The sequence below is a fragment of the Streptopelia decaocto genome (genome assembly GCF_964273445.1).
Source record: "Streptopelia decaocto genome assembly, chromosome: 14".
NCBI lineage: Eukaryota > Metazoa > Chordata > Aves > Columbiformes > Columbidae > Streptopelia > Streptopelia decaocto.
In genome coordinates, this window is record NC_138669.1 from 8006410 (window position 1) to 8078498 (window position 72089).

The 72089-nt window shown below is 43.8% G+C and overlaps 1 protein-coding gene across 1 annotated transcript; it reads right to left on the reverse strand.

Annotated features, from left to right (window-relative positions):
- Nucleotides 1-2301: 2301 nt before the first annotated feature.
- On the reverse strand, nucleotides 2302-51600 carry NTSR1 (neurotensin receptor 1; the record flags this gene model as incomplete). The annotated part of the gene is made up of 4 exons (XM_082065496.1): nucleotides 2302-2551; nucleotides 4857-4947; nucleotides 15018-15219; nucleotides 50932-51600. The coding sequence occupies 4 exons, from the start codon at nucleotides 51598-51600 to the stop codon at nucleotides 2302-2304; spliced, it is 1212 nt and encodes a 403-aa protein (XP_081921622.1).
- Nucleotides 51601-72089: the final 20489 nt, after the last annotated feature.

A 72089-nucleotide genomic window follows, 5' to 3' on the forward strand; every position in this document is an offset into this window, starting at 1 on the left:
ACAGCTTCTGTGGGAGGTTTCAGAAACCACCTCCCAGCTCTATTTAGAAGTGAAGTTAAAAAATTTGAGTCCACTCCAGAAACACTGGAATTATCTTGCCTGGAAGGCCAATGTTAAGTGTGTGATATTAATACTCCTCTTCCTCTGCTTATCATACCTGGACTTTCCCACAGGACAGTATGTACAGGTCTTCTAGAGCTTCTTTTTCCAATCTGCCCAAGACACTTCCAACACACACACTCAAGTAACATTTGCTGGTTCCTCACAAATTTCCTTCTAAAGAGACCAGTCTCTCTCTCTCTCTTATTTTTTTTTTCCATTACCTGTTTTTCCTGCCAAAGAGGAGTCAACGGTTCACGAGCAATGAAAGTGCTTTGTTAAATATAATCTCTACCCTCTGTTTGGTACAACCAGGGCAAGAAATTAAAAGAAGGCATGACAGGACAGAGCTTGCAGTTTGGCTGAATCAGAAGAAACTAAAGCCCCGCTGATTTCTATTTTTGAGCCCTTTCTTTTGGAGTGGTTCTGTACTAGGCATTAAAATAATCTCCCATCCTTGGTAGGTGTTGTTGGAGGTAATGGCTGATGGTAACCAGGTCTGTAGCAGAAGTCACTGGTACCCAGTGGATCAGTAACTGGTCTCCATCATTATGTGATGGTTCACCGGGGCCAGATCCACATCTCCAGCATTGAGACTTCTGTCACATACCAAGGGTTCTCTTTAGTTGAAAAGTGACAGGTTATGGGGAAAGCCCAGAAAGCTGAAATGAGCCAAGTGGCTCTTTTAGTTTCTCATCATAAAGAGGCAAGTCTTGCTCTCCTAGTGAAGTGTCGTATGAGAGGGGACATAAGGTCACCACCAGCAAAATCACAGCAGAGGTTGCGCAGGATCATTTGCTGGTTCCAGGTTCGTGCAAGTCACCATCTGGTTATGTGACAGTGGGGACAGCCCTTCAGCTTGTCCCAGAGGCCTGTGATCTCTGGTGCTAAAGGCTCTGGAGCAATTTGCTGCATCACATACCGGGCTGTTAGATGGGAAACCGTATGGGAGAAAAGCTCATGCTACATATCTTGGCTGGCTGAGAAATTTCAAAGAGAATTTTCAGATCTGTTATCTTTTTTTTTTTTTTCTTCTGGCTTGCTAAAAGAAAGTTGTTTTAGAGCTAAGACTCCCAGATCAGAACTTCTTGTGTTCTTCATTTGCACTATCTGAAGATTTGTGTGTGCAGAACAAGGTGCCAACAGGTCCAGTAGCAAAAAGAAACAAAAGGTAGAACAGGAGGCCCTGCTGCCTACAACTGCTATAACATATAAGACATCAGCCTTGTGAAAATGTTGAGGAAACAAGTAAAACCGGAATAAGAATGGGAAAGATTGGGAGGTCTCACAGAATTGGGGCAGGTTGCTCTTATCTCAGCAGCCTGGAACCCTCATAAGCCTGGAGTTTTCTCACTTCTTAATGCAGGTCATCTAACTGTTCTCCCTGCTGAAAAAATAGGATTCGGCTGTATGGCAACAGTAAGATTTTCCATTTCTGCTCATTTTCAGCATTCCAGCTGGGCACAGTTTCTGCATTCTTTGCCAGAGACTTAGTTATTTATTGGTGTTTAAGTACCAATACCAGTGAGAGAGGGAGTTCGCTGTGCCAGGCACTATATATGCCCTAAAGTAAAAGATGACTCCCCATTTCTCCAGGCCATATCCACCCCAATCTAGGTAAGGCATCATCTGTTGGTATTTAATTTCAAGGAGCCAGAGTGGCTCTCTTGAGCACCTAGGTCATATTAATCATAATTTAGCTATATTTCTAAAATAACCACCTGGCTCCCTGAGTTTTCACTCCTTGTTCATTGAACATCCCATAGATGAGTATGTCCATTCTCCAAAAACATCCCTTCTGATAAAACCTGCTTTCTCCTCATCAGACTCTCTGCTCGGTGCCGCCAAGAGACGTGATCACAAACCCTTGGATGTGAACATGGCATCTCTGCACTGAGAAAAGGATGAAATGCAGTATGATTTTGCCTAAGTTTAGCATATTTTGGCTTCCCAGTTAACACTGCACCTGGATTTATGCCAGACTGAAGTTACAAAATGTGTAGACATTACTCACAAGAGGCAAGGCCAATGCTTTAAAATAACCTCAAAGTTACTGGCAGCACAAAGCCTATTTTTCCAACAAAAATGACTTCGCTAAATGCACTCGTGTTATGTGAATTTGGAGACCATGCATGAAAGTCACAGAGGCCTCTCTCAAGTTTTGACTCCACAATTAAATGCATTTCCCTTCCTCCTTTGGCTTCAGTATGTAGTTTCCCTTGTGACTTGGCTGGAAAACGTGTGGTTGCTGGAGATGCTGTTGGATTTCCTGGTGAAGGCCAATCGTTTCTTCTTCTTCCTCCAGGGCAGGCACAGGAGTGTGAGTGTAGAGAGGAAGATCTGTCGGAAGTTTGCAGACACCAGGTTGTAGAGGATGGGGTTGATTGCTGAACTGACGTAGAAAAGGACATTTGTCAGCATGTAGAAGTAGTGGTAGAAGTTGAAAAGGAAGCTGCAAGGACAGATGAAAGATAAAAATCTAAGTAGTGTGTGGAGAACTGAAATAATTTAAAGTCACAAGGGCGAGAAAAATATGAGCTAGCCTTTCTTGGCTGGGGATATGGTCTTAGCAATGGTGCATGAGCCACCAGGAAAACATCTGTGTTTTCAGTGGGAGCTGGACAAATGTCGGTCAAATGCCTTTACAAAGGTTTTACCCCAATCACTAGCAGAAACTTATTTATGACCTTATGCCATCATATTTACCTCATGCTTTCATTTTGTCTTTGAAAATGGCATTCTGAAAACTGAGAAGCCAGATGGAAATTTGTTTCTGTGTCATGCATATACATTAGCTTGACTTTTCTGGCTGCAGTTCTGGTCTACAGAGCCTGCAGAAGAGCCGAGATCCAGTAACAGATGCAGTCGCCCTCCCCTTGGTAGCGAGAGCTGTACCAGCTCATTCAGCGGTCCCTGGGTTGGGATTTGTCTGTAATTTGGGAGAGCAGTCTCTGTTCTGGGGGCAAGTTGATGATAGCACGTGTTCAAAACATAACCTGACCATCAAATATAATGTTTTCAAATAGAATTTATTGAAAATGCTTAGAGTATTTTTTTTTTTAAATTTTCTCTTCTTTTGGAAATCTCTCTCCTTGGGAAAACTGAGATCAACAGCTCTGAGCTGGCAAAGTGTTTATAAACAATGTGGGTCTCATTTTCAGGAAGACGTTCCATAGGATCATTTATCTCCATGGAAAGACCTTTTTGTTAGTCTGAGTACTGTCTAACAAAAGATAAATAGGTGTGTGCTGGAGTACATCATGAACACCTCCACACCCCCTCCGCACTGCCAAGCACTGCGTGGCCCTTCCAGCTCTTACAAGCTGAGTTTCTCTGTGTATTTGTGCAGTATTAATACAGCAAAAATTTCTCTTCTTCGAGGGTAGGCACATGCATTCATAAATGAACACGTCGAGCTGCTGCAAGCTCTTGATAAGCTGCTGTACTGATGCTTTACCATTCATAATATGCCTGTAAATTCGATGTTTGCCTAAAATCACTCATGGCTTTTGAAAGAAGGAAAAAAAAGTTAATGCAAGCACAATGCATAAATTCACACTAACTGCAGAGAGATTTCTCTACCCCTCTTGCTCAAAGCAAATGCAGTTACTACATAATTGATTGCTGCTTTAAGTGCTCTTCGTATAGGAAACCAAACAAGAAACAACAGTTTGTGCCAGTGTGTGTTCTCCTGATTTAAGGGAGGGATTGTTTTTTTACTGTGGATAGATGTACAATTCCATCCAGTAGACTGCTAAATTACTATTTTTTGCTCTTGGAGTTTATGAAATTTTAGTGCCTCATAGTTGTTCTGCTTTTTGGTGTTGTAGATTATTTTTCTTTTCCTGTTCATTGTAGGAAACAGACTTGGTCCCTGAGAGATGAGGGAAATAACACCATGGGATGAAAGACACATTTTTCACTGAGCACATCTCATGGAGTCTCAGGCTACCTGGGTATATACCCCCAGACAGCATTAGCATTTAATTGCATATCTAAAATGAATCATCAGTTCCATGGCTGCTTTGCTGAGAAACAGAGGTGTTCATGTACCCTTGCACATCTGTGAATTGTGCAAGTGTGTTTAATGAAGGTGTGCAATTATCCCTAAATTCTCTCAGAATCTGGACATTTTCTAATCAGTGGCAACTACTAGAATTTAATTTTGATCCAATCCCTGCAAAACCCAGTAAATAAGCTGTCCCAGCCTGGGTAAGCAGCACAGTTATCACCCCACTTGTGTAATCCCTCCTGTCACTAAGGAAATGTGGCACCGTGAAGCTAAATTGTGCGTTGACAGGAGCTGCTCCATCTTAGAGCCAGTGATTGATATCTACATCATGGAGACAGTGATCCACTCCAGATGTATAAAACCCCCCTGTCAAACGTCATTTCATCAAGGATCGTCACAGGTGAATATACATCACAGTTGTTAACAGGGCCAGGTCTGTGGTCGCAGCCACAGAAGAGGGAAGGGGATGCAAATGCATTTTGGTTCAAGCCAACACTTCCTTCACCCACATCTGGGGGATTTAATGATAGAACTGGGACTCATAATTTGGCTGACAATAATGGTAAGGAATGCAAAAAGGAAAAACAAACAATAATTAGGAGGTTGAGGCTTTAGCCCCTCATGTGGAGAACGCCTTTGCTCCCAGATCCCTGTTTCCATCCCCAATTCTGCTCCTGGCAGCCCCAGCCTGACCCAACCACCCCTGCCAGCACAGGGGGAGCTCATCCCCCACATTGTGACTCACTCTGTCCAGTGACTGGAGGGGACATAGCAAAACATGAGACGCCGTATGTGATACGGGAGCCAGCAGACCACGAAGGCAATCACCACAGCACCTGCAACGTATGAAAAAAGCCCATTACTTCTCGTGAGCAATTCTTCACTGGGGGTGAAAAAGGAACGTGTCTGTGTGGTGTTTATCTCTGTAAACTCTTTTCCTAAAGCCCCACTTTGTTCTTCTGTTGCCATTGTGCAAAGGATTAATAACCCTGAGGGACAACTAGCGTGCAGATGTCTGCAAAAACAAGCATAACAGAAATATTAGAAAATAGCTGTAAGTACAGGGGCAGTGACATTATGAACAAAAGAAGGTATGATACAGGTAGAAGACTGCTGATGCCTAGTTCAGACACTGGCGAAAATAAAATTGTATTTGCATCCGTCCTTGTGTTTCATGCCCTTGTGGCATTGGGTATTTTGTCCAAAGTACTTGCAGAGACCATTAGTGTGTGTTTTTCATCCAGGTAGACAAGGAGCCAGGGACACTATAATCCCATTACTTTGTTACAAGGAGCCACTGGCTGCAGTCCCTGCAGCGCTGGGGATCATTAAACAGCCTCGGGAGCTGCTTTCTGGAATCAAGACTCATCCTTTTGTTCTGCGTTTGTGCAATACCTGAGACAGTGATTACAAGACATTTGGGTCTGGATATTACCATAATAAAAATGAATAATACAAGGGTAAGCAGAGAAAGGCAATACATTTTTTTTCCTTTCCAGATTCCTGCCGAGGGATATCAAACAAAGGAAAATAAAATGCAACAACTCTGAAGGATTAAAGTGCTGCTGGTAGAACATGTTTGTCAATTTAGATTAAGGACTAGATATAACAGGCAATCAAGAGAAAGATTTGTTTCCTTTTGTAATATGCATTTCTACCTCTGTATGAAAAGACAGGATTCTGGCAGAATCCTAGCAGGAAATAAAGAAATCTCAGTTAAAACATAACACAATAAAAGACAAGAAGAAAATCAAGGCTAAATAAAATAATTATGTTAATTTTTTATCCCAAATTTGCTCTACAGAGAATAAGGGCCGCATCACTCTTGTCCTTTATGTGACCTGTAAAGGGCTAGGGAGCAGTAAAGCTCTTTTACAGAGCTACGCACCACCAGTGCAATGCGGATTTGGCATGTGGAGGCAAAAGCTGCTTTTCCTTCTGCTTTGGGATTGAAAATATTTATGTGGATATGTCCCAAACCCAGATGCTGTCATCCCGCAGGGACTATGCCATAGCTCATGGAGGAGATCTGCAGAAGATGTGTTTTTCCTTGAAAAACAAAGTCCAGGAGTAGCAAGTCTGGCTGTGGTTGCATCTCCCCATCACCGTTTCTCAGCCAAGAGGCACAGGGGAGGCTTCGGTGACAAAGTGGGGAGGGAAGTGTCTGTGCCCTATTTTTGTGGGTGTCATCACTAGTGGAGTCACTGCCTAATTTGTACAGAAATTAAATAATTCCTGGTGTCCAGCTCTATACTCACAGCTTTACTTCCACTCCATATGCTATCTCCGTTCTTAAACACATAACTAACAATGGAAGTAGTTATATTCTTTTAGCATCAGACTGCATGATGTATGAGAACATCTTCCAGGAATGCTGCAAAAATAATTTATTTGATCAAGTTTTAGGCAGCTGAAGGGACAAGTTTTGGAAAAAAGGCTAGAGAGTCTGTTTTTATTTTCTTGTCCAAGTGAATTAATTATTTCAATCTGAATATCTTTGGCTGCTATATGGTTATTGTGATTGCAGATGTAATTCATCACTAGATGGCCTGTGGCTCTTCAGATGCCATCAAGTGAATGAATTTGACCTGTGTCAGATCCTGCCCTGAGGACCTTTGTTGGGACTTTGATGGGGACAGCTCAGAAATGACATGTGGCACGGGAGAAGTGAGGAGATCCACTGGGGATCTCGGGGGCAGTGCTGGATGCCAGCTTTGCTCTTTCACATTTCTGGGCACCTGTATTTGGCCACCTCTAGAAATTATTTTCTCTGTTGGACGGACATTTGGTTTGCCCTGCATGGAGCACTCCACCCATGATCCCCCAGGAGATGCCTCCAGGGGCTACAGGAGAAGTGATTTTCTCCAGTCTCTTCCTCTCCATCCATCAGCCTTGGGCCAATGGGAAGGAGCCAACGTCACAGCTCCTGTCCATCTGCTTTCCCAGTGCCTGTGCAGGATTAGCTGGATTTTCAGGCTGTGAAAACAGCTTTCCAAATGGTTTCCAACACAAGTTCATTTGTGCACATCATAATTTTTGCAGAAACCTCCAAACACCGGCACTTTCCAGCTGCTTACCCCTGAATGCAGCTTTTTAAGAACAGCAGGATCTGGATTCTTTCTACAGCCAATTTTAAGTGTCTCACACATCTGCCTGTTAAATTTACCAACACGTTAAATGAAAGTGGTTTTCTCCTGGTGGAAGATCTCTACTTCTGTTGCTCAGAAAATGCTGTGCCAAGTAATACAGAGGCAGGGATCTATAGCAGCGAAAACACGTATTGAGAGAAATACCTGTTTAACCTCAGCAAACCAATAGTCAATTAAGTAATCTCTGGTAATTCTATAATATCACATGCAATCACTCTGCAATTAAAACTCTATTAAACACACAGCTAAGTGCATTGGAGACACTTATGGTCTGATTTTGAAATCCCAGCTGGATAACACGCTGAGCGTTTCTGTGCTGCCAGCCCCTGCCACGCAGATTAGGAGACCCTGACCTGTATTTGTCACCCTTAATCCCTATGTTTCAGTTTTATCATACAAGGGATGAAGCAGATTTAGGGTGACAATCCTGCCCTCTTGGGTCCCCTCCCCAGAGATAGATTTGAAATGTGGGGATGTATTAACTTTCATCTAACACAGGGTAAAAATGCCCTTTTCTCCCAGATACCTGGTGGCTTTTGCTGCTGTATTCTGTCTCTCTGAGCTCATGCTTATCAAAACAGGTGAGTTGTAAAACATGTGATGGGCAAAGTGGCTGCCAAAATTATTTTTGTTATTGTTATTGGCTCTTAAGCCTGTTCTCCACCATCTTAAGGCTTAACAGAGGGGTTTCTTTGTTGGTGCAAAATGGAGCAGGTCAGCCTGGTGGAGCTGAGCACAGCAGAGGAAGGATTAGATCCAATGTGTGTTGGGGGTGACCATCCAGGATGGTGTTTGTGAGACTGGAGATTTCCTGCCTCTATTTTTTGAACTAAAAATAAACCAGATACATCCCCCACTTCTAATTAATTCAGTGTGGTCTTAATAGGAGCAGGCCTGCTCCATAAACTTCTGATATTTCCCACATTTGAGAAAATGAGGTGCTAAACCCATGGATCAGCCCAGGGCTGGGGAGCAGAGAAGGGACCTGAGCAAGCCGACTGGAAAATGATCCTTCCGCTGAGCTGCATCTCCCTAAATCAAACTCCCAATGTAAACACACATTAAAACCTGAATTATTGCATCCTATGGCTTTCTATTTTGTCTTATAATGGTGCTATTCTCTGCCCATTTGAACTGCAGCCCAAGGAAAAAAGGGAGAGACGCAGGAGGAAAGGCAGAGAATGAGCCCTTGTTTACTCATCTCAGAAGGAAGTGCTGCAGAAGGAAACATAAATTTTGAGTGACATCTTTTTCATTGTGCAAAAGAAGATTTAAACTGTGCCAATTTTGATTTTCAGGCTAAACTGGATGTGGAAGCAATACTGGAAGTTAAATTATATTAGACTGAACTGAGTATTTGATTTTACCTTTGTGTGTATCCTGTGGCTGAAGATGGGAGACAGTCCCTCTCCAGGGCCAGCATCTCGAAAAGCTCACGTTGGGTTAGCATGAGCATGGAGCAATACATAATGTGCAAAAAGACCACAGTGAGTTCATGGTGGCTGGTTTAACTGAGCATGGGAGACACATTTGATTTTCAGCCCTCCATCCCTCTTCTGGGGCCATTAGAGGCTCCGTGTGACTCAGGGCAGGGGGGGTGATGGGGAATGTGCTGCTGCTGCCAACTCACTTGGGACCCAGGGAGCTGCTGCAGCCCAAAGCACTTGGCTGTTGTCTTCCTCCTGGCTTTGCCTCTCCTGTCCCCTCCAGGATGGCCCCAGGTAAGGGTGTCCCTCTGTCCTCTCCTCCTGTCTCTCCAGGAGAGCAAGAAAAGAGATGCTGCTCCCTCTTCCAGCCACCTCCACTGGTGCCTGCAGAGAAGCTCAGATCCAGCCTCCCTTGATAGCTTCATTTAGATGATTTTGGCCAATTTATTTCTTTTTCACTGTATTTCAAAGGGAGAAGAAATACATACAGCTGGGGAGCATCATGTTGTAATTTCTAAGCAAAGGCAGGAGCTGCTTGGGTCAGTACTGACCCATCTGAATAACATCTCGCAGCTTTTTCTGCATTTCATCTCATTGGTGATGGTGTCTCCAGCTCTGCCCAAGAAATACACACTCCAGCTGGTACTAGTAACGTATACGACAGTGTTATGGGACTCATGTCAGGGATTTGCATTAATGCTGATTTCTGGAGAAAAATTCCTCGTGTATTCAAAGCTCTTGGGTTTTATGTGCTTATTTAGTCAAAGAGAATCTCTCACAAAGGGAAGTGGGTGTCACTGTACCATTTGATATGAGAGATGGTAAAAGCTGGGCCAAGTGTAGATGGAGCTGGCACTGCCTAGTTCAACCCCGGGGAGCTGTTTATTCTAACATGATGCACTACCTGACAGGTTGTGGGCAATATTTATACTATCAGGCCCCCAAACGAGGGATTGTGGCAGCTGCGAGGATGGGGATGAGCCTAGTAAAATTAAAACTGCTTATGCTGGTATTTGGGTCACAAGGCTGCAGAAGAAAAGATTTCCATAAAAGTCGATATCAACCAGCAGAGATGGGGGACCACCAGTATGCACCAGTAGTACTCAGGAGAGCAAAGGAGGAGAAACTAAGAATAGCAATGGTCCTGGGGAGCCCTCAGCTCCTTTAGGCATCACTGAAAATGCTCAGCGTTTGCTGGATACAGTCCCCCTGTGCTCTTGCACATGTTACTGAGCAGTGTAAACATTAGATTTGACTCCTTAATTTCCATTCTCAGCAGCCAGAGCTCCGCGTTCTATTTTTCTGTATCATTTTCCTTCTTTTTTTTCCTACCGCAGAAGGATTGTTTCGTTTTTGGATTAAGGGGTAGAAGATACTATCTTGCATGAAAGGAGCCATGTTCCCCTAAATACTTCTTTGTTAATGGAAGCGAGACAGAAAACCTTTTGGCATGCAAACCCAATGTATTGTACTCTAGACTATATTCTCCAATCCTGATTTTCAGTGGCTTCAGCTGACAGATTTGAAAATGGATATGAATTCTTGCCCCTGCTCATGCTGGTGATTAAATCATACACTGGCACTCATTTCATCCATAGGAGCAAGGCAGAAAATGAAGGTTAAGAGCTGTCCCAAGAACAGGGTCCAAACAGCATGTCCCTGATGACAGTGCAAACCAGGGAGTCTTGCCCAGTTTCCTTCTAAGATAATTTTGGGGAAAAGAAAGAAATTGCTTCATACCATTTAAGCTTCATTTGTGCCATTCCACCCAGGGATGTCTGGGTGTTTGGAGGAGAAGGAGGAAGAAGGAAAATAAAATTCCCATTTGAAGGATGGAAAAGGGTTCCCGTCTTCTCCTCACCAGGTTCAAGGCTCTTTCTATTTGGTAAGATCAGGTCTAATCTGAACTGGCATTCTCTGCAGCCCCTTTCTTCTTTCTTCTCCAGTTTCGAGTTTCATGTGTCCTTTATTCCTCCCTGAACAGTTTCTGCTCACCAGAGGGACCCTGGGGCTGTATTTGCTTCATGCTTCTGCACTGACTAAGGCCCTGGCCAGACTTTGTATTTAAAAACACATCAGTTAACATTTTAAACACTCATATGGACGGGATTTAACACCTGGAAAATCTGCTTGTTGGGCTCTAAAGTTGTCTTCAGAGATGCAGGCAGTAGATCCTGAATCCCAGCAGAAATGTCTTGCCAGCCCAAGCTGCAGTGCCAGCGAAGGGACACGTCTTGGGAGAGGAAAAAAAGAGTTTCTGTGTCCCAAGAGGTACAGCCGTGGTTTATAAAATGGCCCCGTACTGCTCTCTTCATGTTACTTGGCAGGCTGGAGAGTAAAGCTACACATACAAACATCTCTGGGAAATATATACAACCATTACAGAACTAATTTATCCTTCTGAATTTCAGTGTGTCACTTCAGCCGTTAAACTCAGCTTCCAATCACGCTTAATATCACAGGGGTTTTGCTGAACTCCACTTGCAGTTGCTCAGACTTTTTATTAACGATCAGACAAATCTGATTTCCTTAGAATACAGGAATTACAAAATACAACTGCTTAAGGAGCAGATTTTGAGACTGGTGCTCCTCCGTGTATTGTGGCTGCAAAGTATTTGCCATTATTTGTTATTCCTGTTCGTGGGATAGTTACATTAAATCTCATAGCAGTATTTTCCTCCTCAAATGGATAGCTCAGACTTGGAACATCAGTGAAAAGAAATGAATGAACTCTTCAAAACATTTGTTCAGAAAAGAGAATATTCATACACAAGTTGATGAAATGTGGGCTGCATGGATTCTTCATTAATACTTGGCATTTTTTTAGTATTACTTGAAGAAATATAGAGACTCTGAAATAATAATTTTAAAATTCTTAGATGTTCAGTAAAAAAATGTGGTTTGACTTCATCTCCTAAAAATCAACTTACAGAGGCATCACCCAGCCAGCTGTGGGAGACTGAAGGATAGATTTTTAATTGGTTAAACCTCTCTAAGTGCTTTATAATTGTGTTCACTAAGCAGCTTCTGTAAGGGAGCAAATGCTACCTGGAACTGATCACATTTTAATAGGCTTAACCAATGTCCACCCACAGACACTCAAAGCCTCCCCTTCATGCCCATTAATTTGTCTCAACATTGTTATCAGCTGTGCCATTCCAGAAATCTTTCCTTCTCTTGCTCTATATCTGGATATGCAATGGTCTGGGCAGCGTACATGAGGTTTTACCTGCTGAAGGCTCCTTGTTCTCAAGGGTGCATTTGTGCACCCGTGTGTTTAAGATTTATTTGGGATGTTATCAAGTGACTGGCGTATCAGGTTGTACAGTCAGAGAATATTGACCCTTCATGAAGCATCACACAGTGCCCAAAAGACTCAGTTTCCAAGCACTACAATATAGCCAAGGAATAATAACAAAAAAAATGAGGTGGTTTATAACTGGAGAAATTGCAGGAATATTGGGTGGATGAAGGAGCGTATGAAATATCTCAGTGGGAGGTATTTTTAGTGGCAGCACTGGTGCAGACATTGCCCCATTATCCTCACAAAAGAGCTGAGAAGCTGCCAGCACCTCCAACTCTCTGAATTTGGATCCTCTCACCTGATGAATGTTGAGACCAGAGAGGGAATTACAATCAGAAATCAGATGCTTAATGAAATAACGAGCTGGCTCCCAGGCAGCAGGGCTGACACATTCCTTGGTCCTAATCACCTTAATTAATTTGTACATGACCAAAGTCAGGCAGAGCCAAGAAAACACATAAATGCTACCAAAGGGGAGGAAAATGATGTTGTGGTTGTTTTGAATGAAGCTATTAGCCTGACCACTTTTAGCTCCTATTTCAATGTAAATAAATACATAATCTCAATAGATCTGGAGAAAGGAAGAAATGTGTTTGCTGCTCTGATCTCATCCAACAGCTCTGCACACCATAAACTGCACAAATTTCTTTTCTGAGCACTAGTTTTACAAGTTCTGAAACTTTTCACCCTTAAAACAAAATCAAGGCTGAAGTTCACTTTTGGAAATGGAAAATACTTTAACACCCATGAAGCCTTGATTTTTTTTGCCAACAGTTTTATTTGTGGAGAATAAGTGTCATTTTTCTTTTCTCATTCTCTTCCATAAACTAGCCTGGGTTGTGTACATGGTTTTGGCTGCCATGGATCCCAGGATAAACCACGTGCATCATTGTTTATTTTTTGCTACTTTTCAGACATCTCAGAAGCCTGGTTTATTAAAAAAAAAGAAGTTGCAGGGAACACGTGACAAAAGTAAATGTGAATCAAGCAGCTCCAGTAATCAAGTGCATCTGAAAAATGAAGTGAAGCAGGATTTTGCTCACACCTGCCAGATAAAAAAAAGCCTTTCTGCGTGCTGTGGTGAATCACAGGCAAATTGATGGTGGATTTCTTATTTATTTGATCTTCCTCAGCCCAGAAAGGGAGAAAGTGGCTGCTCTCTCACTGTCTTCCCAGCAGGGAAGGAGCTCAGTCCTGCTGCCAGGGTGGCAAAGCAGAGATGAACCTTAATATCTGTGCTGGTTGTGGAGCCACGTTTAACCTGCTTTTACATCATTTCAAGCTTCAGGCTGAAGCCCTCACTTTTGCTAACTTTTTTCAGCTTTTGTAGCACATAACAAAAGCAAAAAAATGCCTGGAGAAGAAGGTTATGCTTATTGTTTGGAGAAAGAAGGGCTGGTTTTCATTATCTCAGAGAAAACATGCACCTGTTGGTCAGAGATGCTTGTCCACCACTGCCAAGCAATGCACAAGGAACAGCAGGAGTAAATTTAGGTCTCCTCTCTTTATGTTGATAGAGTACACAATACTAAAAGGACAGAGAGAGGTGCGAGATGTTGTTGTAAAAGTGAGAAAAGGCATCTTCTCACTTATTGGCAGCAGGGAGAAGCATCCAGAACCAGAAAGAGATAGTGGGGAACTGAGGGACGTGCGTGACCCTGTCCTTGCAGGCTCAACACTGAAGCAAGGCTCTGGATGATGGTTAACCAGGGTGCAGGCAGAGTAAATAACCAAAGCTCAACAAGATATGGGGAATTTAATGTCTTCTGTTTTTTTTTTCCTCCTTTTTCTCAGTAGGCATCTCCCAGCACGGTGTCCGAAGCCGGGATGCGTACAGTGACTTGGCTATGGCATGGGCACAGTGTGCAGTGTGGGTGCATCCCTAGTGAAAAAACACGGGAAAAATCTCATGGGGGTTCTTGGTGCCTTCTCTGGGGATTTCCTCACTTGTTGAAAAAGTGGCCTTGGCCAAAGCACTTCAGCTGCCTGGAGCTTTGCCATGAAATCAGGGGTCAGAAAGCTTTCTGCTAACAAACGCTCACCATCTAATGTGCATGAGGACTCTCATAGTTTGTAACCAGCACTGACACACTTTATTAGATTTTTTGGGGTACTATTTTTGAGGAGTTTTTGCTTTATCGTCTGTCAGTTTAAGCTACCAGATTCTTTGCTCTTCTCCTCAGCTTATTTAATTGAGCCATCTAGAATTTTGCAGCACATCTCAATTCCTGGTTGAAAGATGTTTTATTTAAACTTTTTCTGAACCAAAGCTCTGCAGAAAAGGGAATAAAGCAAGATATGCAAGGCTTAAGTTGGTGGTGACTGGGTCATTAAAATACTGGGCTACTTTGCCTTTTTCAGAGAGTCTGTGTGTGAGCAGGTCTGTTCTCTAGCTCTATATATCAACAAGAAAAGACAAAAATGTTTTTTGCGATTACCCTAAATGTGGTTGTTTGGAAGCTCAGGCTGGAGCCGGCCAGAAATAGAAAAGAAAAACTTGATGATATCATGTTGTTTATATTTCACAGAGCACGAAATATGTTTTTTTTCCTTAAATTTGAAATTTTCATTTATCAGCTTCTCCTCCATTGAGCACAATTAATTAAACAATGCACAAATATCTCTTTAGCTTCCTTTTCCTATGTGTTCTGTTTTGTTTCTATAATCCTTTAAGGGAAGATTAGGACTCAGAAAAGTGACTCTGGGAGAAAAAGAAAATAGTGGAAAATAGATAGTAAAATTCCCTAGAAAACTTTTGGTGACTCAGCAAGAAATAGGTGGAGAAGGAAAGACACCAAGAGAACAAAGAAATTTATTTAATGAAGTCTGGGGCTTTGAGACAAGAATTGGGCAACTTTGGCAAATGTCAAGGCATCTGGGGACACTTCATGTTTCCAAAGAGAGTTAATTTTCATTTAAGATACGTTTTGGGTGAAAGTATTTACCAATTTCAACCTACTACTCTTCAAATCGTATTTATTTGGACATCTCTAGCCCATTCCATGCCAAAAGATGTGAGTACTTACGCAGGACCCTGACGCCGTGCTTCAAGGCTTGCACACGGCTGGGCTCCATGGACATGCTGAGCATCGTCTGCTGCCCACCAATGGTGCAGACCTGGTTCTCCTGGGCTGCTTGCTTGAACATGACCATGAGCTGGTTGGCGATGATGGTGTTGAGCACCGAAATGACGACCATGGGGAACACGAAGGAGATGAAAGTGTTGGCCTGTGGGGAGGAGAGATGTGGCACAGTCAAGGGATGGGAAGGGTCAGCAGAGCAGGAGATTGTGGTTTATTTTCTCAAAGCAGCAGAGAAACAGCCCACAGTGGAAATCTCTTCCCTTCTCTTACTCTACTGGCTTTTGAAGGCTTATTGCACAGAGGGAAAAATCAAAAACCACTGACATATATTCATTCACATGGGTCAACATTCAAAGAGGGCAAATTCATTCGCATCCAATTATGTTGTCTTCCCCTTTTCAGTGCAGTTCATTGCCATAAACGTCTCAACTGAAACAGGCCATTGATCTTTTCATCTTGTGAACAGCAGGATCCTTCTTAGCTTTCATGGTGCATAGCATGACTTCTAAATAACAGTATGTTATTGTATTTTTTCTTTTTCATGAGCCATCCTTAGGATTTTTTTAACTTACTCTTTTTTTGTGTGTGTGTGTGTTCCGTCCTTTCCTTGTAGATTTAATGAGTGTTTTGTTATCTTATAATCAAATTATCCAATAAACCTTGTGCCTGAAAGGATTAAAATTGATCAGAATAAACAAGTGGAAGTTGTAATGTTTTTAGTACAAATTATTTGATTACTACAGTTTTGATAAAATTAAATGGAAGATAAAATTAAGCAGTGATTGAATCAAGTGGAAGTCACTCTTTGTGTCAAATTAATGCAGGAAGGCTTTGTGAGGGCCTTAGGGGCTGTCTAAAAACCCTGCTGGAACTGAGCTCAAGAAACGGCCACCCAGGGAAATCGAGGCACACAGGGTTTGCCTGTGTGTCTGTGGCCAGGCTGCTGTGGTGGGATGGTGATGCTTGGGGCTTGTCCTCTCTGCTGCCCAGCTCAGGACGATGCTCAGAACATCACTGAGATGAGTGTGGGATAAATTAAAAGCCCTTTCAAGTTTTAAAATCTCAAAATATTAACAAGTACTAAACTGTGTGCTACAAATCTCTGTGGAAGCAACTACTAAAACCAAGAGGGACTTTGCCCTGTGGTAGGGCTACAAGGCCATTAACTTCTTCCCCAGACAGCCACATGTCTTACACCTCGGCGCTCTAGAATACAGAACCAACCCTGCACCCCAAGCCAACCCCATGTCTCTCTGCAAACTGTGGAACCAGGGAAGCCTCATCTACAACTGGGTGCTCTGTCTGCTGGGATGGAGACACCCAGTATCTACTAGTGCAGGTGTGTGGTTTCTTTGCTCTGGAGGGATCCAGAAATGCCAGAGATGAATGGAAAGATGGAGAAAAAATCCAACCACACCCTCAGGATGCTACACAGGATCCATTGAAAAAAAACACAAAAAAAACACATAAGCACATGGGGAGCAGGTTCATTGGCAATCAGAAGAACTTAAGTTTCTTTGTTCATAATTTTGAGAAAGTTACAACTTCCCTTTTAGTGAAGATAGGTAGTGTTGCTGTTGTCAAAGTTATCTTTAGATGGATCAAGTCACTATACAGCTTTGTGCTTCTTCAGAGCTCCACACGTTTAGCAAAAGTACCAGCTGGGTTTTGTCTCTCGCAACCCACATGGTGACAACATCATCTCTCATTTATGCTAGTTGATAATAATAGAGCTCCTCTGTGGACTGAGGACGTTCTTAGATACACCCCATCAATGCAAACTGTTAAGGGCCTCCTTTGTTAAATACATAGCAGTTTTCTAAGCTTCTAAAAGATAACACATCTCACAGCCACCTGCATATAAAGAAGAGTTTTATCTTTTGGAGTCGCTTCAAGACACAAAGAAGGATCATTAAGAAGTAGGGACCAAGTTCTCAGCTGGTCCAAAATGATGTAGTTTCATTGACAGAGTCATTTGTGCTTGTAAAGAACATGCTTCTTTTATTTAACCTTCACGATGCAGCTGGGCTGCGTTGGTGCACACAGGGGTGAAATATTTGCTCATATTTACTGGATCAGACTAAGAAATGAGCCCTGTAGTTCCCCACTCAGGTTTCTACGGTTTAGTTGCTGAATTTCCTTCTTTCCTACTGCTGAAAAATGTTTGCACATCAGCAAAAGGAAACATTTTCACTCTGGAAATGCTTTGTCACCTGAGCTTCAGAGTTTATTGGCTTTCATTCAAAACCTTTGCCCTACCTGTAAATTAGTCTTGCCTAATATAATTACGCAGAACTCAAAAAGTCTTTTCTGAGCTTTCTTTAAAGCCTTGATTCATTCCATAACTATATTGGTAGGTCTTCAAAGAGTGTGGGAAATTGTATAGAATAGCATCGACTTTCACTTTTATGAATTGCTGCATTAAAAGTGTGGAAATTGCATGCTTTCTAAGAAAGGCTATATTTAAAGATTTTTTCCATGTCTTGATTTGTATCAAAACTCTCATATAGTTCAAAAAAAATCAATACTTTCCCCAGAGGCAGAAGGTTTTAATTTGTGGAAAGAATTAATTGCAAACACAAACTCTCAAGGACCATAAAGACTAGAAAAGCTAATTCCCCTCCTGCAAACCCTCGTTTTTTTCTGGCGAGCTGCTTGCTGGGTTATGTGAGTCCAGATTCCAGCGCACTGTGCACGTTGGTGCAGTAACACTTCATTTCCAGGTGACTTTACACACTGCTGGAGCTGATGCCTCAAACAGTGGAGATTTTCCCACCTCCTGCAAGAGGAGCTGGTCCAGGGCCCCAAGACTGCACATTCAAAGGCCTTCAGGAGCAGGAAGATTTGTATAAGTGTTTAATGGGATTTTTTACAGCACTGAAACTCCTAATAGCAGTGGGACTAAAGTGGCTGCAGCTGAACACCTGTGGAAGCCTTTGCGTCCTTATATACCTTTAGAGATTGCTCTGGTCATGGGTGAGAGGATTTAGACCATGTCCAGGTTCTTTTTTGACCTGAAAGTCTTGGCCTTTATTTTGACTCATCATGGAAATGACAGCTCACATGATACTGGATCTAAACTAATTCTGTATTCAGGGTTGTTTGGATGCACAAGCAGAGCGGTATGGCCATATCTCTGCCGTCACCAAATGTGGTTCAGTTTGATTCTTCACTCCAGGAAAAGTGATGTGTTTGCATCAGTGTGAACCCACCAGACCCAAGGTTTCTGCTCAGCACCATGACAGGCAGCGATGTGCAACACGAGCATGGTGCAGAAGTACAAAGCTGGGCATGGAAAGGCTTAGCACTGGCTGCTCTCTAGAGTAAAAAAAACTGACACCACAAATCCTGTGGCTGCGCGTTAAATCCTCATTTAAAAAAAAAAAAAAAAAAAAGGAAGAAAATCCAATCCTACAATGTTTGCCACTGGCAGGAGAGCATGAAACACTAACCCACTTCCATGCTGCCGTCACTCCTGTAATCAGTGCAGTTCTAAAAGCCGTTCAAACACCAGCAACTGTGGGATGGGATTAGTCCTCAGGATCAAATTATGTTTTGTCTACTGCAGAACAATGACCTTCCCTTATGGTAATGACATGAATTTCAGCTGCGGGTGAGCCCCCAGCAGAAACCTGTACCTAGACCCTGTCCCCATGAAGACACAGCCGAGCTATCTGATCACTCAATGGATGAAAAGACATGACAGTGACACTCGCTCTGACTCAGCCAGTCCTCAGGGGTACAACACCTGCATGGTCCCCAAGGGGGTGACACCGACCTTCCCAGCCCCGTCTTAGTAGCTGTGGGGCACCTGCCCTGCAAAGGCACCCAACCCCTCTGACTCTCTAATGACACAGCCTTTCTCTAAGCCCTCTGTTGCCAAAGGGAATTTTGATTCCAGCCAAAACATGAAGCATTAAAATGATACAGGGTTTTGCAGGACACAGAAGACAGAGCAAAAAAAAAATAGGTCTTCATAAGCTCATGAGAAGAAAAATGGAAATTAAGTCACATTTCTGGAAGGGAAAAAAACCAGCTGTCAGACTCTCTTGGTCAGCTCAACAAAAATCAGACTTTGCATGAGACTAGGGAATTCATTGTGATGTGAGTTTTCTTCTTCCTTCCAAACAGGAGTGTAGGAGAGACACAGGGGAAGGGATGAGCAAAATGAAGTGACACAAAAGCAGAAGCGAGCACTTGGGTTTGTGACTCTTCCTAAATATTTTCTATTGAAAACTGCTCCCCTGGCTCTGCTGAGCTTCCTGCTGACGTGATTTGCTTTTACCAAGTAGTCCCTCAAATTATTTGGCTGCTGTGGTTTCCCTGGGTTACCACTAAAAGCAGACATCAGCTCACTCGCAAAGGTGATGGAGAAGATGAGTATGTAACTTCACGGAGGGACTCCCCAGAGGGCTTAAACGAGTCCTGTAAAAAGAGTTTTGCAAAGGTTTATTCTTTTGTGCTCCAAGTTGACTTCTGGAGGAACACAGACTCACAGGCCACTTTAGATGAAGAAGGCTTTTCCATCCCTCCTAAAGCTCAGACTTTTGTCTTACATGTATTTGAAATATGGGCAATATTATATGTTACAGGCACTTAAAGGTCACTTTTCCCTCCCAGCAAAACTCAGTCACCTGAGCCACCTGCAGCTGACTGTTCCCATGGTCCATCAGCACACGAATTTGAAGGGGTTCAGACTGTTAATGAGTGTTTGTAGATGCTTTACGAGACCTTGGAACACTTATGTGGTTAAACGTAAAAAACTAGGCTAGAGGCTCTTCCTGGAGAAACAGTAGCAAGTTAAACACCTCCACTGGAAGTATTTGTGATAAAAAAGCCGAGAACTAGAACTATTCATAATATTGTCACTGAAAGAGTTTTGATAAGAAAATGTTTCTTTACTGAGATCACAAAAGATTTTTGAACTTGCATCTTGTGTTTTCCCATAAAACAGCCTTTTTTTCTAAATAAGTGAATGAAGTTGCACAAAGCAAATGAAGCGTGACATGCCAGGATCCCCTGTCAGCAGGAACAAGACCCTCGGAGGGGACATGGGGGGCAACGGAGATTTAGGGACAATTCTAGCTCTGGGTTGTGACAGTGATTTTGTGGCAGACACTGGAGCTCTTCCCCCATTGCCCAATAAATGAGGTGACGGCAGAACCAACTTCTCGGTCTCTGTCAGCACCACATCCCCAGAGACATGGCCCCTTCCAGCAGTAAGCTGGATGCTCAGAGCAATTTTACCCCCTTTCTCTTTAGGGATGTGAGAAGGACAATTAAAATGGAGAGAAGTGTGGGTGATGCTGAGCAGGTAAAATCTCACCTGGACTTTCTAAACTGCTCTCATACTCCATTTCCCCACAGAACACTTGTCTGCCAGCTGTGAAACGCTGTGAAATGGCTGTCAGCCTTTCCGATTTCTGCTGGGGAGGATTTCTCTTTGCAGAGACTCTCCCCTGGTCCAGCCACCCCTTGAGGGCACATCTGGGGAAATGGTTGAGAAAGCCCAAAAAAGCTGAAAACTATCTCAGGAGGATATTTGTCTTTGCTGTTTTCCTGGAAGTGATGATGGAGAGGTCTGTGGATGCAAGGTATCATTTGATTTGTGGTTTTGAGCAAATCAATGAAACCACATAGCTGGGATGTAACAATCTACCACATTCTGGTTCACCTAATTTCCAATGGAAATGAAAAGTAAATTATCCTCCCCCTGACTGTGGAGGCAGTATTGTTAGCATATGTCAATCAGAAAAGCACATTCTGCTACATCAACGTTTGGCTGCCAAAAAATCTTTTTCGACTAAATGTACTTTACAAAATTACCAGTTATCTCAGTGGCCGGAATTAGCATTTTTTTAAGCACCCAGTGGAAAATTTCAGCCTTTAATGAGCACAGAATCCAGCATTCCTGGACACAGCCAACTGTGGAAGACCAATCAGGAAGGGGACAGGCACACGGTGCTGGGATGCCAAAGGGAGCATTTGGCAATGGCACTCGTGTTTGATATTCACAGGATGTGTCTGATGAAAAAAACAAAGGGATTTTTCCCCCCAGTAAATAAATTACCATCTAATTAAACCACATCTTTGCATAGCTTTCCGAATTTCCATGCCAAGTATCTCGCGGTTATCAGCTAAATGCCATTCGTTAGATACAACAGGGCAGGAGAGCTCTGCCTTTGTGAGTGATGGAAGAAAACAACAACTGCTTTTGTAGCCACTATCTGGTACAGTGAGGAATGAGAAAGCTGAAAAATCACAGCCTAGGAAGGGAATCCAGCTCTTCTGGAAATTCGTGAGCAATTTTATTAATTTCAGAGTATATTAGCACTAGATTTTGATAGAAAAGCTTTCCAATCTTTCCTCTCTCAGATCATTCATTTAATAAATATCTAAATTAAATCTGCAGGTGGAAGCTTAAAAGAGTATGGAAGTAAGAGAATAAACTAAAGAATCTGAAATGCTCGAGTGTGTGTCCAGCACTAGTGGTGACCCATTCTGCAGGATACAGCACCGGCCCTTATCTCGAGTGAGTGCATCCTGGTGTGAGAACACAAATCCTGGATAAATAGGAACAGGGCCAAGTGCTGAAGCCTGTGTGTAGATCTGGAGCTCTAACAAGGTGCTCGAGCAGGAGCTCGATCTCTATAAATTACCGGTTTTAACTCGGGCAGGTTCACCTGTCAGGTTGTATTTCTGCTGCCTGCTATCTCAAGCAGCCCTGACAGTGTGACATGGTGTGATATGGTGTGACACAGCTGTCACCCCTGGCCAGGGGCTGATGATGTGGGTGGGTAGCACTGGCTGCCCCAGGCAGGCTCACTTGGTGTTGCATGTGGGTATGGTTGGATCCTGCATCCCTGCAGCATCCCTTCACCTCCTGGGGCTTCAGCAGTTGGGTGAAGCGATGCTTCCTTGGCCTCAGAACCAGGAGCAGGATGCAAATATCTGATGGAGGTCCAGGTGATAGGACATTATATGTCATCGTTAACTTAATGAATAATGAAAGAAAAGATACCAAACCCCAAGTAATATTTTCTCTTTAAAACATTCTGAGAAATGGCCACAAAATTCTCTGGTTGTTATCACGCCATTATCTCTGTACCTCTTCTATCCAGCTATAGGTGAGTAAGGATCCTACACATCCTGCTGTAGTCTCATTCCAAACACCTCTCTTATTCACCTCTGGGAGCTGTAAGTGCAGACCAGAGAGACTGAGGAGCACCCTCAGTTTGCCCCAGCAAAGCCTTTTCAAAAGTGTTAAATAACAAACCCAGGCATTTCCAATAAAGGTTACGGTGATGTGAAACATTGCTCACAGGCACAGGTATCTGATGTTAAAATGCTACGATCAGCTACGAATTACAGATGCAAACCTTGAAGCCAGGACACAGCTGCATGGGGACAAGGGATGGGAGGCAGGGAGCAGCTAAATATCTGGCAGTCAGAGCAGTGATGCATATGTGAGCCTGATCTAAACATAGAGATAAGCAGGACATCAAATGTGTGTTATTTAGGAGGAAAGAAAAAAAGAGGAAGCCCTCAAACACAGGCACATCTTTCCCAATCCACCTCTGATTAAATAACTCAGCTGGCCCCAGCCACAGGAGCCTGGATTGGCTAAACCCGTGCATTTTAGACCCCTGCAGGAGTCTCAGCTTTCTACTTGTTTTTGATGGGGTCTGGGAACAGGGAGCTGCAGGTAGTGTTGCTTAGTTGAAGAAAGAGAGCACACAAGTCTGAAGATAAACTATCAGATGGATGCTCCCAAGTGACTGGACCAGGTCCTGTCCCCATGACTCTACTTCCCAGTATCCATTAACATTAATGAGACTGATAATTAATTGCATGGCAAGGACATGTGAGTCTCTGTTACTGACACATCCATTTAATGGCCCTAATTGCTACAGGAAAACCCCTCAAAAGACAAGTCAGAGGAAAATGCACAAGACTTGTGCATGAGCTCTGGCTGCTTGCTTCTATTAAGATGTTTCGGGTTTTGTATCGGTAGATATTTATACCAGAAGAAAACGCATTTTACTACAAGGCTTATGGTGACAGCATGCACTGTTTGCAGTCTGTACGGTACTTTGAGATGTGCAAGTTTGTGCAACCTACTGCGAAACACAAACGTGGTCATGGCCAGAACCACTCAGAGGATAGTGGTTCTCTCCTCCCTGGGCTGGCTGGATGCCCCCAGTGTTGCCTCCAACTGGCTCACATCAGACACAAACTCTTCCAAATAACTTAATTTAGCTCTAGATGAGGAGGATCAGCTTAAACTCCATTTTCATTAGTGTCTTGTGTTTGCTCCAGAGTAGTGATGTTTTCCTGGTAACGCGCCTTGTCTCTTTAGATCCGCTGCCATCATGAGAGAACGACCAGTCAGTGTGGATTAAGATATTAAGAATAACCAATGTGTAACACTTTCAAGCCTGTGTGTGGTCCCACACTGATGAACTATAATGGGAATGCAGAGCAGTTAATGATCTCAAGAAGTTAAGTTAATCACATACTCTGCAGGAGTTAATCAGATACAGAACAGATGGAAATAAATTGCATAGTGACAAAAAAATCCATCATATCTATATTGCAAAAAACATTCCACCAGCTTTCCCATTCATAAATCTCCCTCCCTGGAGAAATCATTTGTTCATAAAAAACAACATCTGATGCAGAACAACTTAAATGGGGCTCTTGCTCATGATGGGTTGGCAAAGATGTCAGAGCACTGAATAATGATGGCATTCCTGAGCTTGACTGGATACCTGAAAAGATCATTTAACCTCATTTCTATGCATAGTTACAATCCTGTGACCTAAAGTATTTCCAGATTTATCATAAGCAATAGCAAAAAGGTATGATTCATACGTAAGTGTTGGATATAAAGCTTCTTATTCCTAATTGTACGCAAGGGTAATACCTAAGTATCAAACTCCCTGGAGACCTCAGAGCTCTTCATTATCTTGCTAAATGCCAGCAAACCATCTCTTAATGTTTGCCACTGTGTGTTGCAGAATGTCTTGTTGTACATCATGTAATTCAGCTTTATCACTCAATAAAACTGAAGGATAAAAGATTGTTTATTTAGAAAAATGAAAGAGCAAAACAGTTTAAAAGCGTCCCAACCCCAAACAAAAAAGACCGCAAATCCTCACTAGGATTACACTTGATGAAGATGGGTTTGGGGGACTCATACATCTCACTTCAGTTAATCCAGGGCCTCCTGCTATTGATTTAAGTGGGATATCTGGGAGATAAAATGGAAGGGTTCTGGCCCAGGATGGCAGTTGCCTCCCCATCTCTGTCTGGTGAGGGAGGAAGGAAGAAGTGACAGAGCACAGTGATGTTCATCTATCATGTCATCATTAACCTGAAAGCTTCAAATCTTCCCCTCTCCCTCCTTCAGGAAATCCTCCTTCTTAATTTCCTGAGATTGGGAACACTGAACTACAAGGTAAATTAATTTAATTTACCCAATTTTGCTTGCAAACAAGAATAAAGTCAATTTGTGTGCTGTCAGTTTACTGGTCTCAGCTTTGTTCCTCAGATTTAGTTATCCATAACACTATTTGGGGCAGTATTTTTGGTTGAACAAAAACTCAATGAATAATGTTCTTGATTTTCTCTTTTGAACATGCAGGTCTCCTTTACTATATCCCCCTCACGCTCCCCAGCAGATGTATTCTACTGAAGGGGAAATAATATTTCAGCTTCAAATGACAGGTTGGAAATATGCTTAAATAATTTGTCGTTGCAGTTGGATTTCAGTTCTCGCTATCTGCTGGTATTTTGCTTCCTACTTGTTTTTTGCCAAAGGGATATTGCCCATTGCCTATCACAACATATTTCATTTTCTCCAGTTCTGCTGCTTGTCAGCCCTCTAAATAATTTAATAAATGTTCATACAGTCCCTAATGCTCCTGACATCTGAGTAATCCTAATCCAGATTTTGCAGTTATTTTGTGTCTATCCTCTTGCCTATCTCCTTGTCCATTGGGCATTGCATAAACCTTGGAGGTCCACGTGGTGGATATTCACACAAAGACAGTCCCTCCATGACTTGGTGCTTCCCCTGCTGTGGGTTGATTCTCTATGCTGAGGGTGGCTAACGATGTCCTTGTCAAAACCAGGAAAATTGTTCTCTTTTCTATGCCACAACTGCAACCACCTGATGCTCCTGCTCCCCATGTGTGGGTTTTGCAGTCTGGGTGGGGGGAAGGGGTGGCAGCCACCGCAGCCTTAACAAGGGTGCATTTGCCATGCAAATAAATCGCAGCAACTGATTTTGCGAGCCCATACCCAGATCCTTGCTTTTCTAACATCTACTTGTTATTCCATACTTCTTCAATTCATGCTTGGGATAGTTGTTGTAATGAATGAGACTATTATGCTTGGATATTCTCTCACAGAGCATGTCAAAAAAAGAGAAAAGAATCAGACAATGGTGACAGTCAATTATTCCTCAGCTTTTCTTGTTCTGGTAATATTGAATCATTTGAGTCCTGGTAATCAAAGCAGATGGCTTTGCCTACACAGGTACAAAGTCACCAGGAGCAGACTAGCGCTAGTCAGTGTTTTAGGAATAAAATAAAGCAAAAAGCATAAGCATGGGAGTACCATAAGCAAAGATTTCTAACTGTGAAGAGCAGCAAACAGTTAAATCAAGTGGTGCTTGTGCTTGCTTTCTTCCCACACTCTGTTGGATGATGACAGGACATACGAGTGTTAATTTAAAAAAAAATAATCAAAAAAAACAAACAAAAACCCACCACAAACCAAACCACTACAAATGGAAAGAACAAATCGTTCTCCTACTGAAAAGCGCATTGGACCTGATTCTGGTTTTGCACATTCTGCCAGGTGAGGTGGAGGTGAAAGAGGGTAAGAGGTATTATAGATGTCTAGAGAGACAAGTGAGATCATGGCAAAGAATGATTTATCTGTTGAATTGTTTCAGGATCAAATTTTATGAAGGTAATTGCAATATTTCACATATGCTGAAAAGTCACAATAACATAGCTGGTAAAATAACAGCTTGACTGCTTAAAATAATTAGTAGTTGACAAATGGGTTGAATTTTACATCCATGAGGAGCTTTGGTTAGCACTAATAAATGTTGATTAAGGTAGCAATTAAAATCTAACAATCTCTCTGGGGGTCTGAACTTTAAAGCTGAAGTTTGGAACATTCCTCCGTTTATAGAGAAAATTCTACAGTTCCTTCTCAAGTTGCATTATTAAGCTGTGGCAGTGCGGATCTTAGGTCTTAATTTTTTTTCCGGTTTACACAGATTAATTGCAGTCTAAAGTAATGCCCCACAGCCAGGGGCAGCAACCGGCACCTCTCCTAGTCTAATATCTGATGGACGTAAAAACCTTGGTACAGCAGTGACATTTGGCAGCACGAGGTTTTGGCTTTCTCTTGAGTAACTTAATGCTGTGAGGCCCCCTTGAAGTCCCTATTTCCATGTCAGCCCTTTCCAGGAGGTGGTACCTGTCCCTCTTCTCATCAGGCTTTGAGTGGGCTGGAGAGATCTCCATCTCTCCTTCAAGATGTTCTGCTTCGGAAATGGAGCTGACCTCTTGACAATAAGCAAGGTCAAGTAGCGCTGAGCGTGTGCTCATCTCTCTGGAATCTCTCTCCTGCTGCTCTGAGAGACCAGACTATGCATCTCTTAATCAGGGTGATTGGACGAGCTACCAAGAAAAAGTGTTGGCTAGGTAGTGTGTTGAAGAAGACTAAAATTATCTCCTTCTGCTGCGCTTGAGCAGTATGACCATGGCAAATCAAGAAGAACATTTTTATTTATAGATTTGTTTTACTGATTTATCATCACGGGACTATTCATGGAAGTCTCAGGTTCTTTATGATCTTACTGAACCTGAGAAAATATCAGTCACAGCCAGGCAGTTTTCTATTTTTGAAAGAGTAAAGCGCATATTTATTTCACAGAACACCTCTCTTATGCTGGCCAAATCCTTTTGGTTTTTTCATTCTTACTGTGGGCAAGGTATAAATCTAACACAAAACAACATTTGTCTTTCTTCCTTTATCACACACTAGCTATGTGTCTTCCATTAATTATATTTCATCCCCCCGTTTGTAAGCTGAATGCCAGTGGGACAAAAATAGGGATACAGTGTGAAGTGGGAGTGCTTTGGTCCTCTCATGTTCCCAGCGTGAGTGGGAGCGTGTTTGTATGTCTGTCTTTGTTGGGCAGCTTTAATCACCAGATGTGTCATTATATTGTTATATTGCAGTCTACCTTCTTTTCAGACTGTGATCTGAGTGTGGCTGTTGGTTTTTCCACAGCACTGCGGGTTCCTCAGCACATTTGCTTAGTCCACCCATTGCTGAGGGTATTTACAGCAAGAGATGGAGAGTTGAGGATATGAACTGCTGGAATAGGAAAGGGAAGAAATCTATCCAGAGGGTGGAAAAAAAGCCCATTAATTCTCAGTTGATGTGTGTATCTTTTATTTTTTTCTTTTCTGTGTTATAAGGATGAAATATTAATACAAATGGCTCAGATAAATGCAGACAGGGACAAAAATAAGGGCATGATAGCTGGAGATGCTCAGAGCTATTTTTTTAAAAGGAGGCTTGAGAACTGAGCGCAATGGTGCACCTACATTTGATTGAGCAATTTCCATGTCTAAAGCTTTGAGACAGGTCATTCTCCTTGCAAGATGGATGGAAGAGTTGACCCAGCCAGGAGCTGGAGCCACAGTGGAGCATGAGAGCTGAGCAATGAGCAACAGCTTGGTTAGCTCAGCGTGGCAATAGTGGGGATTTCAGGGACAAGAGCAGCTGCTGCAAGAAGTTCCTAGGTGGACACAGTCATCCTGAACATCTCCATCCACGGCCAGTGTCACTTCCACAAGAAGAGACATTAAGGCTGGCTGAGATGGGTCTACCTGTGCTGCAACGGGCACTGAGGGCTGCTGTGGAGACATCACCTTGGGTCTTAAAACATTATTGTATGGGAAACCATGAGCTCCCTAAGAGAAACAGGGGTGATTATTCATACACAGACTTGCAGACTGCTTAAAAGGGCCTTTTTAATATTTTTACAGTAATACAATGCACTCTGCTGCTCTCACTGTAGAATTACAGGTGTCAACCTGAGGAGGTGGGAGGGGGCACGATTTTGGAGAAGAGCCATTTTGCCAGGCAGAGGAAACAAACAGAAAGGCTGCAGAGAGACCTGGTGTCTCCAAGGAGCTCAGAGGATCTCCTGGTTCCAGGGTGCTGAGCAGCTGCCTCTCAAAACCGTGAAGGTGAATCAGCAGGTAAATACACATACAGTAGGGACAGTGTGGAAGGACACATTGGCTCAAGTGATGAGCAAGGAAAGGTGACAGCAGAGAGAGAAATCCTAAATCTAGCATAGACAGGGAAACAGAATGAGAACCATCCTTCCCTGGTCATAAAGTGTTGGCCAATTAAAAGCCATTGAACAGGTCAGCTCCCAGTGAGCTGCAGGACCAAAGCCCAACTGGGCAGCTGGAAGGTCACTGTAACCCCAGATCCACACGGTCTTTCAGAAAATTATCTTAAGGCAAAATATATCAAGAAACTCAAGGCTTTCTACTGCAAACCACAGCAAAGACAAGTCCCGATTGTATTTGCAGTTCCCAAAATTGATTATTTTTTTTTTTAAATGCAAAATGAACATATGGAACCAAATACTATTGGATCAGGCTGCAAATGAGACTAACAGGCCAAATGTCAGATTTGTTTCTAGTGTAGCTGCTGAGGAATCATTACTGAATACAGTCTTTATGTAACCTACTTTGCATTAAGGCAGAATACAGCCAGCCGGACTGGCATGGGGAAGATGTGTCTGTGGGGTGGCTTCTTTTCCATTATAAATTTTTTTGGACCTTACCTCAAAGTGTCTGGATGTAGCTACCATTTGAGATTGGCTAAAATCTGACAGATGAGGCAAGTCTGAGGTGCTTGGTTAACTAACCCCTTGGATTCTGCACGGAGCCGCGGCTGCCTGCAAAGATATAAATTGCTATTCCTTAAATTAAGATTCTGATTGCAGGTTTAGAAAAATCTCTATTTCCCCGTGGCATTTCAAACTCCTGTATAGCAATTTGCAGCCTGTTAACAGTAGGGTTGTTTTTCAGATTCACCTTTCTCAAAACTGCAAGGGTCTGTAGGGAAACGGCTGAAAACCTTGACCTAGAAGCTGGGAGCAGAAACCAGCCTCCAGTGCCCTGACTCCTGCAATGGAAGAGTCAGGAGTTCAGTCCCTGCAGGTTTATCTCAGTAACTCATGGTCCCGTTCAGGGATCTGAGTGTAGCTGTTGGTAACATCATCCTGTGCACACAGAGACGTTGCAGCTGGTGTTTCTGGCACTTGCTTACACTGGCCTTTTCTATGCGTTAACTAAAATAATTTCCTTTTTTTAAGCCCAAGACTTTCAGTGCAAAAATTGCTGTTTTTATCACTAAGGCAGGCGTCTCAGACGTGACTCAGTCTCAGGTAGAAAACATTCCTCTCTGAACAGTTCTGGAGACAGTTCTGGAGTCCTGGCAAAAGAGGAGATGATTTAGCAAGATGAAATAATCACAGTGTCATGAATGCAACCAGGATTTCCCTGTTAATTACCTAACTGGCTAATTAAGGGGCTATTTTTTTAATGAAAATTGATTCTCATTTTTGTAAAATACATGACATAAAAAGGATATGTACAGAAGTGTTTATCGCTAATGCCCTAAGATGCTAATTTCCCAATGTTGTGACTTGTAATCAAGATTAATTTTCTCTGACTTATCCTCCAAAGGAGAGACTTTACACCAGTTTTGACATTTAAATTACCTTAGATTTGCAAGTCCAATATTGTCATAAATATTCATAGCCAAGAATAGAGCCTTTATTATTTTTTTTTAATTTTTAATTCACTACTCAAAACTGTTTTCAGAACAAGCACAGAGAAATGAAACACCATTTCTTTGGAGCACGAGGAACATCTGGCTTTGCTATCCCAACAGTGAACTAATGCATCACATTTCTGTTTGATGCTGCTGTTGAAGAAAATCTGACAGTGAAATCATCCTGTGATCGTTTTCCTTATGTCTATTTGCAAAAAACTGCTTTTACATAGAAGTTATTGGATGGCACCACTATTCTTTTAGCATGTGTCATGTCCTTTACTGCATGAAATGAGGGAAGGTTGGTGAAACCACCTCCCCAGGCAATCGCTCCAGAAACCCCGGGTGGGAAGCAGGAGAGGTGAGATGCTCCAGTCCCTGCCCTTGCTGTCTATCTGGTGGCTGATTTCTGTCTCAAATTGCTTTAAAGAGACTCTATTTTTCTCCAGGATTTCCTGAGAAGGTGGGGGGGGGAAGAGAGGCAGGATCAGCCCATCCATAGAGGAGAGGGCTGGCTCCACTCAGAGCCTCGCAGCCAAAAGCTGATGGATCCTGCCAGGAAGGGACCTGCACATATCAGTCTCAATAAAGAGCAAATTAGCTTTCTAATGAAACATTCTCCTCATTTCAGTGACTGACGACTTCTTAATTCTTTTAATATCTGATACCTTTCAATTGCAATTAATTTCTCCTGTCCTTTTTCTCCCTTCAACAATGAGGCAGAGACTGAGAACCAGCAATATTACTATTCACTTCTCAGAAACATTTCTGTTTGCAAAAGGCTGACAAACCCCCAAGATCCACAGCGACCCTCTCCTACCTTTAAACCAAGGAATGTATTTTAAGCATAAGAACCTCCTTCTGAGATGAGCCACTGTCAATGCTTTAGATAACATGAGACAGACCATGACATATACTGCTTTGGGGGCACACCAGGATGTCCCCAGCTCACCCCACCCCAGGGACAATAGGTATTATTAATACGTGTATTGACACATATTATTAATATGTATCATATCATATCATATCATATCATATCATATCATATATCATTAATACATGTATTGTAATATATATTGATACATATATTGACATATTATTATTAATACCTCTCCAGCTGCCAGGCACCCAAGGGTGTTACGGTCCTTCTCTTGTGTCAGCGTCTTTGCGTCACAGGGACCAAACTGAGTCCCACTTGCTGGCCTGTTAACAGGCAAGTTATGTTCAAATTTGATTTTCTGGTCCATAACTGAGGTGTCTGCTCCTGCCTGAGACCAAAGAAGGACCTGGTAGCCCAGGAACCCACCAAGTTCTTGTGTTTGCTTGTTTGTTTTTCAGTTCAGTTCAGTTCAGTTCAGTTCAGTTCAGTTCAGTTCAGTTCATTATTTTAATAAAAGATGTTTTCTATGCCTACAAAATCATGCCTCATGATGGATGACAGACACACTTCTAATATTGTTTACCACTTCCAGTTAAAAGGAAACTTCTCTCAGTGGAGCCCTGAAGTATCAGAGGGGTGACCTTTCATTTGGGGTCTGAGTGTGGCCTTAGAAAATGAACCCTCCAAGTTATGAAGATGTGAGGAGGGGTATAAAGCACCTGGAGTGCCAATTTCATGTCTGCTTCTGCCAAAAATACTGAAAAATGTAATTACTTGGTGGAGTCATGCTCCCTATGGTCAACCGTTAGGACTGAATTCAATGCCACAACAATAAATTGAAGTCCTTCCAGATTCACTTGCCATGAAGAACCAGGCATGAGAAGGACAAGCATCAAAATTGGTGAAGATGCAGCTCTTAAAAGTTTTGAGAGACTCTACTTGAACCACAGCGGTTAGAGAAGATAACGTAAGAAATCTTGGATTCTGTTCTCCCGAATAACTCATTGCAATGTAGGAAGAGATGCTCCTGTGTCACTCTGGTAAAAAAAAAATGACAACAGCCTGAAATGTCTTGATCTCTGATTCAGTAAAAACTGAGAGACTTTTAAGTGACACATTCTCATAAATAATTCCATCTAATGGAAGATACTTTGGTAATTGCGATATTTTAATTTCAGCCATTTAAGTGCAGAGAATTCTCATTAGAGCTCAGTATTCAGGTACTGCAATGAATTTGCATGGAGAGAGAATAGCAAACATAGTGCCGAAATGCTGGAAGTACTTTGAATTTATACAGCATTTTATGGACAGAGACATTAAGTGATTCATTAAGCAAAACTGTCCATTCCCTCCTGGGTACAAGAAAGTTTTTATTATTCCTGTTTTTCAGGTAAATAAACGGAGGTAGAAAATAACTAGATCTGATCTAAATCTCTTCTTCAAAAGCATTTTCATAATGACTTTCTCTGTTTTGCAGCAAGATTTATTTTTAAATGAAGCCTTCAAGTGACCCTTGGGAAGTCTGACTTTCCATACTGCAATCTAACTCCTGTGTAATATTGCTTTGACTAAAAGCAATAAAAACATCCACAGGGGAGATGAAATGCCAGTCTGGCAGAGTGAGTACACGGATATTATAAATGAATAAAGCAACATTCAGATTTCATGGAAAAAGCATACCTTTTCACCAATGCGGAGATAATTTGCCCTGCTAATGATGTTCGTAGTTGTTTAAAGGAATTTACGGCACCTTGGAGAAGTGACTCTTCTAACAGCCCTATGTTGCTAACTCTGAAACCAAGTCATAGAAATTAAAACATCCATGTCCTTAATTATTTCTCTGACACTAAAGTGCTGAAAGAGGAGGAGGGATATGAAAGCAGGGTGTGCAAGAACCAAAGCGAGGGCTTGTTTTACACTGAAAAACTCATATTTTACACTCTGATGTCTCCCATGAAGCAATGGGTCGTAATGTCTCGGGCAAGTGAGACTCAGCAAGGGTGGCATCATGGGCAGAGCAAGAAGGGTGGGAGTGCATTTTCCTTCTGGTTACCTCTTATCATTTAAGTGGTTTCAAAAGTAGCTGTAAGCAAGGATGCAAATGCTCCTTCCTTCATGGCTGATGCAGTTCAATGGGGTTGGTAAAGGTAAAGCACTGCAGGTAAAGCTGGTGGGAACAGGAAGCTCTGATGTGACTCATTCCCTCCATTTAGCTTGTATTGAATTACCAGCTCAGGGAGGCATCACTTGATTTTGTTCAAGACAGAAATTAAAAGTTCTCCAGGCTCAGCTCCCTGCTGGGCTGTTGTGGATGATAGAGGACAATCGCCAAAGCAGAGGCAGGTCTTGGCCAGCCTGGAGGATTTGCTGTTCAGCACTTAATCACTGCAGTGAATGTTTTCCTTTGGAGATGTTTTAGACTCACGGCTTCTTCTTTCCACAGACAAGGCACCGCAGCTGGGTCACCCGCATCCAGCCATCTCCACAACACAGCACGTTTCTCCTGCCTTCTCTCATTGTCCTCCTTGACCATCCTAATCTTACACGGTTCGCTGATGGTTACCTTCATTTCTCTCTCATCAGGTCCAGATCTATTTGATATTATCTTTTTTCGTTTTTTCATATAGCAACTTTCCATCCCCAACCCCAACCACACTGCAATCCCCCTCTGAGGGTACCCAGCCTGTTCTTGAAAATACCTCTCTTCTCCATTGCTTATGGTTCTTATTTATTTCACCTTCTATTTCCTGCACTGCTTCATTTGGGAAAGCGGAGCTACAGGGTTATGCCAACTTTGACCACTTTCTCAGGTTCACAGCTTACAGGAGAGAGCTGAGAAGGGCGATTGCGAAACTACCATCTCTGATCTTTTCTCCTTTTGCATGAAAAATGGCTTTTTTAATAAATGCATGAATGCAATACCAGGATCGGCTTTAATGCTAAAGGTAGAGTTCAAACCTAATTGGAGTGCGTCAAAACGTTTCACAGGACGTATTGGGTTTTCAAAAAGGCATTGAGAAGTTCTGCTCTGCTGCACAACTCTTGATAAAGCGGGGATCGTTTAGATGAAAAAAAGTGATTTATCTGATCTTTAATGACAAAATCAGTCTCACAACCTAAGAACAAAAATAAACAGCCTGAACCAAACATAAAGAAAGAGAGGAACCAGCCATTTGAGTGCTATTTGGATTATTATATTTAGAGCCTATTAGAGACCTTATTAAATACTCTCCCTCCAGGATCTCCTTGGCATATACCTGGCACAGACAAGGAAAAAATTTGATCTTTCGCAGTGAAGGAACATGAGCAGACTGAAAAAAAAAAAGAGACACACTGGAAGACAGATACTTTAAAGAAAATAACTCAAGAGAGAATGCCAAGAAGATTGTGTCTAACTTGTAGGGAAAAATTTATGTATGTGTTTCCTTATTTATTATGCATTAATTAAAATGCTTAAAAGAAGTGGATCCTGGCTCTGGGTTTGATGAAATCAGACATGCTTTGACTCATTGCAGTGAGACAGTGAAAGATGTACAAAAAAGATAAAATGAGAAAGATCTGTTTGGAGAATGTAAAAGCTTTGTCCATTTAAGGCTATACTACATGCTGTTGTAAGCTTATTATACCTGTGTTGTCAATGTTGTGTAGCTGCTATATGCATCCTCACCACAAAGCTGTGTTTTTAGGCCCCCTCCTACAGAATGAAGCCTCTAATGTAGGTGGTGACATGTTGTGCTCTTACTTCTGGAGGTCCCTCATTCAAATCACCCAGGTGAAGGCTGACACAAAAGGATGGGGAGTTGCAAGCCTGGAAGCACAGGATTCTGTCCTTGCTTAAGTATACGGCAGTTATATACAGCTAATTTTCTTACAAGAATGGTGAATCTGATGACAAATGAATTTTTGGAAGGAAATCAAGAGCTACTTGAGGTTTCCTGTTAAATTCAATAAACAGTATTGACAAAAAACAATATTTCAAACAAACATTTGTCATCTCTCTGGAAACACTAACACATCTCATTTCTAAATATTAAATAAAAAACCATGTTGAACTTCTGTTTTATTTCAGAATTGTCCTAAGCTAAAGAAGAAACAAGAAAAAGATGGGGTATAAGCCAAAAATGAAGCAAGGTGATTCACTTCAGCTCAAACTAGATGTTTTATTTGCAAACAACGTGCTGTAGGTCAACCTCAAATTAATTGCTCTGTTCCTCTCATCCCTGATAAATTTCTTAATTAATTCTTCTTTGTTTGACCCAAATGTATTTTTTCCTTTGAAAATGAATTATTTCTCTACAAAACCACAAACCCCATTGTTCTCCCAAGTGCAGAAGGAACTTTTCCAGGGGAAAGAAAGGATGAAGGAGAAATAGCGGCTCCAGGCCACGAGCGCTGGATGCAGAAATGCAGCTCTTGCCATAGGCAGATGCATCTCCACAGTCTTCAACCCCAGTTTTCCTGTGACTAGCACTAAAGAATGAATAAGAACAGTAGGTTGGATCAGCTTTTCCTGCCACTGCAGCCTGGAGAGACCACACCAACATCTGGGGAAAGGCAGGGCAGAGATTTATCACCCTCCTCTGTGCCCCAGGGCTATCCCTGTATCCTGTAGAAACACCCTGCTGGGCCATTTCATTAGAATTAGGCAGAAGCATCTCCAGGAGCACATCTGTGCAAGTGACAGCTGACTCCTTGGTAATGGCAGCTTTAGAGACAATTATGACAGGCAATTATTTAATAAGAACTGGCATTTTTTCATGAAAATTATTATATTGATGAAGCACAAGGGCATTTTAGCTTAGAGCCTCCATCCTTTCAGCCAAGCCCATCTTGGTGGTTGACAGTCCTAATTACTGTACCCTGATTAACCAGCTCTTGACTGTTCATACTCATGGCAAACATTGTTTGATGTACCATCACAATCTGATCAAGGAAATCAAACAAATACAGTGCCCATATCAGCTCAGGGTAGAGCTCAGCACCGGGCAGCAATCACCCAGTTCTGGGGGTCACAGTCTGCAATAGCAGCACATGGGCAGCCCTCATTTCTTCTCTCCTTAGCTTCTTCTTCAGCTTCCCCTCCCTATTGCTTCAGATTTTTCATTCTTGGCCACACCAGCTCTTGTTTTAGGCCTGGAATAAGATATTTGGAGCTGCTACAATCACAGCTCCAGGGAAAATCCTGCAGGATTGGAGGATGCAGGTGGGAGCCTGTGATGTGCCTATGGCCATTTCTCCCTGTGTCCTCTCCCAAATGCATCAACACACAATGACATAAATAACCCAAACAGTGTTGTCATGGCTTGCACACTTGCTCTTCGTGCTTGTTGAGCAACTCTTGCCATTTGGATGGTTCTTTTTCTGCAGAGAGCATCATATATCTTTATTTTCCAAGTATCATCTGTACTGAGATTTGTCATTCTTGACATGGACATTTTCCAGCTAACAGATTAGGCTTCTCCAACTGGCCGCAAAGTATTTGGATGTTGCCTTGCAAGTTTTAATGAATTGCTTAGAGTTTGCTGTGTACCGAGGTACTTTTACTCCTTCAAGGAAGGGCTGTTGGTGCAGCTCAGAAGAGATGGAACAAAAGCTAACTGGGAATTTCTGGTGTTGGGGGGATGCTACTAGTCCCTCTTCCAACTTGGAAGATGGAGCTAGATCCAAACCAGCAGAAAATGAACAGAAGTGAGCATGGCATTAATACCCAAAGGCTTGCACAGCCCCTGGGAATTTCTGGGGCCAAGGGTTTATCCAGCAGTCTTCATGTTTTGAAAAATGATTTCCTCCCTCTCCTTTTGGTGAGAGCAAGGATTGTTGTTTGTTGGTTTAGACAGTGAAAGACTGAAATATTTTGGAATGAATGAAAAACAAATAAATATCTGGGAACATTTCCATTTCCCTCAAATCTTGCTTAACTTGCTTTAAGGTTTTGTTAAGGACACGAAATTGTTGACAATAAAATTACTTCTCTGTGCTGGGAGAGGTAAAGCAGATTGTTACACACAGAGAGAAGGGAGCTGACTGCTCTCATAAATAAGTCAATGTGTTAGTCCTGCTAGACTGGAAGCAGAATGACAGGTCTCCCAGATGCTGATGCTCTACTTCTCTGTGACCTTCTGTAAACTTAGGTTTGCTAAAAATACCCTACATGTGCTTCAGGGCTACAGAATCACCTGGAGCAGGGGAGACTTTACATGATCAGATTCTAGTTCCCCACCTCAAAACCCAGCTGTATTGAGTTTTTGCTCCCATTTAATGTGATCTCCATTGATCATCTCTGCCATGGCTGATGTGCTTCGTGTCCCGAGAGTGGGGAGGGATGATGGAGCCCAAGGCTGCTGAGCCTCCTGGGGCGGTGTGGATGTGTGCCTGCTGCACGACAGCTGTTTTAGGGGCAAATCATGGCATACGAGGGGCTGCTGAGCCACACTGCATTGTTTATGGTGAGGATTATTTCAGATGATGTTTCTAATAGAGGTGTTTGTACACACACCCAGTCTCTCCTCCCTCTGCCGTCTTGACATACCGAAGAGGCAGGTACGTGGTAGTGGTAAAATGTGTAGTGAAAATTAAAGGCATCAGGAGATGGAAACCCATTAAATTCCAAAGCAGAGCTTTGTTTTGGGGTGAAAGTTCCCTTGTTTCTCAAAATGCAGCTCATATGGAGCCAGTGACTGTCCCAGCAGCCAGCAAGGGCATCTCACCGTCCCTCCCTGAGACCCAATGGAGAAAGCAAACCAAGTGTCATCGAGACCCAGGCTCTTTCTCCCTTTTATTTGCAATTTGATGACTGAGATTCATAAAGAAAGAGAAAACACGAGTATGACAGGGTGATTAATGCTTATCTTTACCCATGAAGAGAATAAGCTACCAATCAGCCACTCTGTCCCTATCTCCTTATTTAAAATGCAAACTAACGTGAATGAAACAATAACATTTTAATCAGATGGAAATAGAAAAGCTACAGGAGAATGATATCTTTGCAGCAGTTGGAGGTTCCTGAGCCACATGTAATTACTTTGATAGATAACACACTAAAGGGAGAGTTAAACAGCACAGTTTCCAAAACATTTTTGCACCACTCCGTCTCTTCTCACTTATGGTGATAGAAACCAGGGACAACTCGAGTGCGAAGTGACTTTCCTCTCACTGCAGCAAGGACAGATTTGGGGAGCAGACCCAGCCCATGCTCCCACCCTTCCTGACACGTTATCTGGCCTGCATTAAAAAACAAACAAACAAATAAAGAAACAAACCACAGCTCCAAAACAGAGGATGCCCACAAAGTGTTACAGGGCATAAACTGTGATGTAAATCTGCAGGAACACGGCCTGAAGTGGAGCCACGAGGATGCAAAGAGGAGCTGGGCCACATTGCAGATGCGGCTCATGGAACGGAGAAGAAGAGAGAGAGCAGCAGTGGGTACCCACAGCTCCGAGATCATAGAATCATAGAATCATTTTGGTTGGAAGAGACCCTCAGGATCATCAAGTCCAAACATAACCTAACTCTAGCACTAAACCATGTCCCTAAGAACCTCCTCTAAATGCCTTTTAAATACCTGCAGGGATGGTGACTCCATCCCTGGACAGCCTGTTCCAATAAGCTGGTGCATCTCACAGGCTCTGCTTCTTCATGCACATCCCAGGAAATGCCTGGCTATGTTGTCCTGTAGGATTGCTTCAGCTCACTTTTGGGTTTGCCTTCATGTGGTCCCTTCACTGTCTCATTTGCAGGCTACTAATGAAGAGAAAATCACATGGGAGCCAGGAAGATCCCTCAGTCCCAGATAGGCACCCTCATCACTGCCCAAGGCTGGGCAATGAAGTTATTGCAGGTGTGAAGCTGGGGGAAGAAAAAAAAAAAAAAAAGTAGGAAGAAAAGTAAAAAAGAAAGGAAAATTTGGAAGTGACCCATGAAGCTTTTCACAAACATGAGGATGCATTCTAACTAGAAAATGTCATGAAAGTCTGCCCTGGTCAGCTCTGATGCTAACTCACACTCTGGTGTGGTCTAGGGTTGAATCCCTCTGCAGCTGGTCCCCCAGGGTCACCACAGCTGCAAGCCCGAATTTTGGAGAGGCACAGCCCGGACAACACGGTGCATCGAGGCTTCTGAAACCAGGCCCGTTGCCAACATAAAATGTGTCACCGTGAGTCATCCGCGCATCGGTTTCAAAGTACAAAACCATTCCCTGAATCATAGTAAAAAAGCACAAATGTTCTGCTCTGAAAAATGAAATTCACTGATTCCTTCTTGAGCCAAAAAGAGGCAAAATAGTTGTGTAATTCATCTATTTTGAATAATAAGCATTTCAAAGTTATCTAAACAGCGCTAATAACAGAGAAATCTCTGTTTATTTAATGTCTGGGTTTGCTGTGGGATTGATGCTGGTGCTCCAGGCAAACTTGTCTTGTTCACCTTAAAACAATTTAAACACAAAACTTTGCCCAACATCTGGGAGAGGCTGGCAGGGCAGCAGCCTCGCCTCATCCTGACATTACTGCCTTAACCATATGCTCCTAAAGAAAGTGAAATTTTTGTTGAATGCTATGTTGTGAGCAGAAGGCAAACCTGGGAGCATTTTGTAAGTCCTGGAACAAGCTGGTTTCTTAGGGGTGACCAATGCATATTTTGTTGTCAATTTGCCCCATTTCCAGCCCAACCAGCTTGGCAGGAGCCAGTTTTCTGACAAATCGTAGCTAGAATTATAAATGAAAAAGCCATGTTCAGCTGAATTTCTTGTCTCCCTGGATAATAATTCTGCTTTCTTCAGCAGTCTTTACAATTCATTCTTTGTGACTGGACACAAAAGCCTTGTTTTCTGTGAGATTGCTTATCTCCAGCAAAGCTTCAATGGAATGGAGAACCAAGGTGTGAAACCTATCAAAACAACCACTGTCCCAGCCTGCAAAGTCATTTTTCATGGCTTCTTCCTTGATGTTTGCTGGTAACAATTTTCATCAGGTTCATTCCCAGGAAGGATGAAGGATTTTTTCCCCATCAGCCTCCTGGGACACTGGGCACAGCCCTTCACCACCGGTGAAGAGATCTTTGATTGCCAACCCAATTCTTGGGCAATTCCCAAGAATCTCCTGTTGATTCAGGGAATCACAGAATAGTTGGTGTTGGAAGGGACCTCTGGAGATCCCCCAGCGCAACTCACCTGCTAAAACAGGTTCACCAGAGCAGATTGCACAGGGTCATTTCCAGGTGGGTTTGAATGTCTCCAGAGAAGGAGACTCCATACCCATTCTGGGCAGCCTGTTCCAGAGCTCTGGCACCCTCAAAGTAAAGAAGTTTCTTCTTGTGATTAGATGGAACCTCCTATGCTTCAGTCTGCATCTGTTACCCCTCATCCTGTCGTTGGGTGCTACTGAAAAGTGTGTGGTCCATCCCCTTGACACCTACCCTTGAGATATTTAGAAGCATAAAAAAGATCCCCTCTCACCTTCTCCAGGCAGAACAGCCCCAGCTCCCTCCCATAAGAAAGATGCTCCAGGCCCCCCAGCATCTTTGTAGCCCTCCGCTGAACCCCCTCCAGTAATTCTGTATCCTTCTTAAACTGAGGAGCCCAGAACTGGACACAACACTCACCCAGCTCCAAGGAACAAAACCAGCTTCTCCCCGCTGCGACAACAACCCTGTGTTTGGGACCAGTGTCTGTTTATAAGTGAAAGCAGCCAGGCAGAAAGACCCATTCTCCACCTGAGTGCTTTCCTCACTGCTGAGACACTGACCTGAAAGGCCCCAGACACGGGTCAGCTCTTGGCAGAAGAGCAGCATTGTTCTATGGGGATGCTGGGTCTGGAGAGGAGTCGCCGCTCGGTCGGTGCACTGGATCAAAACAGCACAAGCAGGTTTTGCAAACGTGCATGTATGTGAGATTTGTAGGACAGAAATAGATGGAAATCTGCTAATTATTAAGATTTGCCTTTAGCGTAAGGCACGGGGGTGTGGACCAGCATCCAAGAGAGAAAAGAGGCTCGTTGCTGAAAAGGAATTAATGCCCAGAAGATTTTCAGCTGCGCTTCAGTTTTTTCTCAACAGCACCCATAGGCCACAAGTCAAAATAATCCCTACAGCTGGATCGATATGCACAGCTTTATAAACAAGCTGCTCTCCGTTGTCATGAGGGCAGCTCAGGAAAGGCGTTAGTGCAAATCCGCATGGAAAATCAGGGATTGCACCCTGCCAGACACAGCCCCAGCAAAAGCCACCCATCACAGCCACGTCAAACTGGGAAAAGGGAAAAGTCATGCAAATCACCTAAACCAGCTCCTTCTCTTGAAAAAGCACCTTTTTTTTTTTTTTCTTTGGCTGAATTTGAAGGTTCTCCTGGCATGGGCTGAATTTGGCTGGGAGGCAGAGGCACGGCTGAGCGGGGCGAGCAGATGCGAGGCCATCAGTCTGTTTGCTGGCGTACAGATTCTGTGCAAAGCTACAGCTGCACTTGTGGAGTTTGAGTCAATAGTTGCTTTAACAGAAAACCAGCTTTGTTTTGCAGGCACAAGGGCCTCTTCTATCACCACTCAGCAGGAGGTATATAAAACTGTCATTTCTTGCCCTGTTTCTGCCCTTTTCTTTGCTTCTACTTTTTATAGGCTGCCAGTGGGGTTTTTATTGCTTTAGGGTGTTTTTTTTTGTTTTAATTGAAGCTGAGTCAATTACTTTTTTCCCCTAAATAGTTGCTGAGTTTAACGAAGTTTTCCATTATTTCACAGGGAAGAAAACACCAACCTTCCGAGCAGGAAACAGAAACATCATTTGAACCTGTTTTGTGCAAGAACAAGGAGATGTAACCTTGTAATGAGGGGAATAGCCCCTAAGAGCCTTTAAAAGCCACTTCTGCTTGGGCAATATTTAAGGGATGGAATTGAACACAACTCTACATGGTAGCAGAAAACTTCTAGAGTATACCCTGCAATTTTCTTTTTCCCAAACACACTTGTTTCAAAGTAATGACCACACAACCTAGCTTTATTTCTGACTGTAACAACCCTGTATATGTGGTAGTCTTTCCTGAAATGTCTCTGTTAATAAAAGAGAGAGGAAGGAGGAAAAAAGAAGCATTGATGAAAGTAGATGACCTGCATTGTCCCTCCGCGATACAGCAATTCCCTGCAGATCACATCTCTCTAACCCTTTTTTGAGGAATCCAGGAGAGTCAGGGAATGATGGGGTGGGAGACCTCATTTGCTGGAAGAGACAGAGCGAGCAAGGAGCAATGCACCTGGCATCTCATTCCTGAAATAAACAGCTCCTGCCATGATTCATTTTCTTTCTCTTTTCCTAGAGGACCCCTGGCATTAGTATCACTAGTGAACCAGATGCCTGTTCTTTCTTATAAAAGAGCAGAGCAGCTCCCTCTGACTCAGCTCAGCTACTTCATCCTAAAGCCCAACCAATGTTTGTAACCTGAAATACTCCTCGGAGCCACCCTTGAGAGTGGGAATTCAAAGAGCTGGTTGCTGAGGGATTGTACCAAGCTGAAATCTTGGTGAAACAGGGCAACATTGTGGGAAGCCATGACAGGACCTGATGGGATTTGGGAGGAGCAGGAGGGAGCAGGCGGACAGGGTAGGTTGTGGTTGGGAGCTGAGCTTGGGCAGCTGGGTGCTGGGACCTACGGCCTCTTTGTCTTTTGTTATTATTACCACCCTGGCGCCTTTTAAACATCCCATTTATTTGGATAACAGTAGTTTTGTTTTGTCAGAGTTTGTCCCTTGGGTTAGTAACTGCAGTCTGTTCAGAGTTTGGGGAGTACACATCACCCTATTGTTTTATCTTGAGGTCCAATATCTATTTATTAGACTGAACCTATATTTCCTCTCCGACAGTGCTTCATCACACTTCACATACCTGGAGTTAAGGAACAAGCAAGTATGACAATATCATAAGCCCATGACTGACAGTGATAAAAAACAAAACATGGGCTTTGGGGAGGGAAATTAAATCCTGCGAGTTTCTTTTTTTGAATGAAACAAGTATATTAAAATGTATAAATTGTCCCCGTGAGGATAAAATGTAAGATCTTTGCAGGAGAAATCAATAGAGTGATATGAGCAATGAGCTAAACTTTCCCAGAGGCTGAGTGAGTTGCATTTTTATCAGATGGTTTAGAAAAAATCATAGAATAGGAAGGAAAAGCTGGTTAATTTGGTATTGAAAATACTCAAATGGTTATGGACTTATTAAACAAGTTCTCCAAGGGAACAAAATAATATGACAGTCCTACCAAGTATTGAGACCACATTTATTTGGCTCAGCACTCGGTCTTGATTATGTTACAATTAATAGGATATAGTATTGCAATGACTGTATTAATTAGCTGCTTGTAGTCCTGATCAAATATAGGGGTCTGCTGAGCTAAATGCCATCCTGCAGCAAAGCGTTCACAGCTGATACGCAGCAGATCTTTGCTCCACAGGTCTGGGTGAAGCTGATAAGTCAGTAGACCCCTTTGTTTGAGGTGAAAGAAGGATGAAAATGAGATGGTTCAGGGATGAGATTGCTCCTCCTGCTGCCAGAGACTGTGCAAAGCCTTGAGCAGCAGAGCAGAGGCAGCGGGTGGGCAAAGGGACAGTAGGTTTTCATTCAGCACCTGGACCACTTCTGATATTTTAACATATGACAGTTCCAAACACAGGCAGTGCAGGGCTTCTTGGCACATCCAAAGTGTTGCACTGAGGTGTGATCTCTCCTGGCGTCATTCAGCAAGCGAGAAGGCACGGAAAGGATAAATCAGATCCACCCCAAGTCCCTGAAATGAAGGTTCTCATCTCCCAGGATCCCAAGAATCTCTTGGGGCTCCCTGTGCTAAGGAGTATTTGCTAAACTCTTCCTTTTCCTCTGGAGGAGGAACAGACCTCTTGAAGCAAAGTAAATCATTTACTTCAAGAGTGCAAGTTGGCTGTAACAGCAGTGGCCCTAAATTTATTCTTTATTATCTAGAGGGGGTAATAATTGGCAGGAAAGTACCAGAAGGCATTTTCAGAGAGAATGGAAGATGCTGAAATCAGGCAATACATCCAGTCCTGTCTAGGCTGCCTGTTCCCCTTTTATATATTTAGGAATTTGTTTGGCAAAGAGAAACCTGGAAAGTTTTATAAAGGAAGATTTACTGCACAGGGTTCAGCATCTGGGGAAATGTAAATCCATGGGCTGGGTGTAAATCACGGAGGGAGCGGGTGGGCAGGGAGGGGCTGCGAGCAATGCCACCAAACCAGGGCACGTCCCCTGGCTCAGCTGTCACTCCAGTGCCTCTCTGATTTACTGATACTGAATATGCTTTTTGCTCTGCATGTGGCTTTATAGTTTAGAGGTACTCCCAGCTTTTCCATGAGCACTTTGCATAAAGGAGATGCTTTTCCAACCCCTCTCAGATACTGAAGACCTTGTGAAAGTTTACATTTTTTCCTTTTTTTTTTTTTCCATTTCCATTAGGAAAATCTCATCTCTGATTCTGTCTTCAGCTGACAATTGTCTCTAGTCCCTGAGAACTTAAAAGCATCAAAGATACCTCATTGAACTTTCTCAAAAAAAAGTTCAGTTAAAAAGACCTTGTTCATTCTATTTTTTCTCCCTCTAAGAGAAAAAGAACCTCCATGAAGTTGTGCACAGCAGTGCACTCTCTGCATTGAGAATTATTGAAGTGAAAAAGCCACGGGAGACAAGAAGCAAATCCCACATGCTCGAACCACCTGTGGGTGACCAGCTCCTCCAAACACACTTCTCCAAAGGCCAAGGACAAGAATAGTGCTCCTGGGGAGATACAGCCCCATCCCACAGCATCCTCTGCCTGGCAGGAGCAGCGGTGATGGCTCCTGGTACCCCAGGGAAGGAGGAGGAGGAGGATGGGCCTCAAGGCACAGATGCTTTGGGTATAAGGATATAAAATTGTCTCAGTGCTATTTCCCTCCCATCCATGGAAAACTTAGTGACTGATGCAGGAAAATACTGGGAATGAACCAGTAGCTCAGAAATTTCTGCTACCCAGACAGGGTTAGTACTCCATCACCATCATCTTTTCTAAGCCAGTCCCAAGCACGTGTTTCCTGAATAACTCATCAGCTCAACTGATTTATCATCAGCTTTTCTTTTTAATCCCACACCCAAGATGCTTTGAAATTGGATAGAAAAAAGGCATCCATGGGAAGCAAAACGTGGGGGCTGATGTTATTGGAGCACGATGAGTTACCTGGCCCTCTCCCCTGAGAGCTTCATTTAAAGGACGAGAAAAAAATCCTTCTCAAGTGATCACGCCCTCACATAAAATTGCAGAATGGAGCTATCGAGCCCAGCCTTGGCAGGGACACCGTGGGTGCTTGGTGTCAGTAACCAGGTAGAGGAGCAGCGTGTGGTGCCGTGTCTCGCTGAGGTCCCTTTCCATGGCGGGGCTCACACAAGAGCAGTTGTTCTGTCCCTTGTCCTCCAAGGCATGTCCTGCCACTCTTTAGGTGGCTGCCCACCCCGGGAGCCTCGGGCAGGACACAGAAGCGTTTCCAAACGTCAGGAGGAGGAAGTGCCATCTGTGAGTCTCAAGCAGATGCTGCACAGAGATGATGGGAAAAGCCTTTAAGGGGAAGGAGGGGGAGGCAGGGAGAAGACAATTAAATAGCTGTTTTAAATGATCTGGAAGAAGATTAAAGACAGCTGATTATTTTTTTTTCTGTCTATGAGAAGAGGAACCACTATTACCTTCATCTCTTCTGCCTGTACAAACTGCTGTTAAGAGGAAAATCTAAGAGCTAAATTGATCAGCCACATTTCCTTGTCCTTTTATTACCCCTCCAGCTGACATCTCGGGAAGGGGGAGGGTAAAAGAAATCAAGTGAATTAAAATCAACTGGGGAGGGGGGAAAGAAAAAAAAAAAAAAAAAAGGAAGAAATTATGTAAGAACTGACAAAACACAGCAGGCCAAGTGGTTATGTAAAGCAATGAACACAAGAGCCTATTTAATTTAGATGTAGCTGCTAGATGGACTACAGTGTAAATGGGCTGGGATTAGGCAAACTGGGCTGCCATGAATATGCTGAATTAAAGCCCTGCGTTCCCTGTGTAACATGTGGAAAAAAGGCAGTTTTTTAGGGATGCTCACACCACCGCAGAGGGGCATCCTCACTGAGGTGGGGGTCTCTCTCCATTGCTGTGGAGATGGATCTAGACACATTTAAGCACCAATATCTTCATTTTCTTGCCTACACAAGGGTCTGGCAGCACCGTGACCAGAGGGGACACAGTCCTGTCACAAAGGTGGCAATTTGTTGTGCTGCAGGAGAGGTTAGTGGTACCCAGGCATGGGCTTCTCTGGTGGGCAGAGATCCTGTGTGTGTGTGTGTAGCCAAAATAGTTTCATCAGCCAGGCCCAACGGGTGGGATTATCAGAGCACAGAGCTGTAGCAAGTGATTTAAAACAGTACTGCTATTAAAAGCCATAGCAGGAATTTGGCTGTGACCTGAGGAAAAGAAACCAACTTCAATTCCTCTACTCAAAATCAGGATAAACGCAGGATTCCTGAACTGAAGCCATTGACTAATCCTAGATATGATTTGCCAGCAAACCTGCAGAAAATTCAGCCATTTGGTTTTATGGGTTGCTATTTTCATGTACTATGGGGAGATGCTTTTCATGTTTATTCACATGGCACCACAGATCTGCTGTCGGACAGAGCTCTGCCTTCCACAGCACCGACCGAGTGCCATCAGGGCAGAAAGCTCATCGCACCAGCCCGCTGAAGTGCTCCTCACCAGAGGAAAGTGTAAGGGACTGTTTGCAACATCGTGCATGGAATTAATAACTTTGTGGGACTCTCAGACAAATGGAAATTGAATAGACGTCCTTGGAAAAGTGTGTAGAGTTTGTGGTAATGAATGTCGAGAGGCCAGACCGCATCTCATGTCTCCCAGATCCAACACCCGGTCCTTCCTTCCCATCCCCTTCAGACCTGAGGCTCTTTGGCACATTCTTTTGAAAGCTCTGCAAGAAGTGTACGAAGAAATAAAGCAGAGAACCTCCTAGGGCAAGCAGTTATTTCATGTGAAGAGTTATTTACTCAACAAATCATCTGAACTATGAGCAGATTTCATAAAACATGATAAACAAGGGATCCAGAGGGGTAGGAGAGGTGCAGCCACTCCAGGGTGGGCTAGTGCAAAGCAGAACTGCCACAAAACAGCTCAAAACCCAAACCCAGAGGTCCAGAGAAGTTCCCAATGTCCTTCCCTAAAAGCTGCCCTATCAAATGAACAACTTGGAGCTGATGGAGCTGTGACAGTTTCTGGAGGCGCAGGGCCTGCTGCCATGTGTTTTAATAAATGGGTTCACACCAGCTGCCTGTGCAAATAAAACAAGAGTGTGTGTCAGACTCTACCCAGGCAGTTGCCATAACTTAGGGGACATTTTGCAGCAGAGCCACTCAAATGTAGACCATGCAGTGCCAGTTGGACAACACATTGCTCTCTCCTCCGTGACCCAGTCTTCCCTTACACATGTTCCCAATCCAGGCTCAGTTAAAATCCTGGGATTTTAGGTCAAGGAGCTGCCTGTCTCTATGTGCTGGAAATGATGGTGTACCAGCATTGTCGGTATTTCTTTCAACTTCCCCTCTTTCCACAGATCCACTAAAGACCTCTTCAAAAAAAAGCTTTGAATGTAATAAAGGAAGCAGCAATTTGAAAAATGGGGCAGAGAGTGTACGATGCTGATGGCATGTGGGGCTGCATGGGGTGGGATGGGACACTCAGCCAGCTCTTGTTTTGGGGGAGCTGACCCCCGAGTCAACAGCAGGGCTGGGAAGTAGCCAAAGCCACAGGTATCAACCCACCAGTGAACAGGGAAACATCTCATTATGCCTCAGAACTCTCTTATCTGTTATTGCCACAAGGAGTAACTTTTAAAACCTCCTCCAGCTGAAGCAGCATGAAAACATGAATTTATTTGTATGGGGATGGCTTTGTGAGGTGCTTAATTTATGTGGAAAAAACTCTGAAACTGGCTGTGGTGTGTTTTAGAGGATGTCTGCCAGCTAAAGTGTTAACTAGACCTAAATAATGTGGCCGTAATGAAAATACATGAAAATTATTCCTGTTACCAGATCCCATGCTGATGCCAGTATTCAAACCAGACGTCCCTGACTGACAGAAGTAACAGGCAAGCTGAGCAATGAAGAATACATAATAAACCAGATTCACAGGCTGATTTAAGCAGCTGCAGGGTTAGAGATAAACCGAGCTGGGAAACAGTACTTTGTAAAGAATTAAGTACCAGGGGCCACACAGAGCTCACATCCCAATGGCACAAGGTGAGATTGGCAGTGCCCAGCATTGCGGATTGTGGTGACAACGTGCAGAACGTCTCACTTACTGCTCTTCCTGCTTATCAGTGTGCTCTGTGCTGAACAATCTGTAATTACTAGAAGAATATCAGTAATTAGCTCTTACGGTTGCTGTGGAGCTTAAGTGGTACAAGTTAAGTAACATGAGCAAGAGTTGAATATGCTGACTGCTGTTTGAATAGATACTTTTTCTTCTTATAAGGAAACCTGGTTGTTCACACAGTCTGCTTTCACTCAGGAATGCCTGTTAAAACAAATATTCAAAGCAAACACAGAGGAACTTTTTTGAAAGCAGAGATGTTAAATTAATAAACTCAAATATTCATCCTGGGAAGCTTATTCGAGTCCAGGGGAGAACATTCTCTTGCCATGATCCCAGCAGAATCACAGCTCACACTGGGCTCCGAGGCTATAAATGGTTACAATTGCTCTGTTCTGGGACTGGCTTTCAGTCAGTCAACAAAAAAAACCTCTTGGAAAACTAGTGGCTTCCAAAAAAAAATCCCAATTTGCTTTAGACAGTGTGCCAAGCAGGAAGAGGAGTGAAATATGTTGTGTGATCTATTACAAGTGATTTGCCAGCTTGAGCAAGTGCATTATTGCTCTGCTTAATTTAAAGACATAAAATGAATGCAGAGATGCACAGACCTGCTCTAAATCAGCGAAAGACCAAAACTCCAGGTTTCTGACCTTTGTGTGTCACTCTCCACATCACCACTGCCCTTTCTTTCACACATCTTCCATTATTTGTCTTTTTTTAAACTTCTGCACAGCTTACCATGTGAGAACACCCGCTCACATGCCGTGCAGTGGTTTCACTAATGCACTTACAACCCGACTTGCAGCTGCTTTGCTTATTCACCCTGAGCCTTCCCCAGCCTGGGGCCCAGCATCACATCGTGCGCCACTTCCCTGCACTCACAGGAACGGGGAGAAGCTGGAACAACCTTCCTATCCTAGCAAATCTACTTCTGTAGTCAGATCCCCTGAGAAGGACCAGCACAGTGGTGGGTTTGCAGTTTTGCCTTTTATATTTTTCTTTCTTTCTTTCCTCCAACAGCTGCCTCTTCCTTTTTACTTTTAAATTAATTCACAAATAAAATAAAATACGTGAGGAAAAGCCCACAGGTGAACTTCGCATACTGTGTATTCATGCCTTCCTACTTCTTACTTGGGTATCAGGGTAAGGTATAGCCTGAATAATAGCAAGACTACAAAATACATTGAGAATTGTTTAAAAGGTAATCTCCAAAGACATGGCTAGGAAATAATCCTCTGGTTTTAGCTCTATCATGGCAACAATGAGCATCAGTTTAGTCCTAAGAGGAAGATGACTGGAAATAATGTATTTCAGCCACATTGTTCTCAACTCGGATGGCTCACACCTCCTCAGAGAGTACGGAATTTGGGTTAAGTATGCTGGGATGCCACTGACAAAACCTACAAAGCATCTACAGGAGAAATACAGCCCCCACCATCTCAAGAGGAAAGTTCGGTATCAGCCTCTTGAGATGGTGGGGGCTGTATTTCTCCATTAAGACAAAATACAGAGGGAATCCACTGCTTCTGCGTGGGGTGGATTTTTGTTTACTGGAGCAGTCTACGGGGAAACTTAGAGAAACATGTCTAAACATCTACAGGATCTGGGCTTAAATCAAACTGCATGTACCCTCACCCTCTTTTAGTGGGAGATATTATTCTGATTTGCTCCCATTTAAGTTCCCTCTGTTTAACTGTGGGAACATCTCAAAGGCTTTAATATACACGCAGCTTTAAATTGTAATTGGCTGCTGATTAAACCCACCTGAAATTCATGTTCCAAATAAAAGATTGAGAAGCTATCACATGTGAACCTGGCAGCAAATGGACGGTGGTGTCTTGCTCTTTCTGTCTCTCCTTCCATGTCTCTTGCATTTTTCAAGCCTAATGCTCCAGTAAACAAATGCCTTAAACCCTCAGAGCACTGGAGCACAGCAAGTGTTGATGCTGAAATCCTTTCCACGCATGGGTGTGTTAGATTAAGCAGTGTGTGGAGACCAGCAAAGCCTTTGGAAGTCAGAAGGGGTTTGCTAGTTAAACCAGCTATGATTTCCCCAAAACACCAAAAATACCAGCCTCTGGTTTTGAAGATGCTGTTTCTTTTTGGATGCCTATACTGCACCTTGTTCCCCAGACTTTCTGATATAAGAATCTGGAACTGCACAGAGGAAATGGGCTCTGGACCAAGCAAAGTAACTGAGAGAGGAGGAGAGATGATTTCCTTTGATCTTGCTGGCCCCTTTCCAGCAGAAGGAATGAGATACAGAAAATGCAGAGAAAGGGTGGAGATTTGTGGCTTTTCTGGCCACGAACTGTCACATTTGGGGAGAACCCAAGCATCCCCAGCCCGAGATGGCTGCACATGGGAATCCCGCTCCGGGACAGCCCCGGGTCCGGGCACCGGGGGGAAGTCCCGGGGGGCCCGCACCGGCCAGGGGCTGCGTTAACGACTGCGCAGGATTTACTCCGGTGAGGGGTCTCAGCCCAGCAGGAGCGGGTGCGCGGTGGGGCACAGCAAGCGGAGCCCAGAACCCCCCTCAAGTCTCACACCCCGTTGGGGCTGCCCGGAACACCCCCCTTCCCCAGCCGCTGCCCTCCTCGCAACCTCCCTCTCCTGCTCGCCCGTCTCCGCAAAGTTTGACAATCCGAGCCCGGGGAAGGAGGCGGCTGCCCGCTTCCGGGAGCCCCGGCCGCCGGGATCCTCACCTGGATGACCGTCTTCAGCGTGGAGGCGTCCACGATAGTGGTACAGATGAGGGAGTCGGGATCCTGGTCCTTGCCGTAGATCTCCCCCATGGTGAAGATCATGGGGATGGCGAGGAGGAAGGAGGCGATCCAGATGCAGCTGATAAACTTCTTGGTGCGGCTCCGGGACATGATGCTCTTGGCTTTGAAGGGGTGGCAGATGGCCATGTAGCGCTCCACGCTGAGGCTGGCGATGTTGAGCGCCGTGGCGTAGGTGCAGGCGTCCCGGAGGAAGTAGTAGCCCTTGCAGACGGCCCCCCCGAAAGCCCAGGGGTGATGAACCCAGATGAAGTTGTAGAGCTCGATGGGCATGCAGAGGAGGAAGATGAGGAGGTCGGAGAAGGCGAGGCTGGCCAGGTGGTAATGCACGGTGCTTTGCAGGTTCTGCAGCGACTTCTTGCGCACCAGCGTGTACGCCGTGATGGAGTTACCCACGGTGCCCACCAAGAAAAGAGCCAAGTAGATGACGGTCACCATCACTTTGGAGTAAATGTCGGTGTTGACGTCCAGGTCCTCCTCGTCGGGCGCTTTGGGAAGCAGGTCGGAGCGGTTGGAGGCGTTGGCATAGCCGGCGGGGTGGAGGTGGGGGGGCCCGCCCGGCACGGCCGGGGCCGTAGCGTTCAGGTGCATCCCCGGGACCGCAGCACCGCTCGGACCCGACGTGCCACTGCCCGCGGCGGGGAAACTTGGCTCGTTTTAATGCGGCGGGGAGGAGGCGCCTGCGGCTCTCGGGCTGCCGAGCGTGTGCGTGTGAGACACACACACACACAGAGAACCACCCCCCTCCCCGGCGGAGCAGCCTCGGCTGTGAGCAGCCCGCAGCTCCAGCTCTCTCCTCCCTGCAGCTTCGCAGAGCCCAGATGTGCCCTGGCAGGGCAGGAGCCTCCCTGTGCGCGCACACACACACACACGCACACACACACACACACACGCACGCACACACACGCAGACACCCGCCTCGCACACCTACCCTGGGAGTCCCCGCACCGCCGGTGACCTCGCACCCCACGCCGGCCCCGGCTTTGCCTTCCCCCGGCCCTCCTTTCTACTCTCCCCGTCGCCGAAATGAGGTTTTGCAGCCCCACTCCGGTGCTTAAACCGGAGCCGGGGTGTGTGTGGAGGAAGGGAACGCGGTCCGGGCTGTGCTGCTGAGCTCCCTCCCCGTTGAGACCCCGCCACCACTCCCCTTCTCCAAGCCTTGCAAAGTCAGACAGAGGCACGGGTCTAAGCTGAGGGCTGGGGGGGCTGGTGAGGGGGTCCGAGTATTACTACCCCTCCCACCTTCCTCTCTCCCCTGGGGAAAGGGAGGGCACCAAGGATGTTCCATCACCCTTGGACACCCATATGTCCCCAAATACCCACTCACCTGCTGCTATTAAGATAAATGCATTTGAAGGAGGGGGAAAACACCTAAAATGCCGCCTTCTGCCCTGGTCTGCCTGGGGCACCCTCAGCACCACAGCACAGCAGTGATAGCAGCGAGCTGCTTTGTTTTTGTCCCCATCAGTGACTTTTATCCACATGTTTGGGAATGTGAGGTCCTCTCTGAGCTGCCCTGTTGCAGGACCAGGGGCTGTGGGGTTCCACGGTGATGCTGAGGGTGACAAGGGAATCTCCTACATGAAAGGACTCCCTGAGGATCAGTGGTCCATGGTGGGGTTAACCATGGTGCTGAGCCAGCCAGTGACCCTGTAAAACTCCAGCGAGTTCTTGGTCCACTCAGTTGTCTCCACGATAAAATCTTTACAAATGCATAGAGGAGATTTAGGAAAATCTCATTTAGGGAATCACTGATTTATCCAAAGACAGCTGTAATTTGTCCCATTCGTTAACAGGTGTTGGGCACCTGGTTCCCACCAGCCAGTGGGCCCTGTGTTCACTGAGGTCCTGCAGACAGCTTACCTGTGTGATGCAAGAAGATGTGGAATCCTGCAATCAGTCAAATCATCTCTGTATGCAAACAGTGAACTTGCCACAGCCATCTGCCAAGACTCAATGTTCTCTCCAAACTTTCCTCCTCTTAAATCCATCCAATAGGATCACCATGGAAGACTAGCCAAAATCATATTTATTTAGTCAACTTATTCATACAAATTTGGAGAAAAATGTTTTCCGGCATTCATCTCACACTAGTTTAAAGAATGACTAATAATCTCTTAACACCAATGTTCCTTTCATTTGAAAGTGTCTGATATGAAATTTCTATTAGCTGAGAAGATATAGTTGGGGTTGGTGTTCCCAGCTGGTCTCATCCATTGTTCCTGGTCTTTGAACAGGTCCTTGGGATGGATCAAGAATAATTATCTTGAAGAAGGAAAGTGGAACATGAAACAACTGGTGGGTTGTACTCTCCTACTGATGTCTCAAACAGAGCTGCAGCTGGGGTTCAAACCTTCTCCTGGGTGCCTGGTGTCCCCATGGTCCAAGTTCAAACACCTAATCCTGGACTAAAAAAAGTCTCCTAGAGAGGCAGCGAGTTCCTTTGCGATCTTTGTTTATAATGGAGAGTTATTATCCCTTCTTGGTCCTGTAACTTCATTTTGGCCTTGTGGAAAGCTATTGCTATCCCCACAGACAAGATACCCATCTGCTGGTCTGATTTTACAGTGTGGATGTGCACATTTGTACCAATAGCTGTCTCTATAAATGTTCTGGTTTGGATTCTGTTGCCTCATGTTTCTGCATGCAGGTGATGCACAAGCACAGCTGCAAACAAGGAGAGTGTCACATCTGCTCTGTCCCAGCAACTGTCCCTGAGTGTTCCATGTGCTGCCCCCTCCACACCAATTACTGGCAGGGAACATCAAGAGATACAGTTAAAAAATAATTCTAATTACACACTGAATTATCAGGTACCTGGAATCAATGTGGCTTGTTGATTTACAATCAACACTTTTAACGAACTGGTGCAGTTTGTACCAGCCAAATCCCTCCTTCCATAAAAGTGTGTTGAAGAGAACTGACCACCCAACGAATGGGCTGGGTGCTCTCATTTTAAAGGCCTCAGCAGCATATTTCTATGAGCTAATTAATTTAATATATTCCATGAATTCCTTGGTGAGTTTGTCTCAGACATACATGAAGCCTGGATAGATATCTCTGCCTTGTTCTTTTCCTCATACATCTGCGTTAGAGCAAAGGACTCATCTTCTGGGCTGCAGCCTTGACATCCCCCATGCAGAAGTGTGCCTCACTTCTTGCAAAGGAGAAAGTACAATAAACTCTCATCTCTCTCCAGATGGAAAGGCATCAACCTCTCCCTTTCTCTTTTTAGAAAGCTTTTTTATTTCGGGCAGGTTCTACCTTCTGTCCTCACATCGTTTAGCCCTGCCAAAGGAAGGTATTGATCCCATTCCTGCCACACCATGTAGCACATCTATCCAGCACCCCTTTGCCCTCTCCATTGCTCATGCATGGCCAGGGGAATGTGTGAAACTCCTTTCCTGGTGTGGGATAATGAAATTAATGACTGAAGTAACTCCTCTTGCCTTCACTTCTGCTCCCTGCAATGTTTTAATCCATATTCCCCTTCCAGCAAAAGCAGAGCTGGAGATGCACCGCTCTCTTCTTGTGCGCCAAAGCCTCCAACCTAAATCCCCGCTGTTTGTTTCTGAACCAGCCGACCTTTTAGTTAAGCTGGGCTCGTTTTAATATATTTTGTATGTGTGTGTCTGTGGCTTAAAAAGGAAAAGAATCATGGAAACCAAGAGACACCTGATCTCAAATGTTACAGCAAGGCATTTACTTAAAATCTTGCAGGAAAATGTCACCCAAAGACCTCATGTATTAAAAGTGCCTGGACTTTGAGCTGAGGGTCCCGCGGTGCCCAGATGCGAGGCCCACAGGTTGCCTCCCTCCCTCTTATATTGACCCTAATGTTTTTCATCTTTGCTTTTCCAGTTGCAATTGGGGACCACTAGGAATTGTTCATATTAATCCTATTCCAGTCTGATTTCACTGGTGGGATTTTTCTGAAGGGCACGGGCAGCAACAGAGAGAATCCTCTGCCAGAGGCGGGTGCTAGGGGACAGCAGCAACGTTTCTGCAGTTAAGGTCTCAGCACCCAGCTCCAAGTACCTGTTAGAGCAGGTTCCCGAGTCAGGCAACGCTGGGCTGATTCCAGCCTTTAAAATAAATTCCAGGTGTATTCTCTATAGACAGGCTCTTCCTAAAAGTTAGGAGTGTCTAAGGTGGGTTAGGAAGATAAAATCCTGGGGTGTACAGGGCTTTTCTGAGGATGCTGTGCTTGAAAAACAGGGAACTGAGGGAGAAATGGGTGATAGAAAAAGGGACATATATCAGCTTTGTTGGTGACAATATTGACTGCATCATTACTTACAGGCGTGTAAGTGCATCCTGTCCTACATGCAACATATTGCAAAATAAAGTATTGCTAGTTTGGATGAGCAATAACAGATTCCCAATGGCTGCATGTTATTTACTGCCTTTGGCTGAAATGATTTCAGGAGAGTATTTTAAATCAAAACAGTTGATATGTGGGATATTTATTGCCTCTGATTTTCATAGCGGAGAAACCTGCTGAGACTCCGCAGTGTGAGCACATTGGTGTGTGGGTTGGCAAAGTGGACAGACCATACCCAGAGCAGCCCTGAGCAGATTAAAAAAAGGTAAACCAAAAATCAGAACACGCCAGGATATGTACGATGATATTGATAAGAGAAGTACCCTGCAGAAAGATCAGTCTCAGGGCAGAGACAGCTGGGAAATGAGAGGTACAGACACCTTTTACAGGTCTTATCTTCTGTGTGCTGCATGTTCAAATTCAGCCTTTTACTTTAGCAAAACTCCTTTAAAGTTAACAGATGTACTGGCTGATAGTCCCTGATAGATTAACTGGACACACACAGAAGATATCAACTGATTTACTTTAGAGATAAAGGTAGGTTTCAGATCCCCCGAAAAGCCTAAATCAGATTCCTCATGGCAATAAATGCACTTTAGCTTATAATATACATAGGCATTCATTCTCACACTGCACATAGGGTTTCCCTTCAAAAATCCTCTGTTTTATTCCAGAAACAAATACAAAGAAAAGAGACAGAGGAGTCTGAGGGCAGAGTTTGCATTTTCTGCAGCTGGGAGTCTGCTGCAGCCTCAAGCACGGTGCTGACACCCTCAGTGCACATGCAGATGGGAAATTGCGCTGTTTCTAAAGGATTTGATCTGCTTTTGCAGCTCTGGCTCTCCAGAGCCGCATTTGCTCTTCCAGCGGCGTTTCCAACAGCTCCGCTCAGCGGTGCCGCTCGGAGCGCAGCCCTGGCTGCTGGGGATGCTCCAGTTTCAGCTCCCAGCTCAGCACCGGCCCTTCCCCTCGTATAACACACCAACATTTTCCAGGAAATCTCAGGAATCACAGATTAACCTCATTTTCTCATCCCCCCAGATAGTTTCTCTTGTTTTTCAAAATTCCAGTGTGCCTGGAAATTTTAAAATGCAAATGAAAAAGCGGCGCAGTAAAAATCCTTGGCAGCCAAACACTCTTCCTATTGACCTTCTCACACGTTTGAAATGATCCCAAATCTCTATTAAATGCCTTGGACTTCAGGAAACACGCAGAGCACCAGGCATGCTTTGTGCTTTGTCCTAGTGTGAGTCTTTTTACTAAGTGCTGGAAATACCATGGGCTGGTAAAGCTTTCTCCTTGGCCAGATGTCACCGAACAACAGGACATTTGTTCAGACACTCCTTGGTCCTTTACATCCAGAAAGGCCCTTTCTCTCCATCAGGGTGACCAGGGCTGCAGGGGGCAGCAGGGTCACCCCTGAGAGGCTCCCAGTGGAAATTTTCCTGGGACACCTTACACCGGCTTCGAGTCACTCTGTGCCGCTTCAGCAGACTCAAAAATTTGGCATTTCGTGTCTTCCAAAGCACACCGTGACCTGCTGTGAATATGTATTATTTGTACTCTGCAATCTGGCTCGTTCCTGCTATTCTTCCCTTCAAGAGCCCACATCCTCCCATTTTTCTCAGCCTGGCAGCCTGGATTTGCTGGAGCCCATGCCAGCATCCCTCTTGCTGTGCAAGGAGAGGATGCTAATGCTGGTCTGCAACCTCTGCTGGTCTGCAACCTCTGCAAGTGATGAGAAGGTTCCTCTGAATTATTACAGGAGGAGGAACAAGAGGCCGCAAGAGCCTCCGGAGTTCCTTCCACATTTAGGTAAGAGCCTCTGTCCCAGGCTGCAACACAGAGCAGTCCTGGGACTGCTCTTAATTAAGTTGTGAGGAAACAGGCAAAGGAGGCAGGAGATGAAAAGAAGAAGAAAAAAAGCCACAAAAAATGGTCAGGGAGGTTAATTCAGTTCAGCTGCTGTTAGAGAGGAAGCTTATTCAGTGCTTTCAGTGTGATATTGGGACTTGATTGTAGCTGCATTCGGTGCCTGAGTTTTTTGTAAATCTGACCCGAGCTGCCTGGGGAACTGCAGGCGTTAAGGAAACGTAAAAACAAAAAAAAAAGCCCAGCTTGTGTGAAACAAATCTTTGGTTGATTTAGTGGAAAGATGTTACCGAGAAGTGGAACTCTCTGGACAATAACTGTCTTTCTAAACTTTCTCATAAATCACAAACAAACTGTTCTGACTCCAAGCACAAATATTTCCAACTGTTTCATTGTTAAAAATATATATTACTTTTGCATCTTGCAGAAAACAATGTCTGCTCTTGCAGCTTGTGCTCCTTTCTGCTTCCAGAGTGTTCCCCCGCTGCTTGTTGTCATGTCCAAGCTGCAAATATCTTTTCAAAACCTAACACCAAGGCAAAGGGGCGATCCTATAGTATCTTTGTATCTATGCTAGAACTGATCTTTTGCTCATAGGGCACGCACCTGTAGCTGGGAGACAAGGGAAGGTTTTTCTTGTGGAATACTGTAGCAGATGGTGTGAAGAAAACACTGTTTGAACTTTTTTTCTCAGGTTCTTCCAGAGTACTTTCTAAAGAAGATGATCCACCTCTTGTTTTGAAATAAAGAGTCCTTCACTGGTGCAAAAGGGCATTTGAAATAACAGCTTGTTTCTAGCTCAGAATCTTCACAAGGAGCTTTATCCAACCTGCCATCTCCCATAGTCTCATGTCACTGAAAAGTCACAGGGATGGACCAGGTTTAAGGCAACACACAGGCTTACTTGGGGAGGAGGGGAAAGGAAATTAGTGAGTGTATTTCATCCCAAAATACTCCTTTAACTGTAATTAATTACTATATTTCTCCAAGCACACAGAAATAGAAGATCTAATACATACTGGGAGATATTTTAAAGGGGAGCATAGCAGAGCAGTGCAAGGAAATCCTGAGTGGCTGTTACAGTGAGGTACCAAATCAATGTATGCACAAGGCATTTTCCCAGTTCCGTGCAAGAACACAGGCTGCATTTTTTCTCCTTGCTCACAAAGCCCATGTAGGGATGTTGAAACCAAAATCAGTTCTCTTTTAATGCAGTACAAGACTTGACAGCAAAATAGCAAAAACTGCCCACCCGGCCTTGAATGCTGGAGGAAAAAGTCCATAAAGTGATTTGCTAAACAGCAGCAAAGCCAGACTGATGACAGGGCTGAGAAACAGGTCAGAAAAATTAAATGGAGTCCTTCTTGCTTAGCAATGATCATTTAATCAAAGAAAGTAATATTTCACTACATGGTAAACACAGAAGTGACAATAACTGCTACAAAAGGGGCTGTGAGATGAACTGGCGGACAGCTGAACAGAGTTCAATTAACAAAAAGATTTCTTTAAATGATTTGATTTCCAGGATTTGCTCTGATTCTTCAGCCAATCCTTCAGCAATTTTGCAGCCACCGATCAGCTTGGCACAGCTGTTGTGTAAGGGGATGGTGCAGAGAGAGGCTTACAGTCTTTGCCTTTCTTGGAGCTACACTGACAAGATAATGGCTTGACCTCAGTGCAAGGAGGGATGGTCCTCTCTGGCAGAGGAGAAATAGAACCTATGAAAATCAATAATTAAAATTAAAAAACAATACTAGAGTCAGTGAGGCAAAATCTGCCCCATTAGTTTGCACAAGTTATAATTTTAGAGGGCAGAAATACACAACAATACAAAATCAATGCACAGTGATGTGCAGTGTTTCTCCTACATTGCACATCATCAGGAGGAAAAGGGAGAAGCAGATCCAGAGCTGCTGCAACACCTTGTCCTTCTGTCCCAGTGGTATTGATCCTCATCAGAATGTGCCGGAGAAGAACTGCTCATGACGACAATAATCATCACCATTCTTGTTATCTTTTTTGGTCACACAGACAGAGCCCCAAGATGTGCCGATAATGACAGCAACTCCTGGTAAGCATCTTCGATTTTCTCTTTGGGAAGTCACAAGCTTAGCTCTTGTTCTTGAAATACATTATATGAAACTAATTACAAGGCATATTAGGTTGAAATGTTACCAGTTCATGGGAGGGGGTGCAGACAGCCTCAGCGAGTGGCTTGTCTCCATTTTATCTGGGGTCGGTGACCGGGTCCTGCCCCATGCTGGCTCCCTGACTGCCCAGACCTGCTCCAGAAACCAGAAATTTCTAATTTTTGCCACCTCTCAGCTAATTCCAGGAGTTAATTACCAGACACCACCAATGTGTTTCAACCTTCCCATGCCACCACCTAAACCAAAATAAGTGGAGAAATAGGAGGGACAAAACCCATCCCCTTCCTCTAACTCAAGGTAAGTCTATCTTCCTGTCTTGAGCTAATTATTACAGATTGTGTTTATGTGATTTTTTGCCAACCTATAAAATAGCAGCAAACCCTCATGCTTTGTTTTGGCTTTGAGCAAACACCTCAAACACAACCTCCCTTGAAATGGTCCTCTTGCTTCAGTCCTTGGGTTTGCTGACACCCTGGTGATGATGTTTGGTCCTAAATGGCTTAAATGGTGTTCGGTGATTTTAAGTCACCTTTCCTGTGGCTCCAAGAGCAACCCCCATTCTGGAGTGTGATTTCTACCCTGGCACAGATGAGTGAAGTCAATTTTGTGTGATTATAAGGAAAGAAATGCTCTTGCTTTGGAATAAGGCAAGGAGTGAGCAGGCAGCTCAGTTTGCAACAAAAATGCAGGTAACCTGCTCTTCCTGCTTAGAGCCGCCATCACCATCATTAGACTCAGCACCAGCAGTGCAATAAGGCAAATAATCATGGATGGTATTCATAATATATAAAGATACCATATATAATGTGGTTTGGCCAACACTCGTGAATTTGGGTCCATAAGAACAGCAGTCTTTGCTTTCTCTCCCCATTTCTGTCCAGTGAAGATATAAATCCCTATGTTTATAATAATTTCTAAGCATGGGGTGAGAGGACGTTAAATGTTAAGCATTTAAATTAAACACAGGAACTTCTGCTATTCAGACCGAAACCCACTCCCTTGAGATGCTCTTTTGTAGGTGTGTTTAATGGGACCAAAAGCAACACTGAGGCTGCAGCAACACAACCACAGAGCTGAAGCTGTAGCATCTTGGATCACAGGTTTTGTTTTGGGTCCCAGTTCAGCCTATGGTGAGGTGTATCCATTCCCAAGGCAGCTTCATGGTATAGAGATTAAAATTTTCTGAAGTACTTGTCTATAATTACATGCTTCTTTTTAAATTAAACGCTTGAATAATTCTAGAAATTGGCTTGAACTAGAAAATACTTCACCTATAACCACAGTTTGCTAGGAAACAGGGAAAAAAAGGAAGAGCTTAAGCAAGAGCAGCTAGTGTGAGCATAAGGAGGGATGGGAGAGAGGAATTAAGTGTGAATATTTATTACCAGTAACTTACATTTATTTTACCCTCACAGAATGGAGAATCCTGAAAATAAAATCCATGAACAAACTAAGATAAATATTAAACTTGCATTTATGTTCACTTTCACTTGAACAGTGCAAATACTTAAGAATATCTAAAAAAATATTTAGATTTTCCAGATATTCAAAAGTTCTGTAGGCATTGCCAAATCTGATTTAAGTTGATGAACAAGTTTGAATATTATATATACATATGAATCTTATAAGCCTTGTGTCCAGCCTAAAAAACAAGACATTTTTAAGCAGCAGACTAGAAATGGGATCTGTACAATCTTCTCACATTTGTTTTGGAAATTTGGACAAAAAAAGATGTTCCCCAGTAACCACAAGAAGGATTTGACCTGACTGATACATCTGAGCAAGGAAGGAGCCAATGCTGGAGTGACTTTGTGTCTATGTAAGGAGTTTGCTTGTGGGACAGAGGCTTTGCTTTGGGAATAAAAACCAGCCTGAGAATCTTCATATAGGAGCAAAGAAGATTTATACAGCTCCAGCCACAGATGCACAGATCGGGTGTAAATTAAAAGACAGGCGGAATCCCAAAGTATTTTTCTTTAACCTGGAAACATAGCCACTAGCATAACCACTTCTCTGTGTTTGTGGCTATTGATTTACTCTTGTTGCCTCTCCGATAACATGAAATAAATTTGAAATAAACTCTCCTTTTGTGCATCTCAGACAAGTAACCACAAAGTTGGGAGGAAACGGGCCACGTCCAGACCTGCAGATCATTGAAACTTACTGCTCAGGAAGATGCAGGTAATGCAGTGGGGGGTCCCTGCTCAGATGCTTCTAATGTTCTTAGGGATTTTTTATAAAATCGATGAACAATAGCAAGACAGACTCACGGGACTGTCTATGCTGCAAACACAGAAACAATTGGTAGGGAGGGAAAAAAACAATTATCTGATAACAGATGGTGTCCCTCTGCTTACCATTCATAAATGAATAAAAATACCCCCAGGCTCACAAAATCTCTTGCTTTGCTGCTGTGTCTGCTGATTGACACTTCTTTGAAGATTTTATAATGAAGATTTTAGAATCAGCCTTGAAGAGGAGAACAGAGAGAATGGCTGAGCAAGTGAAGGGGTCGTCTTGCCAGTTACCTGCAAAACGCTTCCTCATGCTTATTCCCACCATGGCACAGCCAGAGCCAGACCCAGTGCCCAGGAAAATGCCACTGGGTTATTGTCTTGCTTCTGCAGCTCCTAGTGGCTGATGGAGTATCTGGGATGCTTCAGCCCGTCTGCACGGCAGCCCAGAGGGCTGGGAATGGTGTGGCTGGGCACTGGTGGACATGCAGCTACTGCAGCTTCGCATCTGGGACATCTCCAGCTCTGCTCCAGGATCTGGACAGGCTTTCCCAATTCTCCACTGCCACCTCAGCTGCCCTTTGCTACTGGGCATCGTGTCCTGCACATAGAAGGGCAGGAGGACAACAGCCATGTTCTAAACCAGGAGCTGAGTTTGCCTCGTGATGATGAGAAGCCACATGGGAATGTGCAGTGGACACAACCTGTGATGGAGCGGCGGTGGGACAACGCAGCCTTCTCCAGCAGACAACACATATTTTCCTTGCAGGAGGCTGGAGAAAAAGAACCCAGGACCAGCCAGGCTGTTTCTGTTAAACCAAAGCCCTCAATCCAATCTGACACGTTTCTGTTTTGATTCGTTTGAGAATTCAAGTGCAACCCAGGGCTGGAGGCACAGCAACTGCTAAAAGGCTTGTGATGTTGCTACTGTCGAGCTGGAGGATGTTGAGAGCCCAGGGGGGTCCCTGACCTGTGGGCTGCAGCCCCCAGGAGCTGCTCGGCTTTGTCCCTGCCCTTCCCAGGGCTAAAAGGAGATGAAACCTCAGGGAGAAGTAGCCGAGCAGGAAGGGGCGTCATCCCCAACCTGCGGTGGATCTGCACGAGAACTCCAGGAAAGCAAAGGTGCCTTTGTGCTCTGACTTCAGTCACTTTGCTTCTCATCTGAGAATTAGATTAATTTAACCCATACATGGCATTGCACCATAAACGGTGTCCTGCGGCAGCTATGCGGTGCTGTGTGCTCGGACAGACCTAGTACAGGCAAAGACACGTGTCCACCGAGGTTTGTCCCCCATTTCTAGAGATGGGAAGATATGACAACATCAGGATTGACCAGGATGTTGATGCTATTTAATTTTCAGACTTGTAAAAGTGGTTACAAACTTGAAACTTTGTTTGACTCGTGACTAAAAGCAACATATGATTACTATAACATTTGGATCAAAGTATCAGTAAAAAAGAAAAGCAGCATATGAGGCAACATATGGTAAATATGTATTTAGAAGCACAGAAAGTAGACAAACTCATTTGGGTCAAGATTTAATCAGATAATGTTTGGTTTAGACTCAACACTAATGCTACTCACGAAGCACATTACATTGGAATCAGTATTTAAAACTCAGTTGAAGGCAAATTAAAATAAAAAGCAAGAGGAAAAAAAAGGAAAAAAAAAAAGTGGCAAATTTATGGCATGGCTAATTTATATTTCTTTGGCAACCAGAAGATAAAGTCTAATTAATCTGTACACACCCACTTTCTCCACATGCCTTGCAGAAAGGGTTTGGCCTGGGTATGTGTGCATATGTAATGTTGTTAATAACTAATTTCCTTTTGGTTTCTTCTTCTTTATTCATTAGTTTCCATATTCCAATGAGACCTGCAAATATCATCTAAGACTCTGATAAAGCTCCTGAAGTGGAGAAGGAAGGGTATGGCAATACTGGAACTCTTCCATGTTTTAGTGAAGGTCCTGGTGGTTCAAAAAGGGCTGGTGGGTCCTGTAGGTTTTTAAGAATAACATTTTCCCCAAAAGCCAATGAATCACAAAGCACAATTAGTACTGTCATGGCTGGGGTAGTGCTTTAAGAGCTCTGTGGCCCTGGAGACGTGATATCCTCTAACGCTTTTCCAGTGACTGTAAAATTTCCCAATTCCATCACTACAAGTCCTTTGACAGTCTCAATGAGCATATGCATATTGTCACTCCAGCATTCAAAACACATTGGCCACATTCAAATCTCTTTTATTCAGGTGAAGACGATGGAGCAAAATCACTATCTGCAGGGTGTGAAGCGAATCAGGAATAATCCACAGTTTTTTCCTCAGCCAAAAAGCTGTAGCTTCCCATGAATAATACAAGACTTGTGGGATACAAACATGAGCATCCCTGAGACTCGTGGCACATATAAACTGCCTCTGTGTCCTGATAGGGTGATTCAGGTCTGTTCTCCAACACTCCTTTCCCCCCCAGGACCATCACATCGCAGATGGTCCATTGTGGTGTCCAGAGCTGCAGCTCTCCCTTGCCACAACCCAAGTCCAGCCACCAGCAGAGCCCCTGTTGAGGCTCTTTCCATCCCCTCCTACTTGAAGCGGTATATACTTTGTGACTTTTCGTTATTCCTCCATTTGACCTCAGCCAGGATGTGATGAAATATTCACAAAAATCTCTCCCACATTTGGTACAGAGTGCCCTATCCAGTTTGCATTAACAGGTATGATTCCATTCACTTAGTGCGAACTCAAGTGAGAACTTAAGGATATGGTAAAGATCATGGGAGAGGGCATCAACTGCATAATGGTTAAGGCCCAGGACAAGTGATTTCTGAGCTGGTCTGTCTTTCTTTGAGGGTCAGGTTTAAGTTAGGATCAGGCCTCTGATGGGGTCTCTGAATTTCCTACATATTCATGACTCTACACACGAGAGAAGTTGACAATTTTTACCCTTAGAAATGGAAAGAGAACAGTTTGAGGTTTACTCCTCTTTTAACAAAGGCACCAGGTGGCTGGCGGAGGAGCTGTATGACTGAATTAGCAGCAAGCGGAGCAGAAGGCAGCGGAGCTCTCGCTGAAGGAAGCCAAGCAGATGAAGCTGTGGGATGGAGCCCCTCCAAGTGCTGAGAGGAGAAAAGAAGAGGGGCCAAGCTGGTGAGAAAACTCTGGCACTTCTTCCAGTCACAGAGACCTTAAACACTCTTTTTCTTACAACTGTGAAACCATCTCCTGTCAAGACAAGTGCTTTGCCTCAGCCTCTATATTCTTTCCTACTGTCTGTAGGACAGCAATTGCAATAACTCACCTGGGAATGATAATCCATTAAAACATATGGCTCCGCTCCTACACATCTGCTCAGATACGGTAGCATCGCTTCTCACGCAAGATCCTCAGTGAAGTTGGAAATGTGCAGCAGTGGTTCACGGGTACCTATGGCTTTGGAGGAAAAAATTCCACTCTCCTGGTTTTTGAACCATCTCTCCTAATTCCATCAGATTATGGTGTTAGTGAGGATAGGGGAGCAATAAGCTAATGCATTAGCTTTTCAGGCTCGTGGGGATTTACTACCCTCTTTTTCCTTATATCACAGAGTCACAATGTGGTTTGACATGGATATTGAGAAATAATCCTGAGACTGTGCACAAGAAGCTTCTCCTGAGTTCTGGGAATAATTAATGTGTTCCTCCATTTAAAAAAGACAAATTAAAACAAAAGACTTCTGGGGGGCTTGGAACTTTTGTTATCAAGATTACCAACTGGTATTAAAAAGTATATGGTTTTGCTCTCTGCCCAGATCAGCCAAATGAGAAAGAAATACCTCCAAATTTAACTGAGCAGAGGATTCAGATAAAGGATCACAAAGTTCTCAGACACCACGTGTTGCCTCAGAGAGTGCTGTCAATAGCCACAAGCCAGGAAAAACAATTACTAGAGCATTTTCCCTTTCCTTCTTGGTGCGGATTCAGATGTGTCCCAACAGCACCAGTGATGACTTCCGTTTGCATTAATAGCATGGGACGTTCGAACACAGTTCTCAGGGCTTCACTTTTGCTGAATACATCAGACAGGACAAGCTTTTCCCAAGCAATTGCAGCCCCCATGAGGTCTTCAGGAGACCCAGAGGCTGAGTTTATCTCATGATTTCTCCTGTTTATCCTCACGCGTGTACATCTGCCATGCTCACCCTTCAAAGCTGCCATCTCAGACTGGGTAATCCTCTTTCAGTCCCTTTAATTAAAAGATCACCTTCCAAACACAAGTGAGAGGAGCCCAGTGGTCCACTCTGCTGTTTTTACAAAACAAATTAGCTGTGAAGTTATGACTGGGAAACTCAGCATTTCTCAGCAACTATGATAAATAATCACCATTTCACTTTAAAGTACTCTCTTGTTCACCCATGACAGCAGCAGCAAGGAAAGGGAAAAAAACAGAGGAACTGTGAATTATGATCTTAATACAACAATGTTATTGTCAAGTCAATGAAGCCTGAGAACAAATTAACAGACTTGAAACAAACAGAAAAAAAATAATGGTAAGAGGGGAAAGCTACATCTTCATGGCAGATTCTGCTGCCAGTTCGAACTGACAGGATCAAAAGGAGCAAGGCCTGGGAATATTCTTGCATTATAAACCAGGTAACTGCAGTTTTGGGCAGCTCATTTTGAAAGTCAATCTCTTTTTAAATGTTCAAGGACCAGGTGAGCTGGCTTTGCAGGTGAACACAATGTAGACCATATGTCCTTCATCAAAAAAATCTTGGTTACTCTTCTCCTCCCCATGTGCCACCAACCATGAGGTCTCATCTGTGAGGTCCTGGCCGAAGACACAGCAGGTCAGCAAGTAAGAATGATGGAGAGGAGCGATGCTTACAGCTTCTCCTTAGCAGAAATAAAGCAGGCAGAGCAGGACTCCTAACAAATATGGCAAAACGAGTAGTTAAAGCCACAGGGGCAACTTCATAAAGCCTCTGGCAATTTGTTGCTGCTTGCTAGAGTTTTCCCTCACTGCTGTTTCACAGTGCTGGCTGATTAAATTTTGCTGTCTGGTATTGAGTCTAAATAATAACTAATAACTTACGAGGAGGTCTTCTAATAAAGCGTGCTCTGTTCCTGTGATTCACTCAGTGCAAAGTGTTGGGATCACTGCCTGCCAGACTGGGGGGAGTCAGCAGGGTCTGCTGCCCATTTTCCTTAAATTCAGATACTTTTTGAGTCCTACAGCAGGTTTTAGCTCTTCCAGCTTCCATGCCTGGTGGAAGAAGATAGCAAATCTGCCCAGAAATGGTGCAAAAATGTCTTGTACATTGCCTTGGCCTGGCTGACCCAGTGAGAACCCCACCAAACTTCTCTCCCCTTCCACCCTGTGCAGGGTGTATTTTAGCCCAGCAAGGGTGGGACGTTAAAACCAATTTGCTTTGATGCAAACCGCATAGCTGGTTCGTAAAGGTAGCTCTGAATTCCCCAGACTGAAACGCACTCAAGCAGCTTTGGTGCAACTTCAGCTTTGATGATCCATGATCAGACGGGTGAAGCAAACTGCCTGTTTCTCCTCCAGACTGTCAGGCAGTGATTTTCCCAGCTGAAGTGCCATGTGTGTATCCGATATGCATGAAGAGCTGTTTAAGTATCAGTTGCCAGAGCCTGCCAAACAAGAAATAGATTTGCCTTCTACATTCAAGTGAATTTTTAATTTCGTCAATCTTGCCTCTCTTATAACATGTCCCCCTGTGAAATGTGTTGAATGCAGATAACCAGGCATAATGTATCCTCGGGGATTTGCAGTGGCAAGAAAACAATCTTGATATTCACAGTGAAAAATGTCAAGTAGTTTTGTGCCACTTATAGTATCAAATGATGATGGTTTTTGTATTCTGTCTGTGGAGAGCATGACTTCGAAAAAGCTAGACTATGAGAATTTATGTACGTGTGTGTTTATTTACTGCAACCACTGATCAGATCAAGAGAGCAATGAGAAATCACAAATAAGCCTCATCATTTTCCCTACACACCCCAGGACTTCTTTTCTTTCTGTATTTCTTTTCCCCCTTCTAATTACAGTGATGATATTGCCCAAATCAGCAGCTGAGAACACAGCTCACAGCACCACGGGCAAACACAGAGGAAAACCTTTGCAGGATCAGGTGCAATGGCAATGAGACAAGTGGCAACGAGACAAGTGCCACCGAGAACTGGCAAGGTGCTGTCACAGCCAGGAGGACAAAACACACAGGATGTGGGGAATGTCCTCTGTTCCCTGCAGCTACAGGATTCCCTAAATATGTTATTATTTGGTTTTTTATTCTTTGTAGACCACAATCTAACCACAGCTTGGAATTCAGAGCACCTGTGAAGAGCCCGTGCACAGGGAAGACACAGTGGGTGGAAGGTTTACCAATCAAAGGGAATTAATCAAGAGAAAAGCAGCTGAGGAACTTAAGGGTATGGATGAGTAAAAATGAGACAAGCATTTCTCTCTCAGCTGCTGGTTTCACCATGTATTTTCTGGTATTTGGTATCTTCTTTAGCAGGAATAGTGCTTAAAAAGCCCAAGTTTTTGGCAGCATTTGGGTCTGATACAGTTTTAACTTAATCTACCTGGTCTTTGTGTTATATTGAGTCAAAATGCAGCTTTGATCTCACCTTGATCTTCTTCAAGGTAACTTCCAATCTGGGTCTATTTAATGTCATCATCCAGGCTTTTAGCACCTAATTAGCCAGTGGGATGGCAAGAGGATGCAGTTTTAGGCTCTTCCAAGTGTCAATAGTTCTAGGAAGAAGAGGCTGTGGGAGATGCATTAACCCACAGAGATATTCACGATTGCAGCATCTGAACTTTGTGCCTTTATGTTTGTAAAAGAAAAAAAGCTTCAGGCAGTGAGCTGGTGAATGCTGGAGAGCAGAGAAAGGTAAAAAAAAGTAAAGTCCATAACATTATTGCTGTCAGAGCAGCACACAGAGAAAAGGTTAGCATGAGTGATATCTCGCTGGTGTCGTATTAATTGCCAGCTTTCAAGTGTTCCCTTCGATCGGCTGCAGGTAGGAAAGGATATATTTTCACCTATTCCAACAGCTGCTTAGGAGCTTTAATTATATCTGGCACATTAAGAGAAGCCTAAATCAAAACACTTGGCATGGGGGAGGTTAAATGTTGCTCTTTTGAAACTTCATGTTTAGATTTATCTCTATAAACAGGATATTACAGAAGCAAATGTGGTAATGCTGGGTGATACGTTCCTCCTTAACCCATTCCAGTATTTGCATGCTCTCAGTTAGTTTCTGCAGTAATTACATTTCTTTTGTCTTTAATTCATAACTTGATCTTTCATTTAGTGTTTCTTTCTTTGTCTATAAATGTGTAAGTATATTGCCGCTCACGGTTCTTGCAATGTACAACATAAAGCAAAAACCTAATGCCAGAAGGAAAGCAAGGTGGATTTTTGCAGTGAGAAATTTCCGAAAGAGGCTGACATTTGAAGAAGGATTCGGGTGCCTGAGCATATAACATCTGCTACTTTGGACCCTCTGTGGTATCTGAAACATCCCCAAAAGGGCTGGAAGACGTGACAGAAAACCTTTGGGACACCCACGCCCTCATGGGGACCGTGGTCCCTGAGGTTGGCTTAATAGAGCACACAGAAAATCACGTTGTCATGGCAATTATTCCTGATGTTGAGCAACTTCAAGGGATGATAAAAACCTCCTGTCTGTCTTATTTCTTTCAGGGATTTTGGGAAAGTGATGGCAAGAGCTAGTGGCCTCCTTTGTGGTGTGGAGGGGGCAGATGCCTGGGGATGGTTGTCCCTCAGTTTGGGCTACACAGAGGATGCTCTGTGCCCAGGGACCAGGGCACCGGCCCCACAGCCTGGGGGGTATAAGCTGCTCAGACTCTGTTTTAATCTACCAACAGGATTTGTATAAGAATTCCATGAAAGCTGGTAACTAAAGCTCTCAAGAGGTAGAGGATTTGCCGTGATCCTGGGCAGGATAAGCTAAGATGGTGTTTCGTTAAATACAAAAGCTGGCATAGATGCAGGCAGGGACCCCCAGAGCCACAGCAGCTCTGGTTTAGGCTGAAAATAGCCCAAAAGATGTGTTTTGAAAGAAATGAGCCTTCAGGTCTGGGATGTTGTGCTTTTCCCTAAGTTGCAGAGGTAGAGAGAGAATTTGTGTGTTTTAATATTAATATTGTCCAAGCTCTGGGTTTCATCACGGTGAGCTCCATCACTTTGGGAATGATAATCCAGAAAAATAAAAAACAAAGATTAAACTTTCATAACATGAAACTGCTTCCTGGCACTGGGCAGCATTTGCAATGGAATCTTTCTTTAATCTGTTGAGCTTTTGGTTTCTCTGACTTGCAAAATGGAAAGGGAAGACAACACCCAGGAAGGCGAGTGTTGAAGAGGAAATGTGCAAAATGTAAGGAAAAAAACAAAACAAAACAAATGCCAAACTAAAGTAGCAGCAGCCTGGGAAGTGGATTCATCAAGCAGTTTATCTGTGAGTCAGATCACAATATACTCAGTCTGGGTGCCTTTCCCACTGCTTCCCCCGAGAGACCATGAATGCAAAACTAATTCTGTAAATAGAGTTATTTGCAAATGCATCTTAGAAGTAACTTTCTTCCCCCCTCAAAGAAACAGAAACAAAATTCAACAATGATTATGTAGGAAGTGAGCTTAAAACTCAATCGGCTGCATTTTTTTTTGCAATTATTTTAACATGCATTCCTGAAGAATAAACCCATTTCTCACACCCCGAGGAAGGGCTGGCTGTGAGGAGATGCTGAAGCACACACAGGCTGTGCTGTTTGTTTGTCACTGTTCCGGTGTGACCCAGATTCACAGGGGATTTGTCACTGCTCCAGGGGACAAGACCAAACACCACCAGGGAAGGCAATGCCTTGTCTACAGTTATGGGGGTGTTTATATCACTGGCCTCACCCTGGGCTTTCATTTGCCCTCAGATGGGCCATGTGTAACTTGTGGACTATTTTCTGCTGCTGGGGAATGCAGGGCCAGGTAAATACAGCTACAGTCTGCTGGGTAACATGGCAAAATGGTCAGAAAGAGCAGCCTCTCAAGCTGCCCACCTGCAAGTTTAGCCCCATCTAATATTATACTTATATATAGGTGAGAATATCCATGCAGGATAAATCTTTATGATAGTTATGGGATAGGAAAAAGAAAAATATCTTGCTCCCTTTTGCTGCTAATGAGACAAAATATAACAAACCCTCACTTTCCAAGACATTCTGCTTATTCTGTACTTAGTGCTTTTCTCCTGTCATGTCCCCCTGTTCCCCTCATCACTAACAGTCACACAAAAATGCTAAGTATTTTACAAAGAAATGAGATGTGCCTTCTAGATAACGCAACATATTTGCAACTTCAGGCGCAGAGGCATTCGCAGCTACAAAGCTCCGCTAATGAGAGCAACCTCTTGCTTAGTGGGAATGTTAATCAATTAGACACGCAGAGCATTAATGATGTTTCTTTTGCCTAATTAGATTAGCAAAACATGGTTATAGCCACTTCTCTTCTTTTTCCCTTCCAGCTCTCCAGCTCATGCCTCCCGAGGAGCATCACCCATCTGGCTCTGGGATGCTACAGAGGGAGAGATTTCCCCAGACACCACTGAGGTGAGCAGAAGACTATTGTGGGATTGATGTGGGAAAATTTCTAGTTCTCCCTTCAGCTTTTCAATTTTTGAGGCTGAAGGCAGAGGTTTAGCAGCTCGTCAATCTGCTCTGGGCTGCAGGAGGGACCCCCCGAGCCCCAGCACCCCCAGAGCCAGAGCACGTGGTTCAGGTGAATCTCAATGGGGACCAGATGTTCCCCTGCTTCTTGAGCATTCACAGGGAACGTAAAACCCAACTGGGCATTCCCATGAGCCATCCCACGCTGAGCTACCAAGACCTTCATGATAATGATAATAACAAGGCTATGAAAAAATGAGATGAGGCTTATCTGGAAGAGAAGAGCATCATTTGATTCAGAGCTAGACAAGAAGCAGATAAGATGCAAGAAATGCTCACAAGTCCAGAAAAAATACTGACAAGGTGTGTGATCCCTGAAAAACACCGATAAGGTGTCCTAGTTCTTCATCAGTTTTCTTCCTGGTTGTCTGATTCCCGCAGATGCAGGTGACACACTGCTTAGTGCTCAGCTCCCCAGTGCAGAAAGAAAATGAAAGAAATATGCCTCAGTGGTTAATAAGAGAATATCCTTAGCATAGATCCAAATGAAGTGTTAAAAGGATTGCACTAAACCAAATCATCTTTCCAGTTTTCTCGTTGGGAATTATGGATTATTATGCAAAAAAAAAAAAAAAAAAAATAAAAAAAGAAAAAGCTTTAACATATTGTCAAAGAACGATTAACCACACATCAGAAAACCCAGAATGAATTTCTTTAGCAACTTGGGCCATTTCTCAGGAGAAGCGACTCTTCGGCATGGGACGCAGCAAGTCTTTAAAACCCAGTTAGATGGTAATTCCCACCTCTGTT